This window comes from Triticum urartu, chromosome 2A, assembly GCF_056163025.1.
Source record: "Triticum urartu cultivar PI428250 chromosome 2A, HENAU_Tu73, whole genome shotgun sequence".
In the NCBI taxonomy this organism is placed as follows: Eukaryota; Viridiplantae; Streptophyta; class Magnoliopsida; order Poales; family Poaceae; genus Triticum; species Triticum urartu.
This window is the reverse complement of record NC_141874.1, coordinates 25,969,095-26,040,664: the sequence shown is the minus strand read 5'-3', so window position 1 is coordinate 26,040,664 and position 71,570 is coordinate 25,969,095. Positions and strand designations below refer to the sequence as shown.

The window sequence follows — 71,570 nt, the reverse complement described above, 5'->3', positions numbered from 1 at the left end:
AATTGTTGTAAGCTATCTGTATTTGTTTTTATGTAATAGTAATTACCTATATACCAAGGCACGATAACCTTTTGATGTAATATTACGATGGTACTTTATACTGCTCTCAATGTCATGGGTGAAAGGTAGGTCTTTTTCATGGCACCTCACCCATTCGCCCATGCTCCCCTAAGTTGTTGGCGCATAGTGATACAAAAGAAGAGTGTTAAACATCAGATGCCAATAGCAAGAGATAAATATCTTCTCGAGCAGAGATAGTAATCTAACCTCCTTGATTCCAAGGTTTTCCCGTGTGATGTTGTTGTTAGCCCAAACATATGCCAGGTAGGTAATATAGCCCTGTAGATGGGAGAAAAATAGGAAGTTGGTTGGGAAATAACTTTTGATGACTCACAACATCTTAGTAAGTGTTGGTTGCTTTGGAATACAAAGCGGGGGGAAACTCTTTTTCGGTAAGTGGAATAACTAATCTGCATAGCTGCGTTGTTTTTTGTCAGCACTGAAATGCCTGGTGTGTATATATATATATATATATATATATATATATATATATATATATATGTATGTATGTATGTATGTATGTATGTATGTATGAAATATTGTGTAGTGATGTTGTATATGCGTGTGAGATTCTGGTAGTGCAGCGGGCCTGCTTCTACTGCAATTTCGGGTGTATGGCTGGCTGAAATTAAGCAGTTTGCCCTTCCTGCTCAAACATCCGACACAGAAATTTATACCTTGTGGGATCTAGTATATAACAAACGGACTAATTTAGTTCTTGCTCATCAAGGATATGAACCTATGTTCTGAGATGTTTGGTGGTTAGGGTCATCGCAGTCAGACTTTTCTCCCATTGGGTACGGTGGTAAAAAGATTGTAAGGGATGAGATTTTCCATCCAATGATAGTTCTTCTTTTTTTCATCCAATGATAGTTCATTGTGTAGTTTAGAACCAACCAGCAGAGTAAGGCAAAGCTTTATTGCACTCATCCAATATCACGGCATAAAAACAAGTCAGCCGCATGCATAAACAATCTATCGAGTTGCCCGAGTATGAGTTCGATTGTGTGCACATATTAATATGATATCCGTACTAATAACGTGGTAATATATACTCTTGTGGGTTCAAAATGACAATCAATTCTTTTAAAAACCATGTACAGTAAATCATGGATATTTTCGTCATTTTACTAGACCTATATCTGCTCAGACTTTTTGCATTATTAGTAGTCATTTGCAATATATATTTTTCTCTTGTTCCCAACGTTTTAAAAAATGCACCTTCAAATTTATTTTAGCATACTAATTGTTATTCATCGTGATATCACTTATTCAGTAAAGGAGTTAATAAAGATGGATTTACATGGCAATCCACTTGAGGCCGAGGTGGTGGATGTTTCAGTGCTCCAGTTTCTTGTTGGAGGATCCTGCCATGTGTAGTCTTATCGTTTGGTGTGGGAGACAGATAATTGCACTTTTTATACAAAATTTGGGAGTTGTAAATTTCTTCAAGCAACTGCAGGGAAACATAAAAAAGAATCATGCATATATTCAGTCTATCATAATATTGTGATAGAAAAAGAATTGTAGAAACTCATCAATCTATGTTTATAATATATACATGAGTACGAATTTGGCAGCCAACAACGTGCACATGGAGAGCTTTGATAGATTAGGATGGAAGTCGTATGTAAGCAAAATAGTTATGATAGATTAGGACAGCGATAGATTAGGATGGAAGTCTTATGTAATCAAACATGCTAATGATAGATTAGAACGGTGACATATTAGGATGAAAGTCGTATGTAATCAGACATAGTTATGACATATTAGGATGGAAGTCGTATGTACGCATATAGTCTTTAAATGGAGTCTTTTTGACAGGCCAACGAACATACTAGATCAAGATATATTAGACGTAAAAATTCTTTGAAAATGAGGAATTGAGAAGGAGATACGATGGAGGGTTCATCTTCTTAGTATGTAGAACAATATATAAATAGTTGTATAAAAATCTGCAAATAAAATGTGTATTGCTGTTGGTTTCCAAATTGACTTGAGCAATCAAATTGATCAGCGCCGTTAATCGTAAGTTGAGTGAGTTGTATGCTTACCGCCTTGAGCCTGTCCATAGCTTGAGCGCAGATAACATTCTTGGGGTTGGGGTTGTCATAACGTTCCCCATGGCAGTGCTCCATTATTGTCTTATATCAGATCGATTGATCACATGCAAGCACATGGAAACTGAATTAACTAACTAATTAACCTCATACGGGGAATAATCTAAGCTTTATATTAGTAGTGAACTGCAGGTCAGCGCATAGGTGATTGAGCAAGAGTTGGGAGCTTGTGTAACTAATCACCTCATACAACTGATCGGAAATGACTCCTACTCCATGAAGATATGGCACTCTAGAATCGAGATCAATGGCCTCACCAGTAATCGGGTTGCCTACCAGATAGCCCTGAGAATATATGTTTTTGTCATAACAGAAGCTAGCTGTGGCCTGTGGCCAGACTAATTGTGATTTTGGCATTTAACATCAGTACAATAATTGTGATATATGTGTATACATAGTGTGTGAATGAATTTTAGAGTACTTACCTTGAGATTAATTGTCGGCTTCAGTCCTGCCTCAATATCTAAAAACAGACAAATATATTGCTTAGGTGTGATGGATAGACGTACTATATCCACCTTTCCAAAGTAAACACCTTGAACTTTCTTTCATGTGAATGTGAAAAAGAATTACGAGTTATATATGCTAGTAATAATGCAGCACCTTCTGAGATCTTCTGCGCGACGTTTGGTACGATCTTTCCGGCGTACGAGTCTCCCCCGACATAGAAATGATTTGAGAGGAAATCTGGATGCTCAGTGAACCACTTATCCAAAGATGAAGAAATGTTTTTATCAGAAAATTATGTTGACGATGAAGATATATACTCTACATTGCAAATCAATGTATAGCAAGCAGCTTCAGTTGAATTATTGCTACGTATTACCTTGGCGAGGAACGTTTTGAGCTGCAGCGAAGAGGAGACCTCTCCGACGTCGTACCCTCTGGGGTCCCGGGAGAAGGAGAAGCCGGCGCCGACGGGCGAGTCGACGAAGATGACGCTGGCGGCCTTGGTCCAGGAGTAGGGGTGGTAGTGCAGCCGCGGCACGGTCCCGGCCGCGCCGTCGTAGGGCTCGATCACGAACCTCAACGGGCCCATCTCGAAGAGCAGCGCGCTGAGCACGCTGCAGCGGTCGCCGCCGGTGAGCCAGAGGATGACCGGGTCGCGCCGCGGGTCGCCCTCCGACTCGATGAAGTAGTAGAAGAGCTCCGAGTCGTGCTCCTCGTCCACGGTCACGTACCTGCCAATATGATCGTTGATAGTAGTGTGTTAAAGAGCTCGAAGTTGAACTGGCCGCAGGTGAACAGACTGAATGCAATTTCGAGAAGGCACGGTTGGGTGGTGGTGGTACCCGGTCTCAAGGTGGAACGGGAGGGCGCCGTCGAAGCCCGGGAGGCTGGTGACCAGCGTCGTGGCCGCCTCGCCGGAGACGATGATCAAGCTGAGGAGGAGGAAGAGGAGCCGGGACAGCAGTTGCGCATCCATTGTTTGTCCGGTTAGCCGTTGAATTTCTGCCGGGCTGCCGTGCTCGACCGGACGTAACTGATAAAGAAGTGAGACGGCGTGCTGTCATGTCATGTGCCTATAGTTTACTGTCTCCTAGCTGCCGCAAGTGTATACAATGGGACTTGCTATTTGACTATATGTAGGTTGCCTGAAAATAAGGTTTGGACTCGGTCTTGCTTTTCGCCGTTGGATTGAAATCATAAACCCTGACCCTTTACTAGAGAACCTCTACCTCTCCTTCACCGATGACCAGTAGCGAATCTAGGATGAATTTGAAGGCCAGGCTCAACTTCAGTACACATGCTGAAACTGGGTTATGATGGGCTGAAACTGGGCTGAGATGGGCTGGGATAGGCTGGATTTTAATTTCGGAGGGCAGGTTTGAGCCCATCCAAGCCCGCCCCTTGGATTCGCCGCTGCCGATGACCCTGCGTCCGAAGAGATCTCGCCGAGTACTGGCCACGACACCCCGTCTCGAGCTCAAGCGATGTCAATAGGGATGTTGCGCTAGGCCACGTCGTGCCTCTTGTGTCGGGCTTGTTGCTCTGCATCTGCTCCCTTTCTTCTCCATTAAGATCTACTTGCATGAAATTTGAGTTCAAGCAACTTACAAATAAGCCATGTGGTATATATTCATCTCAAAGAAACAATAATACAACAATATCACTCATACAACGTATGTGTATCATTGTTTTTTCTGCTCGCGTGCGCCCAATTCACATTCTTTTTACCCATGAGTGACCATTTTGTTGGCTAGAACAGTAGGGTACCACCAGCAAGAAATTTTGCAGGGTACCCGGAGATTCATATAACCTAAATCCACATCGTTGGATGCATTGGCTCCAAACGGATGGCAAGCCGCTGATTTGATGAATTGCTAGGATCGGGCGTGTGATCGGACACAGATTTCCCTTTTGTTTCTGCAAAACTCCCCCTTTTTAACGTAATGCATGATAATAATAATGATACGATGATGAATGAATGAAAAGCTTTTTAAAATCATAAAGTACTACCTCTGTAACTTAATTGAGTATTAAGCAATACATGAACTTATACAAATAAAATGAGTGCATTATCCAGTGGGAGAAAAATGTTTGAAGCAACTGTCTAAATAGGTAACGAAGTTGTTGTTTCTTGGGGTTCATGGACAAATACCAAAAACAATGCAAAATATGCATCTCAATATTGTACCTACATGATTTTTCTCAAATCTCTCAATATAGGCGGACAAGGCATTAAGTACATGTGACTTTGTGATCCACCATAAGTGAAGTTCTTTATTTTACTTATTATTAGGATAGGATGACTAGGATGAAACTAAGCTTAGCAATCCCGCAATACCCATGACTAACATGCTATTAGGTGATTGATTTTTCGACACTTCTGCTGCAAATATTTAAGGTATGAACTCAAAAAATCTAAAAATAGTTTTCTAAATACTCACATATGCCATGAATCAAAGAGTTGGGAAATAATAGTGCGGGTTGGGAGTAATCTATTTCTTCGTAGAATTAGAAAATTTTATTTGTAAGTTGACAATGTTGAGCGTCCATTGTATATATGTATCTGACAAAATGAATGAAAGGAGTGGTTATAATTTTGGAAGTTGTATACTGATTGGTGGAATTGTATGTGTAGCTAAGCTACAAACATTTTTTGCAGTCGGAGCTGGAGACAAAGACGGGAGGAAAGAAATGAAACGAGAGGAAGAAAAGAAAAAAGGAGCAGTAGAAAGATAAGGCAAGGGAATACCAACGGACGATGGAGGTGCCGCCACCGCCACCGCCACCGCCCCCGCCCCCGCCCCGCACGACGGAGAAGGAGAGCAGAGCATGGCACTGGCGACGCAGCCGCTGCGGCTCCGCGTCGGCGTCGGAGCGGCCCCCGTGGCGTGCCGGCCTCCGAGCGCCAGCGTCCGGGCGCGCGGTGGCGGGAGGAGGAGGACGCGGTCTGTGGCGGCAGCGGCGGCCGAGGGGAGGGCGACAGTGAAGGGGGCGGCGGCGGCGGTGGTGCGGGAGTTCTACGAGGGCGTGAACCGGCGCGACCTGGCGGCGGTGGCGCCGCTGATCGCGGAGGGGTGCGTGTACGAGGACCTGGTGTTCCCGCGGCCCATGGTGGGGCGGGACCGGGTGGTGGGCTTCTTCGGCGAGTTCATGGGCTCCGTCAGCCCCGACCTCCGCTTCGTCATCGACGACATCTCCGGCGAGGATCCCTCCGCCGTCGGCGTCACCTGGCACCTCGGTACAGTACGCAGACCAAAAAAAAAATCCTTATTCTCTTCTTCCGGCTGTGCATCTCCGTCTGAGATGTCTGAATTTTGGTTTGGATTCAGAGTGGAAGGGGCGGCCGTTCCCGTTCAGCAGGGGCTGCAGCTTCTACCGCTGCGAGCCCCACCCGCAGCAGCCGGAGCAGATCCAGATCGTGTAAGCAAGCTCGTTCATTCATTCAGTGAATGACCAAATGTCCAAAGCGATTCCATTTCTGTATTCAGATTTGTGAGATTTGCGATCGCATCGCAGGTATGGCCGGGACTGCGTGGAGCCGGCGACCAAACCCGGTGAACTGGCGCTGGTACGTTGCATCATCAGCAAATGTTGCTTGCATCTGTAGCTGATGTATGATTATCCTGATGAATCCGGAACGGGTGCAGGTTGTCATCAGGGGAGTCACCTGGATTCTGGAGCGCTTCCCAAGCCTCGCCGACCGGCTCTGAATCGATCGATCCTCACGAAACGGATTGCAACTCTCTCATCTTGCCATGTCAGTCGTGCTCTTCGGTTCACAAACAAGAATTGCCTGTCTCCTTCAGTTCTCACTGTAAATAACGTGCAATGCACAGTTGGTGTTGTAAGTATAAAGCGTAGGCGGATCATCAAGCAAGTTTGTTTGGGTTTTCACTCCAAGCATGAATTTTTTATGATAATTAGAGAAAAGGATCTTTTGCCTAGATCAATGTGGTCATATCATATAGGACCATCTTCTAGTCCAAGAATGGTGCTCGGCTCAGATGAAGCTTACACATATGACTATAATAAGTATGAAGTCCTACTTTGTAAGCTGGAAGCACTATGGGAATTTGTGTAGATTATATGCATGAGTTTTTACCGAATCTTCAGTAGTCTGCGAATCAGACACAACTCTTTGCTTGGGGCTGCATGCGAGAGCTGGGCATTCGGTAAAATTCCTCCGCCACCAACTAAGGAACTGATCATTTTGAGGAAGCGAAGGTTTCGCTATATAAGTATCAAGCTCTAACAACACAAGATCTGAAGAGCCAGCAGCGCAGAGTATAAGATCCCAATGCTTCCTTGTGTGGATTCTAGGTTGTTAATTTGGGCGTATTCGATGAACAACTCCTGAAATACCTTCTTCACTTTACCAAGTTGAGATGTAGTATCGGTACCAAAGGTTGTTGGAGACGAAATTCTGGAAAGATATATTCCTTGAACTTTGGATCAGTAATGTTGGGAATTGACATTGACATCCACCTTAGTTCTATGTGCTTCTTGAATTTCTTTCTCGCGATTTGACCATGTTAAAACTATCATAATCGACTTTACATTCTTCTGTCTCTAAACTAAGTTTGACTTTTCAGACATTTGATGTGGATATTCTGGCCTAGAGATCACATTAATCGCTTCATGGAACACCTTTAGTTGTCTGCAAACCACTTCAACTCTTCCCCAATCCTAGAAGGGAATTGTCTTACTTCACACATCCTTGGTAGCAACCGTGATATCGTACAGCTCACATTCTTCTGTTGTAATAATCATATCCACATACAGAGCCACATGCCCATTTATTACATATCCATTTGTTATCCTTCTTTGCACTACAATCCATGCATATAGCCTTTACTCTATCGTACAGCTCACATTCTTCTTTTGTAACAATCATAATCATATCCACATAAAGAGTCACATGTCCATTTATTACATATCCATTTGTTATCCTTCTTTGCACTACAATCCATATAGCCTTTAACCTGCCGCACCTACTTGCATAACGAATTTTTTCAGAAACTTGTTGGGGCGGGTTCATCCTATGATTAAAGCAAACATTCATTTGGGAGGGTATGTCTTTCTATGGGCATTATGGAGGTGCCATAGGTTTCGATGGCGTTCCAATATTAGGTTACATGCATAGGCATGCATTCCTACTTTCACTGTTGTGGTATTCGATTCTATGATTATTATTATTTTTAGTAGGAGACATGACTAGTACTTTCAACAATTTAATACAAAATGGGTGTGTGTGTTGTAATGATGCAGAGGTCGGGGTGTTACCTCCTTTTTGAGAAAAATAAAAATAAAATAAAAGAGCAACATATTAAAAAGCAGAGGCCGGGGTGTTACCTCCGACATATTGAAGTTAAATGGAGACGAATCCCTCCTTTGATTGCATGTTGTTTAGGTAGAAGAAGAGATATCTATGCATTTCACATAGAACCGCAAACTCTATTCATTCACAGCTAAAGGATAAGGTTCATTCAATGTTGGTTCCATCATAATACCCACTTCATCTGTACGGCCTTTACATATAGTTTTAATCATAATATAACATACATAATTTTTGATTTCGTGTAGTATCACATAAAGACAATTATTGACCAGGTAGTTTAATCGACCAACCAAATAATTCAAATGTCGATCGTTAATGCTATGCACCGGTAGCTATCTTTAGACACACATGTAGACTCAAGTACTAAAATTTTAGCTTCACATACTGATGTAATGTCAAAGTGCAAACTTATTGTAAATTCGCAATAGAAATTTAGTTTTACGTATTAATCTAATATTGTATATAATTAATCAGTCAAATCATATTAGAATTACTAATTTCCAATTAAGTACAAATAAAAAATTATTTAACTTTGTATTAACTATTCGGCACATGATACATAACATATCACATTTTATGAAATTGGCCTCAAAGTCAGTCATGATAAACACCAATATTTACAATCTCTGATAATATATAATAATGTCATATGTGTTTATTTCCCCAGTATGAATAAACAAGAAAAATGATAATCACATTTTTGTTTGGATATAGAGTTTAGGCCCGTTGCATGGGATTTTTTTAAATACATTAAAAAATTACATTTTAGGAAAATCGTACCTTTTTAGGTTTATTAAGATAGTCTAGTATCACCTATTAACACAATTTGCCTCTAATCAAACATTATTTTGAATATCATTACAATAAATATTTTTACAAATACGATATAATAAAAATAATTAAATATTCTTTCTACGCAGTTGTGTGGGAGACTGACCTATTGAATACGAGTGAAATTTAATGTTGCTAATATACACCACGTGAGAATCTACACACACACGCGCTACACCAACTAATATTCATGTTTTTTGTGGGACACCATAGTACTGATTTGTTGACCTTTTTTACTTGAGAGTTAGTGTTTTTTTCTCACAATCAAGATACCTAGTCATTATTAAGATTTTGGGTGAATAAGTCATTAGACGGATCATAATTAACATAAACAATAAGGACTAGAAACACATTGCTTACAAACGAGACATGTACACAGAAGGGGGCACTCGGCTTTACAACTACGAACGTTATGCCTTGGTGTTACACTCTTGTTAGTGGTCACTACAACTCATGGCGACTTTCTACACATGGTAGCGTCCATGGTTCATGAGAAGCACATTTTTATTGAATAATGGAGAGATGTTGACACTACTGTCTATATTTGTATAATAATACCATTTGACAAGTGGTAGCGATCTAAAGCCTGCAACTAAGGATATCTTCTCTAGAATTATCTCCCAAAGCATCTATGTCTATTTCTACACATTCACCACAAAATTTCCCCAGCATCTTCCATGATAACTATCTAAATCTTGATTTTTTTAATTCTGAGTGGATATGTAGTGTCTTGACAATTTTTTAGTACATTGCTCGAGAGTGCTCACGTACTTTTCAACTCAAGAGCGCATGCATACCATACTATGTGAGAAACAAATCATATATAATTAAATTAGAGGACATCAACGGCATGCAAACTGTTTTGAACATTAAAAAATATATTACTTTCAAACCGAGCGTCCAATCAAATTCTGTTTTCCCCGCTGTGTTCCCATGAGGAGCTTATTCAAACTAGATTCCACATGGCATATATATCCAATAAATATTTTGAAAATCAACTTTGAGTCATGAAAACAAATTGATGGTACACATATGCTTTTCTAGCTCAGATCGATTTTCTAGCATAATGATAAGTCAATCATTGTTATTTATTATTCAACAGTGAGAATATGTATGTTTCTAAAAAAATATTGCTTGCATATCATTTATGATGCTTTTGTGTACTTTCTAGCACATGTGCTAGTTTCTTCAAAGAAACGTGATAACCCTTAAAGTTGTATAAATATTTTTGTTGTTTTGAAACTTGCTTTTGGCACATGCAATTCATAACAAATGATCAACCTACCGGTTTGTGAGAGAAAATCAGGTTTGTGTTGAACACATGGTTTTGACAGAGTAAGTTGCTTTTTAAATATATCCACCGAAATGTGTCCATGTGGGATCTAGTTTTGAAAGGTCTCATGATGACAAATGTTCAGAAATGCAAGGAAAGCATGTGGGAACTAGTTTTACTCCAAACAAATACTAAGTCATTGATACTCCCTTCGTCCAGGTTTATTAAGGCCCCTCACAATTTGAGGCAAAGTTTGATTTTAGCTTTGTGCAACATAGTATGAGTTTTTTTTGCGGGGGAATATACTATGAGTTATATGTACAAAATGATGTATTGTTGGAAATTTCTTTTGAATACAAATCCAATAATATTTTTTGACATATCATTTATATTTTATAAATCAAGTCTATGGTGAAAATTTAACCCAAAATGTAAGGAGGACTAATAAACCCGGACGGTGGGAGAATGTGCTAGAAAAGCAAGTTCATACAACAAACATGATTTTTGTGGCAAAAAGATGCTTTTCAGAAACATTTATCGAAACGTGGTCATGGGGATCTAGTTTCAAAGATCTCATCCCGATGAATACAATGATGAAAGCGGATTTTGATTTGAAATATAGTTGCATGGTGATGACCTCATTTTTTGTATTTACATTGTTTTTCCCTTTTTTTTCTAGTACACTGTTTGCTGAGAGGTGCACTTGTTGTTGGAAATATGCTCTATATGAAATAATAAATATGTTATTATTTGATTTTTTATGTTCATAATTAAGTTTATTTTTCTGTGCTAAAATTGCAATGGTTCATGAATATGAGATTCTAAGAAAACTTGTTTGCATGTGTGAAGATGTAAACACCGAACAAAACTATAGTCCGGCCTCTAAACTAGCTCATTTATTGTCGATGGTTCTGTTTTCCTAACCATGGGAATTGTTATTGTAACAAGGATGCTAGCAATAATAACAATACATTATAGAGTAACAATAGTATTGGATAGACCCAAACTTATGAAATACTGCGAGATCACGTCGTTAATATGTTGTTGGTGTTTTCATGATGTGCTAACACTTACTTAAGTCCTTAGACCATGAGAATCTCATTTAAATGGATATCAGATGGTTACTTTGGGGTTGTCAAAAGACACTCTATAACAAGGTGTTATAAAGTAGCTTTCGGGTATACCAAAAAGGATACCGTGGTGTTCGGTATGTCAAGATTGATATTTGCACCTTCGGCGATGGAGAGACACAGTCTGCGCCCACTCGATATTATGGTGTTCATCATCGTCTAGCCAGACATAGTGACTAAGGTGTTAGCCACGAGAATATCAGAATACGGGAATGTGTAAAGAGTACAATCCCGAAACGAGGATTACTAGGTATTATGATCAAAGTGTTGATCACAGAAATACCGAAAAGTCTTGTCAGTTTTTTAATGTATTGTAAAGTTAGGGAATGGTAATGATGATAGAAAGATTCGCTCAATAAAGATCTTGGTTGATGCGGGAATTATTATGGTGTCCAGATACCACTGGTAATTATTGTCCGGAAAGTGTTCCGAACATGTCCGCACATTGTCGGACCTGTAGGGTCAACACTTTTAGACTAGTGTTTTTCTAGAACAACTAGAAGATGAATGAGAAGGAAGAATTGGGCACCGGAAGTGTTCCGAGAGGTCCCAGTAATGTTCCGGTGATGCCGGAAATGTTCTAGATTTTATTTTTGCGGGATATGTTCTAGAAATGACTAGAAAGTTCTGAAACTTTTGGAAGGTCCTATTGGGTTGACCGAACGGGACAGGACGATTCTCTACACATTCAAACCGGATTCCCGTCCGTCCGCCTGCATCAACGCGAGCAGTCGGCACTCACTCGTCCATCAGCTTTCCTTTTTAGGCCCCTCCGCTTTCCCTTTTTTTAGGCCTCCTTTTTTTTGAGACAAACTAGGCCCCTCTGCTTGCTTTTTTTTAAGGGTAGGCCCCTCTGCTTGCTCTGCCAGCTCGCTCGTCTCCACCAGTCGTCCCTGGGCCGGGCCGGGCCGGGCCTGGACGACAAAGGAAAAAAAGAGAGGAGAGAGAAAGAGGGCTTGCTGCGCGCGTGCGGCCCATCGGGAGCTGATTAAGAAAGTAAACCCTCCTCGGTGGCTCGTCTCCCTCCTCTTATCCGCTGCGGCTGGCTGCGCCTGCGGCCCCGGGGCCTCCCTCCCCTGCGCTTTATATCTCCTCTCCTCCTCCGTCGGCCTCGCACCCCTCGCCGCCAATGCCACTGCCACTTGTTGACTGATTCACCCCCACGCCATTCCGCACACCAGAGACGAACCTTCTTGCTAGTAGAGGACCAGAGTTCCATGGAGGAGGAGATGCGGGTGGCGGTGGTGGGCGCCGGCGTGAGCGGCCTGGCGGCGGCGCACGAGCTGGCCCGGGCCGGCGGGGCTGCGCGCGTGACGGTGTACGAGGCCGAGGAGAGCCTCGGCGGCCACGCCAGGACCGCCGACGTCGACGGCGTCCACCTCGACCTCGGCTTCATGGTCTTCAACCGGGTACGTACGCATGTACATACGGCGCCAATACGTACACACGGCCGTGATGCGCGTACCAATACGAATTCTCGAGAACATGATTCCCATTTTTTTAGGATGAAGAAAAAATACATGAGTTTCGGAGAATAGGATTCCTATCGAGAAGAATAAATATTTTTTTTCATACCATTCGGAGGAAAGACATGACTATCCTACAATTATTTTTTGAAATATACCTTTGGAATGGAGTATTTCATAGAAATTTTAGAGGGCCTCGTGTTTTCACCTCTTTATATTTATCTACAGTCCTCGTGTTTCATCTCTTTATTGTGGGCTTCGGTTCCTGTACATGTAGGTGACAAAACCGCCTTAATAGCCGGCAAGGCATCTCATCTACTTACCAAATATTTAAATCACTTTTCTTCGGTAAGCCAATAAATGATCACCGAATAAAATCTTTCTTCTTTGGTAAGCCACTAAGTAATCACCGAACATAATTATTATTTTTGATACACAATCACATCAATAAAAATTGCAGGTAAAACACGTGCCAAAAACGTCTTACATTATGAAACGAAGTAGTAGGATTTCTATACTCTTATTGCAACGTACGGACAACCATCTAGTTAAGTTAACGTAGATGGATATGTATTGTTCACTATTTTGAATTAGCTCTTTTGAAATTGTTTGGATTGTTTACCACATGTATCAGGTGGTTATTTTGAATTAAGCGGCGTTCTTTATCCTGTCCAAGCAAGAACCATGGTGGCATTTCCCCTTTAACAATTAAAAAACCCGGCAAATCATGTCGGCACCAATTAATCACGTGAATTCTTACCCAAAGTGCTTAACCAATTGCATCGGCCTATCCATCGGGGGACTCGATATGAGAGGCAGTGGGTAGGTAAGCCATGGGAATGGCCGGTGTGTGGTGAGCGGGCGACGTGGACGCCCTGATCGCCTTACGATGGCACGGGCGAACGGCCAGACAAAACTAGACAAGTGACGAGGAGGACGACACGGACACATGTACCAACAGTTCCACGTTCACCTTTTCTCGGCCCAGCCTAGCTGGCCGGCTGGCTGCCTTGTGGGCGCAGAGCACAGAGCACAAGCTGACACGGCCGCCAATTTACTGCAGCCAGTCAAGGCAATCTATGCACATGGCATCTGTCTGCATCGTCTGCTGTTAATAACTGTACCACAATAGTGGGAACTAACGAGCAGTGTGTGGTACTACTAAACATCACCCCGGAAAAGGCGCATGTGTTGCTGTCTTTACTTGGAAAATTGCTTTTGGAGCTCGGTCTCCCATGAAGGCCGGTTTTTGAAAAATTCAAAATTCACATTTTTATATTTTAAAAAAAATCTGAAAAAAATACAGACATACATGGAGGCATAACACACATCTATGAAAATTTTTGGGATGTGACTTTTCTACACATGATACTATTCATCCTAAAGGTCCACGAGTTTGTTCTTTTTACACAGATCGCATCTCAAGGTATCTCATTCTGAAATTTTACACACATACACATCACATCCCTGTGTACTTGTGTAATTTTTTTCCAGATTTTTCTGAAACAAAAAAGCATGAATTTTGAAATTTTTAAAAAATTCGGCCTCCATGGAGGCCGAGCTCCAAAATGCCATTCTCCTTCTCTCTCTTTAATAAAGAAACACAAATCAAATAAACTTCTAGATAGAAACCCAGCACAATATATGTACGTACACACACATGCGCATGTCCAATTTTACCACACCTGGTTAGACTAATCGACAGTCAACTCTGTCTATCCCATCTTCTGCCCTTAATTCCCATGTTTTTGCTGTGATAGCCTATTTTTCCAGAGTTTTTTTATCTGTTGCGTATTTGGTCATATCTTTTTGTGCACTTTAGAGAGCATCATCTCTAGTTGGCATGAAGTTATTTTTTCTAAACTTTGTACCAAGTATTATTACTACTTATTTATTTCCTTATGAAGACCCTTGACTCATCTTAAATATTTATTACCTTACCTGGAGGGCAACGAGACTAGATCAAAGTTACACCAATTTTAGGCTCTAATCGACCGGCTTAAATTTGAATCTAGGCCTTGCAACAGTCAAATCTGGTCAATCTAGGCCCAGACTTCTGAAGTTGTAATCAAGTTTTTTAAGAATTAAAAATTGTATTGACCATAGGCCTGAAACCTTCTCAATCTCTAGCCACACCCGTTTGAGGCACGTAAACAGGCAAGTGTCGGCTATGGCCTTGTCGAATCTCGTCGGCAGAGACGGCATCTATGACTTCACCTTCGCTCGCTCTTTACCACCTCTCGGGACTTGATCAAGCACCTAACCCCAACCTATGAAACATCCGTCTCAAACTGAACAAACTTGTTAAAACCTAGAAGTTTGTTAGCAACAAGAAAGTTGTTGATCGATGTAGACTAGAATATGCTGACAAACACGATGTACATAGCAAAATCGTTGCCCCGAAGAAGAAAATGTTGAAGAAGGCCCGAGTCTCCTTGAATAATCCTGTAATATCGTATCTGCGTTAATCATTTACTCAACAGTGGTTCTTAATCAAAGCGCTTAACAATCAATCAATTGCAACGATGTATCTGCCATTCGTGGAAGAACTCCAAGGTAGGTAGGTAGACGATGGAGATGGTCAGTGGGTGGTAAGCGGGCGACGTGGACGCCGCGATGGCCTTACAATGGTATTCTCGTGCGGCCGATATACAACAGAAAGGGGTAGGGACGGCGGGGGCGGCGGCGACGACGACGATGACACAGGCACATGCGCCAATAGTTCCACTTTCATCCCCGGGCCAATAGTAGTAGCATACTTGTCTCTCGCCACATTTGCTTGGTGCCTCCACTTTTTCTGCAGCTAGTCAATCCAACTGGCATGAACATTTCAGTATGGGCATCTGTCTACACCATTCCTTAATAAACGTACCACATTGGTGGAAATTAATGAACAGTGGTACTAAATTTCACCCTAAAGAGACACCTGTCGCCCCGATGTGTCACTGTCCTTTCTTCTCCCTGTCTCTCTAACAAAAAATAAACAGATGTCCAGTTTTTCAGATCCGGAGAAGAACATCAATACCTTCAACTAATTTTTTTCGTGTAGTATTCACATAGGCTTGCTCGTAGTCCAAAACCTCCAACTAAGGCATACACATTTTTTGAAATGGATGGTATTATCTGAAAGAGCCGGTCAAACTTAAACTTATAATATTTAGTGGAAACATTATCATTAGATTTTTTATGTAAATATTTTCAAAATATAATAACCTTAAAATATTCCACTACTAATATATTGGCACAGAGAGTAAATTCGCAAAGTTTGACATAATCCAAAATAATTTTGTTTTGTCAAAGTGAAAAAATAGGAGATCATGTCGATATCCAGAATGTCTACAGACATAGGGGGTGAGCTTTTTTTTTTAGTGCGGATTGAGGAGCTCTTCGCCCTTAATTTTCATTGAAGAAAACCAATAACACAACGATATTACGCAGTGAGTATCTTTTGTTATGCTTAACCGAACTACAACTGCACGTACGCCTCCTCCTCCTCCTCCTCCTCCTCCTCGCCTTATCACTGTATTTCCTCCTCCCCCGCACGTGTGCACGACACCAATACATTACGTACCGCCATGATACGGCTACTAATATTATCACAAGCATATCCTTACTCGACTAATTAATTTATTTGGGATATTTCCTCTTCTGCACTTGTCCATCATTGTTAACTTGCTCCCAGGCCCATGTGCAATGGCTTTCATTATTCTGCCCAAGAAGAACCACTTGTTCATTGGGTTCCTTAGCCAAACCTTGAATCGGGATGAGCACGGCGGGGACGACACCAACACATGTACCAACAGTTCCACTTCCATCTTTTTTATGCTTGTCCCTGACAAGTGTTTTTTGGTCCAGGCTGGTTGGCTGGCTGGCACAAGCTGACAGTGCTCGTTTTCTGCGACTAGTCAATCTAATTTTGCACATGCCAAATGCAGACTTGCGGAGGCATCTCCACATGTTTGATTAGTCTACTGTCATGGTCTCCGTTTGGCACAGTTCTGCTTGGGCGTCTGTCCAGATCTCTCCTTGGCTAATTACTGTACCAGTCTGGTGGAAACTGATGCACAATTGTGGTACTAAATATCACCCGAAAGAGACACTTGTGTGGCTGTCATGCCACAGCAGGCTGTTCCCGTTGGTTGGTTAGCTTGAGGTTTTCTGCGCTGTCTTTCATTGTCCCTGTCTCCCTAGTGCAAGTCTGGTCCAACTTTACTGCGTCTGATTGGACGAGAATGGTCACCCTATCTGTTTGTGAGTTTATTTGTCTAGATGCATAGTCACACCCAGCCATTGAAATTCTGAGCTTTTTACTTATTTGGCATACTTTCCACTCGCTTAATTTATTTATTTGACCACTCGTCAACGGGAGTAAATTTCAGCTATATACCCAATTGCTATGTATAGTAATCTTAATGGGAACATCTTAAGCATATTTAGTACTCCCTCTGTTCACTTTTATAAACCGTTGAAGACAATTCAGACATCATCCAAAATAGTTCAATGTGAGCTGTCTGAAACGTCTTATAAAAGTGAACGGAGGGAGTAACTTTTTCCCAATCCATCAAGGATTTGCCTAATTACTCCCATACATATGGGAAAACGTCTTATTTGGCAATACCATATTCTATCTTGAAAGACAGAAAATCTTGCTGCATTCAAATGTAATTTCAATAATTGCAATTTGTACCTAAGCGAATACTAATACGGTAAGTGGCCAAACTTGACCAGTACTATCTCTAATCCAAGTAGTCAGAATAGATGACCTCTCAGAAAACATGTAGTCTCTGACATTGAATATTGATGTGTGGTTATTGACTTATTGTGGTTGGTCAAAGGGATAGTTATATGTGTATATAATTAGATTTGAGATGAAAAATATCTTATAAGTATATATTTCATATAAAAGACAACGATCAAAGTCGTGTTTCAAAGGCCATATTCATGTCTGATAGGTCGGTCATGTCTTCTGGAACAGAGGATGCAATATATGAAAACAGACATCTAGATTCGCAACCTAATTACTATGCAGAATGAACCTGTAACTGCCCCCATTGCTGCCGTGGTGTTGAAGCTGCTAAACCGAGTGAAATGTCTGCCAAATGAGGAAAAATACTCCTTAACATCCATTTCTGAAAACTAAGAAAAACTTAAATTCTGTTAGCTACTGAATTTAAACCTGACCATGCATACAACTGCACCAACATGGCAGGTGACATACCCAAACATGCTGGAATGGTTTGAAGAGCTCGGTGTGGAGATGGAGATATCAGACATGTCGCTGTCAGTGAGCACGCAGCTCTCCGGTGGCGGCAGGTGCGAGTGGGGCAGCCGGAACGGCCTCTCGGGCCTCCTGGCGCAGAAGAGCAATGCCCTCCGCCCTGCCTTCTGGCACATGATCCGCGAGATACTCAAGTTCAAGGAGGATGCCCTCAAGTACCTTGAGGACCATGAGAGCAACCCTGACCTGGACCGGCACGAGACTCTGGGGCAGTTCATCCAGACGCATGGATACTCCCAGCTCTTCCAGGAGGCTTACCTGATACCAATCTGTGCGAGCATATGGTCATGCCCATTGCAGGGGGTGCTTGGCTTCTCCGCTTTCTTTGTCCTCTCCTTCTGCCGCAACCATCACCTCCTTCAGATCTTCGGCCGCCCTCAGTGGCTCACCGTCAAAGGTCGCTCGCATACATATGTAAACAAGGTACTCTAATTCCTGCAAATGTATTGCACACTGTAGCTGTCACCTGCAAAAATACAGTGTCTGAACATGTGCATCTACAAAATAGGTAAGGGAAGAACTGGAAAGCATGGGTTGCCAGATTAAGACCAGCTGCCAAGTCAAATCTGTTTCAAACTTTGAAGGAGGTACTCGATCCATTCAAAAATAAAAATTAACCTGAATCCCTGTTCTTTTCCTGCAAATGATGTCATTGCTCATTGATTTCTGGTTGCAGGATACAAAGTCTTGGAGGTCAGTGGCTCGGAGGAGGTGTATGACAAGATCATTTTTGGTGCTCATGCACCGGATGTTCTGAGAATGCTAGGAGATGAAGCAACACACGAGGAGTTGAGAATTCTGGGTGCTTTCCAATATGTCCACAGGTATGTAATCGGTGTCTGCTATAAAATTTAATTTATTGTAACTGCCTGGCCTGCTGTTCTGCTCATCTCTGAACTATTAACATTGCAGTGACATATACCTCCACCGCGATGACACTTTGATGCCACAGAACCCGTCGGCGTGGAGCGCCTGGAACTTCTTGAGGACAACAAGCAGTGGCGTCTCTGTTACCTACTGGCTAAATCTCCTGCAGGTAAAGCTCACAGTGTCGGCGATGCATGGACTTACTTTGATTAACACTGTTATCCACACTGAACTCATTCTCATATTTATCACATCTTCGCTTGGAAAATTCAGAACATCGAATCTACCGGCAGGCCTTTCCTGGTGACACTTAACCCGCCTCATGTCCCAGATCATGTCCTGCTCAAATGGAACACCGGTCATCCTGTTCCATCCGTTGCTGCTGCAAAGGCTTCTCTGGAGCTTCAACAGATCCAAGGAAACAGGGGAATATGGTTCTGTGGGGCATATCAAGGTAACTCGATCTCTTCCTTTTAGCAAATGTTTTGTTTATTACTACGTGTATTTCGGTTAGGTAACTCCTTTGATTACACAGGTTATGGCTTTCATGAAGACGGTCTTAAGGTACTCACTCTGTGGCTGCACAATTACCATCTTCAGTGAAATATATGTTCTGTATGTGGTATTTATGTGTTTGATTTACTGCAGGCTGGGAAGTCTGCAGCTCAAGGTTTGCTTGGACAGAAGAGTAGTCTTCTTCTGAACCCAAAACAGATGGTTCCGTCGTGGACGGAATGCGGGGCTCGTCTTCTGGTAACAAGGTTTCTCAACCAATATGTCACCATCGGTAACATGACGTGAGTCCGTCCTTGAAACTCCAGATCTAATCCCAGGATTTATATGGTATAAATCATAACTTGGTTATTTTTGCCTGCCCCCAGCATTCTTGAAGAAGGTGGCACTATGTTCAGTTTCGGTGAAGTCGACAAAAAATGTCTTGTCAAAACTGTCTTGCGAGTTCATGACCCTCTGTTCTACTGGAAGGTTCGGCTACTGTCTCTTCTCATTTTCTCTTCAGTTTTTGGTGGCTGATTTCCTGAGATTGTCTCCTGTGTGAAAACAAAACACTGTTTCAGGTCGCAACCGAAGCGGATCTTGGTATGGCAGACGCATATATTAACGGTTATTTTTCGTTTGTTGATAAAAGAGAAGGGCTTCTGAATCTTTTCCTGGTAAACTAAATCATTATACTAGATTGATCTGGCATACTGTGTATATGCATCTTAATTATGCAATTTTTGCCTGCAGATTCTCATTGCAAACAGGGATGCTCAGAAGAGTAGTAACAGTGCTGCCAGTAAAAGGTACTAAATTTAGGAGCTTCAAACAAACTCTCCAAAACATCTCTAGTATGTACATCTAGTATGTTCTCACTGGCATCTTAACTAAGCCATTTCATATAGTATGTTATTTATCGTTAATTGACAGGGGTTGGTGGACACCAATGCTTTTAACAGCTGGGATCGCATCGGCAAAATATTTCCTCCGCCACATCTCAAGGAAGAATACTGTCACGCAAACTCGCCGAAACATCTCTCAGCATTATGATCTGGTCATTCCTAATGCACCTTCCTCCTGCTGCCCTCGTCTCTGTCTGAATGTTCTAACTGACAAATCACAAATTCTGAAATGTGCATGCAGAGTAATGATTTCTTCTCGATTTTCCTGGATCCATCGATGACTTACTCTTGTGCAGTATTCAAGGTTTGTCAATCATGTGATCAGTACTAGTGTTAACTGCCTAACTGTGCATCCAGAGTGCGAATTAACTGGTGTGAAATCATCATAGGTGGAAGATGAAAGCTTAGAAGTAGCACAGCAACGTAAAGTTAATCTACTAATCAAGAAGGTAATAGTACTGATATAATTATTAAAACTTGATAAATATATGCATACATGATCTGATGAATATGTAATAATGTAAGGCTAAAGTGGAACGGAATCACCATGTTCTTGAAATTGGTAGCGGTTGGGGCAGCTTGGCGATGGAAGTGGTGAAGCAAACGGGATGCAAATACACAGGGATTACACTGTCTGAGGAGCAACTTAAGTATGCTCAAAAGAAAGTAAAGGAAGCTGGTTTGGAGGTAAATTATGATTTTATACTACCTTCAGAGTTCAGACACAAGTCTCACTTTTTTTCGACACTGCCCGTACTTAAGATTAAGATGTCCTTGGAGAACTTATTCCAATTTAACAAGTGCTCCTCTCTATTGTCTATTTACAACAACATTGATATGCTTTGTTTTGTCAGGATCGCATAACTTTCCTGCTGTGTGACTACCGTCAAATACCAGGTCGGTGTAAGTACGACAGGATCATATCATGGTAAGTAGTAATGCTGCTGTTCCCAATATGAATATATTGAATCGATGAAGTATTTACCTCTTGTTGACACATGCAGCGAGATGATTGAAGGGGTTGGTCATGAATTCATGGACGATTTCTTTGGCTGTTGCGAGTCTCTATTGGCTCCAGATGGCCTATTTGTCCTCCAGGTTTCTACCAATCAACGCGAATACCACATTGATTCGCTTCATCCTTTGTGAGGAATCATTGATAGTGAACTAACTGAACTCAAATATCCGTTTTTCTATGTGTGCATGCAGTTCATATCGATTCCAGAAGAACGGTATGAGGAATACAGGCGAAGTTCAGACTTCATAAAAGAATACATCTTTCCAGGGGGTTGCCTTCCTTCCTTAGCCCGGATCACGTCTGCCATGTCCGCCGCGTCCAGGCTCTGGTACGGTGTTTGCATATATGCACCTTTCACTGCGATGAACTTATTGACAAACTGAATTTTCTGAACTAGCATGTTTGTTGTTACTGCACTTTGGAGACAATAGTGATGCGTGCTGTTGTCTGAATGCAGCATCGAGCAGGTTGAGAACATCGGGTACCATTACTACTCGACACTGATACGCTGGAGGGATAACTTCATGGCCAACAAAGAGTAAGCATCAATGCATCTCATCCATGTTGAATTGCGAACAAATCCATAAAGCTTATAACACTATGTATATTACGTTTCTTGATTGCAGTGCGATTTTGGCTCTTGGATTTGATGACAAGTTTATCCGTGTATGGGAGTACTATTTCATATACTGTGCTGCCGGTTTCAAGTCACGGACGCTTGGAACTTACCAGGTAACCGTGTTCTTAGCTATGGAGTAGAATGTGTCCGCATGAATTCGACAAAATTTGGTCAATCTTTTCACAAAATTCACCAAGTAACTTTTGAAACTAGTAAATACGCAGTTAATACTTGCTAATGCATGTGCTTATGACGGTTTAATACTTGCAGATTGTGTTTTCTCGACCTGGCAACGACAAGCTGGCCTGCGCCGACAACCCCTACGCAAGCCTTCCGGCAGCCTAGCAAGCTCACTGAACAAGTGCACAACCATTCAAACTCATACCTATACATAGTAGGTAGCATTTAATCATCCAGAAACTAAGGTCGAGAAATTGTAATTTCCATAGGAGTGTGTGAAGTGTCGATTATAGTGCTACCACAGGGTGATTCATTGATTGGTTCATGTAAGGCGTGGTTCACCATCAGACATTTGTCCGCCGGCTTGCTCAAGGTCGTGGTTTTCTTCCCCCTCTCAGCATTTTCATTCCAAGCCGTAGCCATCTCAATTATCAGCCGTCACTCGTCACCCGCTTCCTGCATGGCTTTTGTCTCCGAGGAAAATCTGATGTTCGCTTGATTTTCATACCTGGGAGAAAATTTGAGCCTTCAATATAACAAGAATGCCAAGCTACCTAGCCAAACTAGGGCCAGCAAGGTTAGGGTTTTCTCGGCGTACATGTGCTATGATGAGATTTGGTGCTAGGCATTTCAAATCGATTAAAGGGGGTTCAACAACAGCGATGGCGGTTCTAGGACATTGATTCTTAGGGGCACGTGCACGAAGATCAGGCCGGCTTCGGTATGGGAGCGGCAACAGTGGCATGTCGATGGCTCGTTCTGGTGGTGGTAGTGATCGTTCGGTGGTGCACGGACCTCAATATAATGTCTATTATTTTTAGGGTCCTTTGTACTTCCAGTGAACTTTTATAATAGATTTCTGTCTTTTCAAAAAAAAAAGTCCACACTCCAGACAACTTTTCAACCACGTTCAACGAGCACGGATATGCTTTTCAAGATCTTTCCTACATCGTATTCGGTTAGGGATTCCTACCTATATATGCCACAATATCGTCGCCGGGTGAGCTCCGATGACTTGTTTGTAAATATTCATCATCAATTAGGGTTATGACATAGGGGCATTTCTGGACTTTACACATAAGGAAAAGGTGATGTCTTAGCCTGCACACATCACACAAAAAAAACAAGTGGAGCGACAAAGAGTAAGAACATAGCCAAAAGGGGAAAAAAGAAAAAAACCACAAAGGTCGAGGCATGATGAACGACCCAGTGTGGCAAAATATCAACTACTACCACCACCATAGACAACACCTGAAGAAGGTGCCTCTGCAGAGACGCCTGAAGCAATGAAACAATGCATGAACGCTAGATGTCATCGCCGGACCCAACCATAAATGTGAGATCATGGTTTTCTCACCTATAAGAAGTCCAAGCAACCTCTAGACAAGAGCTTTCAGCAATGGAGCATAACACCACTCCAAGTACAATGAGTAAAAACTAGACCTAGGGTTTTCACTAGGAACTCGAGACCCGGTACTCAAAGAGCACCATCATAGATAAAGTCCCTAGTGTTGTCACCACCAACTTGCCAGAGAAAGTCTTGCTGCATTGCCTCGTTCAGTATCACAATAGTAGATCAAGATGAACTCCACAAATCGGGCAAATGCTAAGATGCCAAATTGGTCATTGCGGACATACGTCGAGCGTGCGGAAATCCATTGGAGACGATCCATTCTACGGGGTGGGAGGCATGGGGTTAGCATTCCACTATGAAGCTAGACAACCAAGTCTCGCGCACTACCAACATGCAACAACCAATTGTACCCATATTGATGGATGACCACATGGGACACTCACGCCGTCACGCGCAACGCTAATTTTTCTAAAATGTGCACCCCTCCATCGAGGTCACATCGACCAGAGACTGTAATGGGAACAAATGAAGGGAAGGCGGACATCACTATATCAAGTCAGCCTGGATCCACCTAAGCAGTGCCTGAACGAGATACGCTGCGAGTCACTGCCAAAATGTCCACCGCCTGCAGCGTGCCCCATGAAGGAACGAGGTACGATGCAAGTCACCGCCAAAATGTCCACCGCCTACAGCGTGCCCCATGAAGGCTGCTGCAGAGCAAGAATTTTTATTTCGGAAACATAATAATTTCGGACCTCACCGAAATTTGCGAAATTTCAGAAATTTCGCATATTTTGGAAATTATTTGGATTTTTATTTCAAATTTCACTTAAATTCAATGAATTCTAACATAAATTAAATTTATTTTGAAATTAGTTTGGATCTACCTCAAAAATTCAAGGATAAAAATACTTTGGACCCTACTGAAATATGCAAAATTTCGAAAATTTCACTGAAATTTCGTTGAAATTTTTAACCCTGCTGCAGAGCATAGTTGCATCAACCAACTACCACCACATTGAGCACCACCCGCCGGAGCAGGCATCTATGTCTCCCGAAAAATTCTAAATCAACGGACTATTACGGGCCTATTACGGGGTCTCTTCGTTAACTAATCTTTTCCCCCCCTTGATTTTTAGGGGGTGTGGGCCTCTCATCATTCTTTCTTCTAATCAAAAGGTCCCAGCTAAGCTTCCCCGTAAAAGTCCATTGTCATCTGTCCGTGCGTGTACCAATATGTCTCCTGAGCAAGAGGAGTAGGCAGATCCAACTTGCCAAGGGTAGACCTACGGTTGTCAGTACGACGTCGACGGTTATATCCCTGAGGAACGAAGCCACCAGACACCAGCGCATGTTGCCGCTTCCTTCATGCCTGGGTGCCGCCACCACCCACCATACCCTCACCGCCCGCGCGGCCGAGAGGAGCAGCGAGCATTCGCGCACACGCTCCATGTCGCCATCCTCCATGATGCTGGCTTGACAACCTCTACGGTGGGCGGCGTCCTGGCGTTCTCCCTGTCGTTGTCTTCCACGGCACCATCGTGATGAAGTGGACACGAGCTGTGTTGGCGACCTCGATGCCGTCGACCTCCATGGCACTGGTTCGACGACATCGGCGATGGGCGGCGTCGTGGCGTGCTCCATGTCGTCGTCTTCCGCGGCATCATTATGATGAAGTGGTCGCGGGTGACCTTAGTGCTGTCGGCCTCCATGATGCCGGCTCGACAACTTCGATGGTGGGCAGCATCATGGCGGGCTTCATGTTGTTGTGTTCTTCAGCGCCGCGGTCACAAAGTGGATGTGAGTGGTGACGGAGACCTTGGTGCCGTCGACCTCTATGTCATCGTCCTCCACGGTGCCTCGGTGGCTCCATCTCCGGCGGCAGCCCGATCATGCCAACGTCCTCTTCGAACGTTCAACATCGTCTGTGTGGTGCCTGTGTGTGTGTGTATGCATATGCTGTATATGAGGAAGCAAGAAAGGAAGATGTAAGCTAGATGAAAGTAGTACCTTACGGGAATGTGAGTTGTGCGTTCATGTTGCTGCCGCCGAGGTCCCCTGCGCGCAGACGGATGTACGGCGGCCTCCTCCTTTCCGTGTACGCCGGCGGGGATGCCCGCGTCCTACGTCCGGCCGGCGGTCCGGCGCGTGAGAGAGCTTCTTGCGTCTCGCCGGTCGTCGGGTGCTCCTCTCTCTTGCTGGCCTTCGGGTGTTTATCCGTAGGCCGCTCCCGATTTTACTGGAGGAAATATGGATGCATGACAGCGTTTTCATCTAGTTGCATGGCTCTTTATGCATATCTCTTCTTCTCCTTCTTGACGTGCACGCTTGGACGGGGACATAGCTTGTCGTACGTACCGGCCACCGAGTCAAACCGGGTTGTACATGGTATTGATGCACACCATCCTACAAAGCCTGCATGCAAAATAAAACGGAGAGAAAGAAATGGGAGGAGTTCGCACATCGCTTGCCGGTATTCGGGTACACGTACGATCCGGCTTAGACGTCTATACAGATCATGAACTGCATCAGTACGGCTGCATGCGTTAGTACGTGGGTAAGTTTCCCATGCGGACGTACAAGTTAGATACGTATATCTTTTTTTACGGCGGCTAGATACATATATCTACGTGAGTGCATGGATGGATACGAGCGAAACAAGTTCATACAAAAAGAAAACTAGTGTGTGCATGTATATGAAGAATCACTTAGCAAGGACTTATTTATCACGTCTGTGTAAACATGCATGGCTTTTCTTCCCTCCCTTTATTTGTTTATATACAATGCACAGATATTAACTTGTATTATTTCATACAAAATCCCATCGAACAGTTATTCATTACACCGGTGCTTAATAAGAAGTCCAAAGGCTACATTCACCATACTATTATGGTAGGTACTCATTGTGATGCGCACACACAATACAATGGACCGATGTATTAATCTTGTGGCACTTCGGGAACGAGGAGGAGCTTTTCCTTTCGGTGCACCGTCATCCCAAAAAATTCAGTCATACTGATGCCACCTTCGTTCATCAACTCTACTGGTAGCTTCCAGTTGAAGTGGTACATGAGATTCGCTAGCATGATTTCAATGCTCGCAGTCGCATAGTTCATGCCTGGGCAAATCCTTCGCCCAGCCCCAAAGGGCAAGTATTGGAAGTCATTTCCCTTATAGTCCATAGTTGCGGCGCTACCACATTCCATAAACCGCTCAGGCATGAACTCATCCGCATGCTCCCAACTATTAGGGTCCCTTGCAAGAGCCCAACTGTTGATGATGACACGTATTCCTGATGGTATTGTGTAGCCCATTATGTTGCAGTCGGCCATGGAGAGGTGGGGTATGAGGAGTGGCCCAGGCATATGGAGCCGGAGTGTCTCTTTAATGACTGCCTTTAGGTAGGCCAAACTATCCAGATCGTCTTCGGTAACTATTTCTTTCCCCTTGGTTATAGTGCTCCTCACCTCAGCCTGTAGCTTGTTCATGAGGTGGGGTTTTCGCATGAGCTGGACCATCGCATATTCCAACACTATGAATGATGTATCCGTGCCAGCTTCGAATATGATCTACATACATACGGATCCATATGTAAGAATCAAATCAACAACATATAAGCTATATGTGTGGATGTGTGATTGTTTTGTTTTTGTTTGTGAGGACGTACTTACTTCTAACTGAGCCTTAATATGGTCTCTCGTGAGTTTGTACTCTTCTTGGATAGAAAGCAACACATCGGTGAAGTCACTATCCTCGCTGTTGTGTTCTGGCACCGACTTGCTTGCATGCTCATCGATGATATTATTGAGCAGGTTGTCCCACATCTTCTTCACCTTCTGGGCCTTGGCGCAAACAATCCTCTTGATGATGTCCATCTTCACCAACACGGGGAAGTAGTCCTCTAGGTTGAATCCACCCAGGAGCAATGAGTTGGCCTCGACGAGCTCTCGGAAGAGTTTTTTATGGCCTTGTTCCCTGAAAAGCCTACCGGACACAGCTTCGCACACAATGTCGTTGGTGAAGGCATTGAGAAGGTCAGTCAGGTCGATGACGGTGCATTTGGAGGCCGCATCGCGGATCTTGGCCACAACCGATCTCACCTGTGAATTGAAAAGGATTAATTTTGGCACAATCCATGATGTGGACAACATGCATCTACCAATGCTGCAATATATCTATAAATCAAGTAAGTCGTCTATATTTAAGTTGCCTATTTTTTTTGGAGATTTCAATCACTTTTTTACTAGCCTTTGGATTAATTTGCTTTTTAAGCAGACTAAGGCATAGCCTTCCCACCCACCCAGGTTCAAGGCATCGTACTTGCAATTTGGTTTTGTTGCACCAATTATACTGTAGGGGGTTTCCTTACAGTCTGTCAAAAAAAGTTGCTTTTTAAGAACTATCAATTTTCTAAATATGGTGTCCCTTGGCCATAACAAGACTATGAATAATGATTTTCCCAATTGGCGAGCCTACTTCCACTCTTTTGGGCTCAAAAGGCTAGCATGCTCAATGAAAAATAATAGGCACTATAACTATGACATGAAAAATCAACACAATTACCTGAAAGGAAAAGCAACAAAAAAGCTTATTGTGGTAGATTTAGTACATCGAGTAGTATCACTTTGGTATAACGACACGAAACAACAATAATAAGACTGCAATACTTTGTATAAATGAGATGACTCATTTGTCACATCACTTAGACTGAGACTCTGGGTTCGTTTGGTTCTTTGCTCAGCTAGGCTATAGCTCAGCTAGCCCTTATAGCCTTGCCATGCTTGCCTTAGCTAGCTGTTTGGATGGGCATCAACCGAGCTAGCTAGCTTCTATGCATAATACATGTCGCACGCATCGGAGAAACGGCCGGAGAACGGCTGCCAGTAGGGACGGTAGTATAGTTGCAGAAATCTGAGATTTTTTTTTTGTGGTGTAGAAATCTGAGATTAACGTTGGGGAAAAGATCATATTAGGGAGAGAAATCTGTTTGTAGAAATAGTTGCAAATTCATTTATTGATTGGAGAAATCTGGTGCGACCATCCAGCTTTAGTATTAGTAGATGGGGAAAAGATTGGAGGAGTTCACTTCATTTTTTATCTTCGCGTGAGAGTTTGCCGTCGAAGGCGAGCCAATTCGGCTCTCCCTGGCGGGCTAGAATTTTCTGGCCCGGTGAGGCTAGTTGGCCCTCAAAACCAGCTCTACCAAACGCTTATCCTGGCTCGGCAAGGCTATAACCGTTTTTGCCCAGGAACCAAACGTTCCCTTACTCTCTCTCCTGTAAAAGATGCTCCAAAGCTCTCAAATACTTCATTAATCAGTGTCACAGATTGGAACCCATCATCAGAATATGCAAAAAAACTCAAAATATTCTAATTGGAGAAGAAACCAACTGAGATAGAGAACATGAGTTGCCTAAGACTTAGCAAACCATCATTTTGAAATGAATATGTAAAGTGGAGAAATATACTATATGCATAAAAGAATAATATCAACCTTGAAGGAAAAGATCAAAGATTCCATGTTTTATTACATCGCTTAGACACCGTTTTGATGTAGTTGATCATGTAAACCAATGGCCAATTAATAATTAGGAACATATTCCCATGAGTTCCCATTTTTTAAATAACTAGTAAAAACATAAATACATAAACAAAACCCTAGAAGGAAAGACTGAAAATAGATGGATTATTATTTTTTGGTAGGGGGCCATAATTCAGTTATGCAAGAAAAAGAATTAGGAGGTAGCTTTACTCCCAAAGTATACATTTTTGTTAAGAAACAAGATGACAAATGGATAGCGAACCTAATATACAAAAAATTGTAAAGATTAGCCAAAAAATGGTAAAATGGTTCTATATGAAAAAGTATAATATGAGTAGAGTTACAAAAGACAGGTGTTTGTGATGTGAAAAAGAACCATAAATTTTGTGTTATTAAATTGCACAGAAATTTCGAAATTACACTTGTCCATACTTTGCAGGAGTTATTACTATTAACATTAAGTTTGTAGCATCAATAAGAATTAAACGTAACAATAATGTTTGAGATGAACAATAAACAAAAATCCCCTCTCTTTCACACACACGAGTGATCATATCCATGTGCGCAAACCTCTTTCTAGCAGCGCCGGCACGTAGTGGTCAAAAATCCGTTGTTTGCAACTGTTTCAAAATTTGTGTATTTGCCAGCTATTATTCCTCGTTTTTAGCTAAACAAAACCAATACCATCCCTTCCCGAAAAAAAGAAAAACCAATACTTATCCTAAATACAGTACCCACTACCTCTCTCTACACAATATTCACTTGATCCACCAGCGCTTCACCTCTCGATCCAAAACCAGCGGTTGGCAGCGGCTTGCCGGCCGACGCTAAATCCGGCTCTACCGACGGCGGTAGCTATGACGCGAGCGCAAGGACCCATAATGACCAGAGACGAGCGGATGTGCGGTGAAACCTAGACACCTGTGGAGGCCAGCAGCGACCAGCGGCACAACACGAAGCTCAATATTCGGGGGTCCTGGTTCCAGATCTGTTGGATCCTCGCCTTGGCTAGCCGGATTTGGTCATTGTCCACCACATCTGCTCCAGTCTCCGTCGACCATCGCCATCCTTTTAGCTCTCCTCTCCCCACCAGCCACATCTGAAGCATGGGCACCGCCATGGATGCCGAAGGGCACCGGGGAACCCACCTTTTCCTGTGATTTGTCCTCCCGGGTAACAGTGTTTTGTGTTAATCTGGAGCTTAGTATATGATTTGGCACTTAGTGGATGATGAACCGAGGTAGTGATCTAACATGTTTTATATTAGTATACAGAGGTAGTATTTGTTATTTGATTTGTATGATTAGGATTTGTCGATTATTGTTTAATGGAAAATTAGTTCTGCAATGTAATTGAAATAGTTGAACAGTTCTGAAAATATGTGTGATATATGAACGTAACTGTTGGGAAATATATTAAATCAGTTTTCTACAAACTTGTGAAACTAATTTATGAAATAGGGTTACAGAGAGTGAAATAGTGTCACAGAAAGTAATATCATGGTGGATTTGTGTAACTAAAATGCCTATTTTGTGTTTATTCAGATTTCACTTGAGTAATAGTTGATGGAAAGATTTTTGTATTTCTGTCATTGAAATTGTAATGCAGCTTTGTGAAACTGATTATTTGAAAAATGTGGAATTGATTATTTTAAAAGAGTGAAACTGATGATTTAAAAAAATATGGAATTGAAATAGATGTATTTTTTATTAAACAAGCAAGTTGAAATAATCACTTTTCCTACTTTGTCAAATATGAAATTGAAATAATGGAAATATTTTTTTTTGGAATTAATATCAATTTCATCGAAATTGATCATTTAAAATAATTGAAACTGATCATTTGAAACAATTGACATGGGCATTTTGAAATCGTTGGTTTTTGGCAACTATTTAAGTAAGTATTTTGAAGAAATTGAAATCACTCTTTTGTAATATTGAAATGGAGTTCTGAAATAACTGAAACTGGCCATTTTGAATAATAAGTGAAATCAATCGTTTGGACTACTTCAAATAGATTTTATGAAATAACTAAGATCATTTTTTGAAATATTGAAATGGAGTTTCGAAATCACTGAAACATGCCTTCTGAAATAATAGTTGAAATCAATTGTTTGAAATAATTTATATATGTTTTATGAAATAACTAAAAAATTGAAAATTTTGAAGTCGGTCATTTGAAATAGTAATTGAAACCGTTTTTGAAAAATTGTAATCCATTCATGAACTGAGTGAAAATAGTTTTTTAAAGTGAGTGAAATTCAATTTTGAAATATATATTTTTAATGATTTTAAAAATGTATAGTGATTAAAATAATATTATCTTTGAATTAGACTAAGTTAACTGATGTAAATATATAAGATGTTTAAATATTTTAATATAGACTACATACAGACTGAAATTAGTGAACATACACAGTAAATCATGTCTATATGCACCCAATTCAGAAAAGGTTAGAACGTTTTATGATTGTGAACGGAGGAAGTAATTAACTAAATGATGAATAATGTTACATCTACTAAAGATAGCAAAGATGCAGAAGAAATTGATGCATGGTTACCCACCTCGTGCTCGCGGGCATAGCGGTAGGAGCGGACCTTCTTGTTGGTGAGAAGGTGCGTGGTGGCGATCTTCTTGACCTGCCGCCAGTGCTCGCCGTAGGGGGAGAAGGCGGCGTCCGTGGGGCCGTAGAAGAGGATTTCGGTGACGGCGGAGTAGGGCCGGGACGCGAAGACGTGGTCGTGCGTGCGCAGCACGGCCTCCGCGGCGCTCGGCGAAGAGACGACGAGCGTCGGGACGGCGCCCAGGCGGAGGAGCATGAGGCCGTCGCGGCCATGCTTGGCGGCGAGGTCGCGGAGGGAGATGTGCGGGAGGGAGCCGACGAGGTGCAGGTGGCCGATGACGGGGAGCCTACTGGGAGGAGAGGGAAGCCTGCCCAGTAGCTCTTCTCTGGCTCTCGCGGTCGCCGCGGCCGTCGACGGCGTCGCGAGGCGGCGCACGACCAGGAGTACGAGAAGAGGGCAGACAAGCAGGACAAAGACCAGTCCTAGAGCAGCATGTGGAGACCTCGCTTGCAGCAGGAGCAGCAGCTCATGGAGGCCATGCAACGGATGAAGCATCACAGCGGCTGATTGATTGTTTCACTGAATGTTTCTTCTACAGAGCAGCTCAGCAGACTTTATAGCTACAAGGCTGGAGATTGCAGCGAGAGCAAGACATCACTTCTAGTCCATATTTATGCAGAAAACTCCAAGTGGTGACACGCGCGTACGTACCTTTTGAAGGAAGAGACTGGATTTTTGGTAAACGTCCCCTGCCCGCCGACCGGCCGAGCCACGCGCCGGCCGCCTTCTGCATACGCGCGTCTCGCGTGGGACGACGCATCCACGTGCATCCTTATCTCCTCCGAGTCTTCCGAATGGCAATGACCCCGTTTCCCGTAAACCTGGAGGGATTCATCTATCAGGAGATAAGTACGGGAATATATGGAAAACACTCTGTTTCCACCGGCTGATATTAACAAACGTAAGCCTCCCGCGTTGCTTGCCACGTGTCCTCTGGGCCCATCTACCGCTGCAGCGCAAACTCCGGCGGCGTCCACGACCGCTGCATCACTGCTCCGGCGGTGTCGCGGCCGCTGCAGCGCAACTCCGGCGGCATTGACGACCGCTGCATCACAGGTACGGAGGCGTCAGCGGCCGCTGCATCGTAGCTCCGGCAACGTCGACGTCCGTTGCATCGTAGCGGGAGAGTGGGCGACTGGGCGTTGTGCTGTGGTGCGCGAGGCGAACATGTGCATCTGAGAGGAAGTGGGATCCGTGGGATTTTGAGTGAACGGCTATGATGTGCATGATCGGACGGTTATCAAGGCGGTTGATAACTGCGAGTTATCAACCGGCTTACGCTTAGCATTGAAATTTTTGTATCCCCGCAATCTAATATGAGAATTTTTGTTCCGATACTTATCCGAGGTGGTATAAAAAATTGATTCAAGATGCATCGCGCTAAAGAGTTGCATATGCTTCCTGCCTATGGCACGTCGTCTTATGGGACTGTCCACATGAGCCGCCTGACCTGGGTTTCACATAAGAGCATCTCCAGCTGCGTCCCCAACAAACCTTTCCAGATCACTTTTTCGACGCCGGCGTGAAAAAAACGCCCCAGTCGCGCCCCCAGGACGTTGAAAATCGCCGGTTCGGCCCTGTTTTCCGCCCGGCGGTCACAGGCCGAATCCGGCGCATTGGGGAGCAGTTGGGGGCTCCGACGCAAGGGAAAAGCGTGGCTGGCCCACACCGTCAGGGGAAAAGTCAAGGTTTTCTTCTCCGACTCGCCTCCCACCCCCCGCCCCCTCGGCCACCAGTAGCTATATCCCGGCGCCGCCCGCCGCCCTACACCGCTAGATAGCCATTTTCCACCGGAAAAATAGCAGCGCTTCGCCGCAGCAGCCCCTCAACAGCAGCTGGGCGTTTCCGGCCGCCGTTTCCGGCCGCGGAGGCGCGGTTTAGCGGCGGGTACACGCCCACCGAGCGCAAGGTGTTCGGCGATTTGCTTGCCTCGTCGATGGATTCGGATGACGAGGAAGCGCTCGCCGCGCTGCTGGAGGAGGAAGCCGAGGCCGACATCCAGGAAGAAGAGCATCTCATGGTGCTCGCCGCCATCGCCCAGCTGCTGGCGAGCAATGAAAAGCCGCGGTGAGGTGGCTCGGCGCCTGGGCGGGTGAAAGCAAAGAACCGGCATCGTCTCGAAGGCTACTGCATGCTCTACTCCGACTACTTCACCGATGCTCCACTTCACGGCGAGAAAACATTTCGACGCCGTTATCGGATGAGCGGAAAGCTCTTTCTCAGGATTGTGAATTCCATCCGGGAGTTCGACAACTACTTCAAATGCAAGATGGATTGCACCGGCGCTCTTGGATTCACCTCCATCCAGAAGTGCACGACAGCGATGAGGATGCTTGCATATGGAGCTCCCGGTGATTCACTCGACGACTATGGGAGCATGGCCGAGTCCACCAGCATAGAGTGTTTCTACAAGTTCTGTCGGCCAGTGGTGGCAGTGTTTGAACCACAATACTTGAGAACACCCAATGCGGAAGACACTGCTCGGATCCTAGCACAGAATGCAGCAAGAGGATTTCCTGGGATTCTTGGAAGCATCGACTGCATGCATTGGAAATGGAAGAATTGCCCATTTGCTTGGCAGGGGATGTACAAAGGCGTCAAAGGCGGTTGCAGTATGGTGCTTGAGGCGGTGGCCACACAGGACCTCTGGATTTGGCACTCCTTTTTTGGTATGCCAGGAACTCACAATGACATCAACATGCTGCAGTGCTCTCCTGTCTTTGCCAAGCTTGTTGAAGGTCTTTCTCCTCCGGTGAACTTCGAGATCAATGGGCGGCACCACAACAAGGGGTACTATCTAGCTGACGGCATCTATCCGAGATGGTCGACATTTGTGAAGACGATCTCAACCCCTGTGGCAGGAGGCAAGAACGCCTGGTTTGCGAAACTTCAGGAGGCTTGCAGGAAGGATGTCGAGCGGGCATTTGGTGTGCTCCAATCTCGATTTGCTGTTGTTCAGTACCCCGCTCAGACCTGGTCCAAAGATCAAATCTGAGAGATTATGACTTGCTGTGTCATCTTGCACAACATGATCATCAAGAGCGAGCAAGAAGACCCAGTGTTTGACACTGAACCATACTACAGGCAGGGTCCTCTAACCGAAGTTGATCACCAGCTACCGGCAATTTGGACTACCTATCTTAGTATGCGTTAGGAGATCCGAGACCCACAGGTGCATCATCAACTGCAGAAAAATCTGATTAAGCACCTATGAAGGCTCAAGGGGGACGCCGTGTGATAAAATACGAGTTTTTATTTGTTGAACTATATAATTTGTATTGAACTATTTGTTGTTGTACTATTTTGTTGAAGTATTTGATTTTTCTATGATGAAATATGTGATAAGAAATAATTGTGTTGATAATTGAACGCCGAGTCGCCATGCCGAATATGGGCCTATTCTCGCCCATATGGACCCTTTATTCGCCGAACTGGGGCTTCAAAGTGGGCCAATTTCGGCGCCTGGGGGCGAGCTGGGGGCGACGACTGGGCGCAAACCCGCCCCCAGCGCCGATTATATCGCCGGCTCGCCCCCAGGGAGCGATTTTTACGCGTCCTGTGGGGGCCAACGGCTGAAGATGCTCTAAGTATTAACAATAATATAGTACCACCTCAATTGTTTACATGGAATTGTGACAATTTATATACCTAGGCAAAATGCGAAGGACAGGAAGACACAGTGACTTCAACCCGACCTGAGAAAGAATCGAATCAAGAAGAAAACAAGATGAATCATCTTAAGGCTTAGGAATTGTACAAAGAAGAAAAGGAGGACGGAAAGATGAATCATCCAAGGCTTAGGAATTGTACAAAGAAAAGAGGACAGAAAAATAACCACGGTGGAGCCATCCGACTTGCCAGGATGTGATGAGTCCGGGCGGCACCACCGGCCAGACCACGGCGGAGCCATCCGACTTCCCAGCCGCAACGCATGCGGAGCAGAGCAAGGTCGCTACTTCCGAGGAGCCCATGAGATCCCGTGACAGGGCTTGTAAAACGTAGGTTTTGGAGGAAGGTAGAGGCTTGGTGAAGATGTTTATAAATTGATTTTTTAAAAAGATAAACCTGACTTGTAGTAGCATCTGTGTGACACGTCCCCTCACAAAATGATAGTCAATCAATATGTTTGGTCCATGCATGGAACACCGGGTTTGATGACAGAAACGTAGCACCGATATTGTCACACTAAAAGACCGAAGGATGTGGCTGAGCAACTCCTAGCTCTCGAAGTAGAGACTCAATCCATATAAGTTCGGCAGTCGCATTGGCAACCGACTTGTACTCAGCTTCTGTGCTGCTGTGGGAAACAGGGACTTGCTTGCGTGCACTCCAGGCGATCAGATTAGGCCTCAAGAACATAGCATGTCCCCCCGTAGATCGACTGTTATTTGCACACCCAGCCCAATCATCATCTGAGAATGCAGAAAGAACTCTGGAGGAACTGGGACGCAAGTGAAGATCAAAAGAGACAGTGAGACGCACATAGCACAGTATGCACTTCAGAATAAACCAATACACATCAGTAGATGCATGAAGATACTGACACACTCCGTTAAACGCAAAGAAAATATCAGGACGTGTAATCGTCATATACTACAGACCACCAACAATACTCCTGCTCGTGGCCCTCTCCTGCAAGGGAACATGCCGGGGTGTGATTTAAAGGGAGACGGGAGAGAGAAGGGAAAGGGAGAGGCGGCGGAGACTCTGCTGTTCACATGCGTGGCTGCCTACTACAGCGACCATTGCAAAGCTATACAGTGGTGCTCTGGCAACAGAATGCCTCAACGCCATGAGGGGGCATCCAGGAGATCGACCTCACCCAGATGCAAGAGATGGAAAGAGAACCATCTGGGAGAGAGGCCTGATGCCAAGAGGTGGAGCCTTCAAACATGCATCAGATCAAAATTTGCCATGCACCCAAATGAACTGAGCTGGAGAAACCAGATCTAATGCATAGCAGAACCACCACTGGAGATAATAAGAAAAGATGAAGACCAGACCGGTTTGAGTAGATCAAGCAAAGAAAACATGGGGATTTATATTAGGCAAAAATAAGAGAAACAAATCCATTGGCAAACCATGGAGCAGCTCCAAAGAGGACACCAAGAACAAAGACACCGGAGGGGCAGGGGAGGGGCCAACGAATGAAGAAAGAGGGGAAGCTTGGAGAGAGACAGGCGGAGAGCACGAGGAACGGAGGAAGGGGGGCTGGGGGTAATCACGCTGGCTCCCACAATATTTTCGTTTTTTAGGCAAAATAAATATACACCCTGGCGTCCCTGTACAGTTTATGCTGGCTAAATTAGAGGAAAGTCTTTTTTTATTGTAATGGGATCGGAAGAGAGGTGTGCGTGCGTGTGCATCTCTCCAAAGTGTGCATGTTTTATTCTAAACTAAGTGTGCGTGTTTTTTTTAGAGAAATAGCCTACCGTCTACGTGAAATGCTTCTGTTTAGGCCAAGTGCAAAAAGAAAGGAAGGAAATATAATTTTGCAAGCCAAACAACCAACATTTTCTAAAGAAGAACCAACATAGGAAAACTTATTTTGTTTCGAATATTAATAGAAAGTTGTATATGCTTGATGTCCTAAAAATGAAAGGTTCCCTGAACGTTTTGTCCAGTGGACAAAAGATGTCGTTAGTAATGGAAAGGTTGCCATCACTATTAATGATGTTATTGGCCCGTATTTTGTTACCAGGAAGGGTTTGAGGCAAGGGGATCCGTTTTCCCCCTTGCTTTTTCAATTTGGCGGCTGATGTTCTTGCTACCCTGGTGCAAAGGGCGCAAGAACAAGGATTTATCAAGGGAGTGTTGCCTAGGTTGTATTCAGGAGGTCTAAATATTTTGCAATATGCGGACGATACTATTTTCTGTTTTGAAGATGACCTTGAGGGGGCTAGGAACCTCAAAATAATTCTATGTGTTTTTGAACATTTGACCGGTCTGAAGATTAATTTTTTAAAAAGTGAAATTTTCTATTTTGGTAAAGCTTTGGAGAAACAAGCTGATTACGCCGGCATTTTTACTTGTGCTATTGGGGGCTTCCCTTTTAAGTATTTAGGTCTTCCCCTGCATTATAAAAAGCTATGTAATGCTGACTGGAAGCCAGCGGAAGAAAAAGTAGAGAAAGGAGCTGCAGCGTGGCAGGGGGGGTCTTTTATCTATGGGTGGTAGGCTTATCCATACTAAAACTTGCTTGAGTAACGTCATTAGTCATTTACTTAACTTTTTCCGTCTACTAAAGGGAGTAGGCAAAAGAATCGATTTCTTTCGAGCTCGGGTGCTTTGGCAAGAGAAAGAGGGGGTTAGGAAGTTTCATTTAGTTAACTGGCTTGATGTTTGTCAACCTAGAGACCAAGGGGGGTTGGGTGTTACCAATCTGGATATCAAGAATATTAGTCTTTTGTGTAAATGGCTCTGGAGACTTGAGAATGAAGATGGGGATTGGTAGGAGATGATTAGAGCAAAGTATTTGAAGAGGAAAACTTTGTCTCAATGTGAGTCATCTCCTGCCAACTCTCATTTCTGGAATGGTATCATGAGTGTTAAAGATATCTTTTACAACTATTGTCAGAGAATTGTTGGAGATGGGTGTAAAACTAGATTTTGGGAAGATGCTTGGATCCACAACAATCATCTCTGTCAACTTTTTCCTCGCTTGTACAAACTTACTTTCCATCAAAACATTACGGTTGCTAAAGCATTTGAACAAGATTTTAACTGCATTAGATTTAGGAGATGTTTATATTGGGAGACATTGGATATGTGGAATAAACTTCTAGATATGTGCAGTCAGGTTGTTCTGAGTGAGGAACCTGACAAAGTCAAATGGCTTTTGACCAGCTCTGGCAAGTTCTCTGTTAAATCTCTTTATCAATATATTATTGCGAGGAGAGTAGTGTTCCCTTTTAAGTTTCTGTGGAAACTGAAGGTACCTTTGAAAATTAAGGCTTTTATTTGGTTAGTTATCAAAGGGAGGATCCTGACCAAGGACAACTTGTGTAAAAAAGGCTGGAAAGGCACCAACAAATGTGAATTTTGTGATGGCAATGAATGTATTGACCATCTGTTTTCACTTGCTCTTTTGCTCGGTTTCTTTGGAATGTAGTTGGGAGTGCTTTGGGAAATCCCCAAACACCCCTGTCATTCTTTGACTTTTGCCAGAATTGGCTTCCTAAGTATACCGGGAAAGATAGAGTGGTTATAGCTATTGGTACGGCTGATTTATTATGGTCGATCTGGAAAACAAGAAATAAATCTTGCTTTCAAAGTTCTTTACCTAAAGATTCTACTGATATTATCTTCTCCTTATGTTCTGTGTTGGATTCGTGGGGTGTGCTACAGAAAAGAGGAGTGCAAAAAACTCTTAAGGAAATGACCAAGAGGTTGGCCCAGATAGCGAGGGACGTCTTCAAGCGCGCTTACGGCTGGGGGCTGCTGTACGGAGGCTCTGTTGATCAAGTGGTGATAGATGTAGCATTTGTGATGATCTCTCTTGTTCTTTTGCTATATCACCCTGTAGGTGCAGAGTTTGGTATCTCAGGTTGTAGTGAGTTTTTTCACCTGATGCAAAAATGTTAGACAAAAAAATGTAGCGACGGTGCTTTGGAGCGGTCTTTTGTTGTAGCATCCTATAGGTGCAGTCGAAGTGCCTCAAGATGTAGGAGTAGTTTTTTTTCATGATGCATATGTTAGGCATCGAAAAAAGTTAAGTCTGTATGAAACTTGATTCGTATGTTGTGACTCCATTTTCGTAATGAAAATGGGGGCCGTGTGGCCCCTCTGATAAAAAAAAGAAAGTTGTATATGAAAAATCACACTTCAATACACCACTACTCTTCCATCCGGTGATAATGCGATGCTAAAGAATATGCTGCCAAAAGACATGAATGTGGCTTCATAAAAAGAATTGTGGGCATAAAAAATCCTACCACCATAGACATGAAAGAGTCACTAAACACTTGTGGTGATTTTTTTTCTGTGCAATGCACGACACATTTAATTGCTACGTACAAAGGTTAAAGGAAACTTCCTCTTGAGAAACACAACACAAATGCAAGTGCTCATAAACACGTACATACACTCAACCTATAGGGATTGAGCAGACTGGTAATGAGATTGATGAAATCACCACGAACATCTCACTATTGACACGAATGTCGCCTCTCGCAGAAAGAAGGTTACGTCTTTATGAGATATCAAAGCGTCAAACATTGATTTTAATTCTTACTGGTATTGGGGTACCATTATCCTGCTAACCATTCATCCTAAACTTGGTTCATAGGGTTAAAACCAAAACTACCAATTCATGTATGGACATGCATTTATGCATGCATTGCAATAATGGACAGTAAAACAGGATATACATTTCTTCTATACTTCGGCATCGACTCCATGCCCCCCGCCATTCTGCGCTGATGTTTATTGGGGGGGGGCACATAAATTTTCTCTTCATTGCAACACACATGCATATTTGCTATGAAAATAAAATAAAATCTTCAAACCAAACATTGAACCATCTCTAAAAATACATTGTAAAAATCCGTTTTCATTCATATGTTTTCAAAATTAAAGAAAACTTTTGGATTAGTTATTGAACTCTCAAATAATATACAACAATTCCATCATATGTATATCCCACAAAAAACACATACACCACTCCTCTTCCACCCGATGTTAGTGCTAAGCGGAAGGAGGTGCCGTCGAAGCACATCACTATGAATTTCTCAGCTCAATACTCCATGGTCCGGATACCATTAATCCTATTTTTTAACTGCGAACATAGAGCATTTGAGTTTTTTGAGATAAATAGTTTTTCAAATTGTTCTTGATTTCAAAAATATTCACATTTTTTAATATGTTCACGCTTTTAGAAAATTCTCAAAATTTCCAAAAAAAGAGTTAATTTTTCTTTAAAAAATACATTCAAATTGTTCATGAAATTAGAAAAATCATAAATTTAAAAAAATCTTGTGTTCAAAAAATGTTCGGCTTCAAAACATGCTCTGATTCTAATAGAAGAATTCAAAAAAAATCAACAAATATTCAATGTTATAATAAAAGAATAAATAAATATTCAAGTTTTTTCCGAAAAGCAAAAACCAATTGAAACTCTATTTCATGTCCATCAAGCACTACTCTTCCACCAGATGAAGGATGTTCGAGTAGCTTCTCTACGTCTACTTTCATGCTTCGAAAAGCAATAATAGTGTACCCTTATCACCGATGTTTATCAGAAGATATAAGAAATGACGTGTGATGCACACGGAGTAAGTTCCGCGATTTTCTTGCTCGTTGCAACGCACGAGCATTTATACTAGTATGATCATATGCATATAAATTGGTACACTTTTATATGAAAATATTGTAATATTATATCAAGCATTGCAATTTTAAGTATAATTTAATCTAGAAAAGTTATTTAATATCATTATGTTTTTGCATGTCTTATAAATATGTCCGAATGATAATATAATTAACATATCATGGAAATATCATAATATATTTTTTGAATTTGGCTGCTTAATTAATGGGTAACCTAATCCCCGCCCTGAACTTGATGGGGATGAGGACGAGAAGAAAAGTTTCCTCATTTGCTAAGAGTGTGTTTGGTTGCTGTCCTGGTACAAAGGTGTGGCCTGGAGGGTGTCTGAAGGCTGCCTGTACCTTGTTTGGTTGCTTCCCTCACGATTTCTCAGTTAGCCTGGCCTGGACGGATGACATAGGTGATTAGCCTGGCCAACATACATGCACACAATTAGCCTGATCCAGGCGACCTCAAACGAATGCCTGGACACAAAAGTCGAGGAGCCTAGCGAGTAAAAACAAGGGGCCAGGTGATAGTTAAAGAACTGAGGACCTGACACATAGTAGTTTAATAATTGTTCAGGCCCAGGAACTAACCAAACGTCTTTTGGCTCAGGCAGCCAGGCCAGGCAAAACTCGATCGCTTTATAGGCGCAGGTCAGGCACCTACTTTCCCAGGCAGAGAGCCCTGGTCGTGAACCAAACAGGTTCTAAATGAGGATGGGCTTGACAAGTCACTCCCTAGTGGGGAGCAGCCCCGTTGCCATCCTTTGATTCTCCTTCTCTTCCTCGCATCTTCTCCCACTTCTAGCACCAGCGCAAACTTCTCTCTCTCCCCACAACCCACCATGCTCGCTCAGACTGCTCTCCCTTCCCATCATCACGTAGGTTTCTCTCCCTGACCCCCACATCTTGTAGGCTAGTCTCTAACCCCATCTCGCGCAGGTTGCCAACGAGCTGGTGGCGGCCGCTTGTATTTTGCCACAACAATGGCCTCGTTGCGCGGCTAGGATTGCCGCGCGTTACAACCATGGCAAGGTAGTGTTGTGGCCGCCGTCGTGCACCGCTATGGCCACGGCGTCGCAGTGCTACAACCAGCGACTGGCCGTGCTGTAAAAGGCTATGAGATGTGCTAGAACCGTGGGGCGAACATGCTACATCGTAGACACCATGTGTTGGGAGCCTGGGAGTTGGCTAGCGGAGCTGCATCTAGCAACATAATTTGTTACATCCGGCATCGATTTTTGTTGGAACCAGTCGAGTGTCGGCTACGACTGTCGGCGCAGTGGAGCCAAGGTTTAAAATTTCGTCGTAATTTCCTGAAACTTCCAAAATTTCGAGGGTGTGCAATTTTTTTGCCTTTCGCTGAGAAAAATCCGGTTGGTTTGAAATTCTATGTAAAAATGAACATCGCTCAGCTAGAATTAGCAATAGTTTCAGTAGCATAGTGGTAGGGAAGTTTTCTTTCGACGATCATTAGCTCTTTAGTTCGAGTCATGTAGTACAATTTTTTTAATTATTTTGGCACTAAATATATAATTTTTGGCAAAAATATGTCCTAGCGGAGATTCAAACCACGGCCAGCTGCATGCTAAGCAATGTACTACCTATCAGGTTAGATATTACTGCTCAGATACGGTGGATATGGGTTTGCTCAGCCTCAGGCCAAGGAGAAATTCTTGCTCGGTTTGCCGATGCTGGCAGCGGCGGCGTCCGTGGATGTCGTTTCCTTCTTGTAGACACTGCCAAGGCCCTCGGTTGCGTCCCTCTTCAAACTCAGGGGAAACCCTAGGTCTAACTCCTACAGACCGGTTGGAGGTGGCGTCTCGGCGTCGTCCTCCTTCTTGAAGGTGCTATCTTGCTCGATCATGGTGTCCCCTATTTTGGTTTTGGAGGCATTGGTGCTCATGTTGGTTCGGCATTGCCACTCTTGGTTCGGGCATGGTAGGTTTAGCTGTGATGTATCCTCTATTAGGGTCGATCATCCCTTGCCTCTCTGCTCTGGGCACCATGTCCACGTCTGATTGCATTTGTGTCATGTGATGTACCTTTATCTGCACGCGTTCTATTCCTTATATCAATGCAATGATACCCAAGCTTTGCATATTCGCTAAAAATAAAGTGGGAACCTCAAGATTATCAGGCCAGCTAAATTATTGTCTTGATAAAGCTATTGGAGCTTCCCTCTGGCGACACACGCTGAAACAGCCCTCCGACGACGAACGTCTGACTAAAGAGACGAAGATGAACAGTAGACAAAAGAGATTTACCAGCGACGAACGCCACGTCAAGATTAGTGCATGCATATAATCTTAACATGCAAGTTTGTTAGCGCATGCATTAGTTGTTAGCTGATTAGTCGGCCGTGAGTTAGTGGCTGGCTGTAGTGGCCGGGCCATACGGCATGTAGTTAGTTAGTAGTGCATGCGTGGGTTAGTTAGTACGTGCTGGTAGTGGTTTATTTGCCTGCCTATGTGCGTGCGTGGTCTGAGTGTGGCGGCCGGCCCTGTGTGTGTGGGTGCTATATTTAAGAGTTGCACTCGTGCTCGCTGTGTGTGAGAAGCTGAGTCCAGTAAGCCATGGAGAGAGACCGAGAGAGACGTCTCTAGGTGCGTATGTGCGCTTACCGTGAAGGAGTGAGTCTCCATGTATTCTGTGTTTGTGGGTCGAATGCAGAGAAGAAAAAACGACGTTCGCCACTGAGGTGTATGTCGCCGCAAATACTCGTGTACTCAATTTTGTGTCGAGTTTGTCTTCTTTCGTCCAGCGTTCGTGTCGCCGGAGGCCAGCCCCAACAAAAGCAATCTCTTAGGTTTAAAGTTTTCAATAATTGCACTAAACACAAGCGGCCATTTTATACGTGCTCAGCAGCTCTTCTCTGGCCCTCGCGGTGGCCGCGGCCGTCGACGGCGTCACGAGGCGGCGCACGACCAGGAGGACAAGCAGAGGGCCGACGAGCAGGACAAAGACCAGTCTTAGGGCTGCATGTGGAGACCTCGCTTGCAGCAGCAGCTCATGAATGTCATTCAACGGATGAACCATCACGACCGCGCAGCGCTTCCTACACGAGAGGATGCTTCACTGACTGTTTCCTTTACACAGCAGCTCAGCTGACTTTATAGCTACAAGGCTGGAGATTGCAGCAAGAGCAAGACATCCCTCTTAGTCCATACTTATTCAGAAAACTCCAAGTGCTGACACGAACGTACGTCCTACTCTTCGAAGGAACAGATTAGATTCTTTTGTAAACGTTCCCTGCCCGCCGACCGGCTGAGCCACGCGCAGGCCGCCTTCAACATACACGCGTCTCGAGTGGGATGACGCATACACGTACTTCCTCCGTTTCTTTTTAGTCCGCATATAAAGTTTGGTCAAAATCAAGCTTTATAAAATTTGACTAACTTTATATTGAAAAATTTAAACATTCACAATATGAAATTAATATTATTAGATGCACCATGAAACGTATGTTCATACTATATAGTTTTAGTATTGTAGATGTTTATATATTTTTATATAAATTTGGTTAAACTTTGTGTAGTTTAACTTTGACTAAATCTTATATGCGGAGTAAAAAGAAACGGAGGGTGTATATCCTTATCTCATCCGGGTCCACTCGTTCAGGATGGCATGTCCCGGTTTCCGTAAACCCGTAGGCATTCATCTATCTGGGGATAGCCATATCCCCAATTCCCTAAAAATGCTAGACATACGCCCTCCTGCAGGCTCTTATGGGCACCTTCCAATAATCTAAACATGCCTCCTCATGATTTTCAGGAAGGTGGAGTGATTCCCTCAACTGATGCCCAATTATAAAGTGCCACGTTTGATCAACCCCGTAAGAGCCTGTAAAATGCCCGTACGTGTAGCTTTACAATTCCCTCTTCTTTGAGACCAGGATTCTAGGTATGGGAATATTTTATCCCCGCAATCTAATATGGGGATCGGGATGAAAAATGTTTGCTCATCCCTCTTCCCGTTATATGGTCATATGCATGTAAGTTGGTAGACTTTTATACCAAAATATTATAATATTATATCAAGCATTGTAATATGTTGAACATATGGTTTGTGCATGTATATTGTATACTCGGCCCACTTCCTAGTCATTGTATAGTTGAGGTTGTGATCTACTTTATACTCCATATATACGTGCAGTATGCACCGATCAATACATTGTGTAGCATTGCCAAAACTCTCGTTTCCAACATGGTATCATACCTCCGATCCTAAACCCTAACCCTCTGCCGCCGCCGCCGCGGTCCCATCGCCGCCGCCGCCGCCGCACCACGCCGCCGCTGCCGCCGCGTCTCTACGCCACCGCGCCGCCACCCGTGTGTCCAGCCGCCGCCTCCTCCCTACGCTTTCGCCCTCCCTACCCTAACCCTAACCGCGCCGCCGCCCCAAGCCGCGCCGCCTCTCACTCGCCGCGCCGCCCTCTTCGTGTGCCGCCGCACCACCTCCCCTCCCGAACTCATGGCCTCGCCCGGTTCCTCCGGCACCACCCGCAGCCACCGCTCCAACCCGTTCGACGGTCCCGACCCCGTCGTCATCCGTGATCTCAACATTCTCGGTCGGGTTCCCGCCGTCCTCGATCATCTCACCTCCACCTACTATGCCTGGAAGACATACTTCTCCCTTGTGTTCCGTGAGTACAACCTTTGGCGTCACATTGATGGCTCCGTGGATTCCCGATTCATGGAGGACGATGAGGAGTGGATGTCCATCAACGCTACCTTCATCCGTTGGTTCTACACCACCATCTTGAAGGACCTCTTCCACGCGGTGGTCTCCACCGACGATGATGCTAACGTCGTTTGGACCAAGCTCAACGGCCTCTTCACAGACAACGCGCTCCAGCGCAAGGTTTTCTTGCACGGCGAGTTCTTTAGATTCCAGCAGCTCGACTCGTCCGTTGACGACTATTGCATGCGCCTCAAGAAGCTCGTTGACGAGCTCCGTGACCTCGGCGAGAAGGTCTCCGACGAGCTTCTTCTCAGCACACTAATCACCAGCCTGAACGACGACTTCGGGAACGCCACCTCCAACATCCCCTCATCACCAATCCGACTTTCCTCAAGTTCGTCGCGTACCTGAAGCTGGAGGAGAGGAGGATGCAGATGTCGCATACACGGGCTACTCACACGGCCCTCACCGCCGGTACCCGCGTTGGCGCGCCATCCAATGCCCCAGCCCCTCCGCCGCGGCCTGCACCGGGCCCCTTCCAGGAGCCGCCGCCGCCCGGGTTCCCCTACCCGCAGCAGCAGCAGAAGGTGGCGTATCGCGGCATTATCATGGGCGACAGTTCCTCCATGCCCATTACTCATGTTGGTCATGCTAATTTTCCATATAACTCCATGCCATTATATCTTTCTAACGTACTTGTCTCTCCTGACATCATTAGAAACCTTGTTTCCGTTCGTTCTCTTACACGTGAAAATCATGTAACCGTTGAATTTGACATGTTTGGCTTTTCTGTTAAGGATGCATCACTAGTAGAAAACAGGGCTTTGGTTCGGTTAGGGCAAGCCCATTAGTCCCGGTTCAGTCACAATCCGGGACCCATGGGGGCATTCGTCCCGGTTCGTGAGCCCAAGGGGCCGGCCGGGGCCTCATGGGCATTGGTCCCGGTTCGTGTGGACCCATTTGTCCCGGTTCTAGGCACGAACCGGGACCAATGAGCCTCGCTCCTGGCCCACAACCATTGGTCCCGGTTCCAGCCACGAACCGGGACAAATGAGTTGCCTATATACACCCATCGCCTCCGCAGAGCACTCCACAGTGCTCTGTTTTTTCTGGCCGGCGAGGGGAGGGCATTTGGGTGCTCTAGCTCACCTCCTATGCACATGAGGTGTTCCTCACGTCCCGTCCCCGTCTTCACCGTCGTCGATCGCCCGCGCGGATCTCGTCGCCGGCACCATCGTGGTGAGCCTCCTTTTCTTCTTTCTGAAAGAAAAAAGTTCTTACTTCAGATAGATACTTGTCTAATTTTCTTAATTTTATTATTCCTTGTTGTTATATAGTGCGATGGTTTTGGTATCCTCCCCGTCGGCCCTCGTTCTGTCTATGATTCGGATGTGGTATATATTATCTTTTTATAACTATTTGGTTCATTTATTGTTTATGAAAATTATGCCGACCAACGTGACATAGATTTTATTTATCTAGGAGGTGGTTGAACCGGAAATTCCAACCAACCCTATTGTCGAGAGGTTAAATTTAGTTGAAGAAGAAAACAATTACTTGAAGGAAAAAATAAAAAAATGAGGAGGAGAAGATGATATTGGAGTTGCACGTTGCGGATGTCGTCGATGATCACAAGACCAAGATGGATGCAATGCGGTTGAAGATTAGAAAGATTAGAAAATATGCCATTCATACCGAGGCTTGGTATCATTATGCAGTTGGATCAATTGTTACCTTGGTTGCGATTATGATCGCATTTGTTGTTGCATTGAAATGTTTTACATAATTTCAATTTATGGTATAATTAGATGCTCTGGAGAGCTATATGTTGTTCAGTGAGAACTATGTATGTACTTTGGTTTGAATGTGATGATGAACTTCTATTAATTTGGTCACTTATCTACTTCGAAAGAGATTGTCCGTTTTGTACACAAAGTGCATCCAGTTTTTGTCGTAACCCTCTCTACTTTCTTGCACATGCTATGTGAGTGAAATGATGTTACCATGCCAACTTTCAACCTTTTCAGAGTTCATTTGAAATGCTTTTCAATTTCAGGGTCTTATAGCTCAAAATAATCAGTAAATGCATGACAAATAACAAATGAAGTCAGAAAGGGTTGAAAATTGATGATGTGGCTTTGAATGGGGCATTTTGAACACAAAAAAAGTCTGGAGTTCAAATAAGTTCAAAAAATGAAATCCCTTTGTAACAGAGGAGTTTCCGTATGAAACCCTGATACTTCGAAAGAGATTGTCCGTTTTGTACACGAAGTGCATCCAGTTTTTGCCGTAACCCTCTCTACTTTCTTGCACAAGCTATGTGGGTGAAATGATGATACCATGCCAACTTTCAACCTTTTCAGAGTTCATTTGAAATGCCTTTCAATTTCAGGGTCTTATAGCTCAAAATAATCAGTAAATGCATGAAAAATAACAAATGAAGTCAGAAAACGGTTGAAAATTGATGATGTGGCTTTGAATGGTGCATTTTGAACACATAAAAACTATGGACTTCAAATAAGTTCAAAAAAATGAAATCCCTTTGTAACAGACGAGTTTCCGTATGAAACCCTGATACTTCGAAAGAGATTGTCCGTTTTGTACACAAAGTGCATCCAGTTTTTGCCGTAACCCTCTCTACTTTCTTGCACATGCTATGTTTATGAAATGATGATACCATGCCAACTTTCAACCTTTCTAGAGTTCATTTGAAATGCTTTTCAATTTCAGGGTCTTATAGCTCAAAATAATCAGTAAATGCATGAAAAATAACAAATGAAGTCAGAAAGGGTTGAAAATTGATGATGTTGCTTTGAATGGTGCATTTTGAACATAGAAAAACTATGGACTTCAAATAAGTTCAAAAAAATGAAATCCCTTTGTAACAGACGAGTTTCCATATGAAACCCTGGTACTTTGAAAGGGATTGTCCATTTTGTACATGAAGTGCATCCAGTTTTTTCCTTAACCCTCTATACTTTCTTGCACATGCTATGTGGGTGAAATGATGATATCATGCCAACTTTCAACCTTTTTAGAGTTCATTTGAAATGCTTTTCAATTTCAGGGTCTTATAGCTCAAAATAATCAGTAAATGCATGAAAAATAACAAATGAAGTCAGAAAGGGTTGAAAATTGATGATGTGGCTTTGAATGGTACATTTTGAACACAGAAAACTATGGACTTCAAATAAGTTCAAAAAAATGAAATCCCTTTGTAACAGACGAGTTTCCGTATGAAACCCTAATAATTCAAAAGAGATTGTTCGTTTTGTACACGAAGTGCATCCAGTTTTTGTTGTAACTCTCTCTACTTTCTTGCACATGCTATGTGGGTCAAATGATGATACCATGCCAACTTTCAACCTTTTCAGAGTTCATTTGAAATGATTTTCAATTTCAGGGTCTTATAGCTCAAATTAATCAGTAAATGCATGAAAAATAACAAACGAAGTCAGAAAGGGTTGAAAATTGATGATGTGGCTTTGAATGGTGCATTTTGAACACAGAAAATCTATGGACTTCAAATAAGTTCAAAAAAATGAAATCCCTTTGTAACTAAAATCCCTTTATAAAACTCTAATAGCAAAAGGAATGAACTAAAAAGCTTTTATAAACCTCTAGTATTTTTTAAACTAAAATTATATAAAATTCATGCCACTGAAATTATCAAAGTATTTTCTGTTCAAAACATGAAAAGCAGAAAGAAACAAAATAAACTTTAATAAATAAGTAGAAACAAAATAAAATAAAATAAATAAGTAGAAACAAAATAAACTTTAATAAATAAATTAAATAAACTTTAATAAATAAGTAGAAACAAAAATAAATAAATTAAAATTTAATACAATAAATAAGTAGAAACAAAATAAAATAAACTTTAATAAAATAAAGAAGTAGAAACAAAATAAACTTTATCAAAGTAAAATAAATAAACTTTAATACAATAAATAAAAATAGCAACATTAAGTTTTTTGTTGTAAGTAGAAACAAAATAAAATAAATAAAGCCACAAAAAAGGTAAAAAGTGCCACCTAGTGGGCCACCACGGCCTGAATACGACTAGAAATCCAACCATGGGCCAGGATTCAGGCCCGCAGGAGGGCCAGTAGGCCCGCAAGCACATCGTGACAAATTAGGCCCGCAAGCCTGCAGTTGAGAGGAGCTCGAGGGGGTTGGCGCAGCAGTGCTTATAAACCACTCTCGAGCTCTCTCAGCTAGCGAGGTGGGACTAAAGTTTTGGCCGCGACGCGGGCAGCACAGGGCCTTTGGTCCCGGTTGGTGGCACCAACCGGGACTAAAGGGGGGCATTGGTACCGTTTGGTGTCACGAACCGGTACCAATGCACCCCTTTAGTTTCGGTTGGTGGCACCAACCGGGACCAAAGGCCGCCGCTTCCCGCCCTTTGGGCTGCCGAAAACTGACCTTTGGTCATGGTTGGTGGCTCCAACCGGGACTAAAGGTGGCATTGGTATCGGTTGGTGCCACGAACCGGTACCAATGCTCTGGGTATATAAGCTGGACTTGTGAAAGTTTCACAATTTCACTGTCAGTTCGTGCCCGACGCCCCAGCGCTGCTCTTCGTGACCGTCGCCGTCATCGCCCCTGCCTCCGACGCCGTCGCAGCGCCGCCCTGCCTCTGACGCCGTCGCCGCGCCGCCCTTGCCCCCGACCACGCCGTTGCCGCGCCGGCCCCTGCCCCGCGCCCGAGCCGCTTCCCGCAGCCCGCCCCCGTGCGCCGGCGCCCTCGCCTCCCCCGCCGTTGCCATCGCCAGACGCCCCCGCTGTGAGCCACCACGCCGGTCCAGCTCTGTTTTTATTTTCTATTAGATTAATTTTTTGTTCATATATATAAAATGTATATTTGTATGTATGTGGCTATATGTAAGTTCAGAGCATGTTTTTTATTAGATTAATTTCTTAATAGATTTATTACGTTAATTTTTTTGTTCACAGCATGTTTTTGTTCATATATGTATTTTTTTATTCATATGTGTATTAATGTTTTTGTTGCAAATGTGTAATTTTTTAATGTATATATGTATGTGGTAGCTATATATGCATGATGAGGGGGGTGGGGGTCGATATACCCCCTCCCCGATAATTTCAACATGAGGGGAGGTCGATATACCCCCTCCCCGATAATTTTTTTTAGAAAAAGTTATGTATATCTAGCAAGGAATAAAGGACGAAGGAATGGACTAAGAAGAGGAAGAAGAAGAAGAATAAAGAGGAGAAGAAGAAGGAATAGAGGAGAAGAAGAAAAAATAGAGTCTATTTTTTCTTCTTTTCCTCTATTCCTTCTTCTTCTCCTTTTTTTCTTCTCCTCTTTTTTATCTTCTGCTTCCTCTTCTTAATTTTTATCGGGAACTCCGTTCCAAAATAACTTCGACATGATGGGCGGTCGATATATATACCCCCTCTAGACCGTGATAACTTATACCACGGGAGCACCCCCCGGCCCTCTCGCTCGACCAAAACTCTCGAGGACACCCAAATTGTAGAAAAAAACGATGTCGGTCTCCTACCCCCTCCCGCTGCGCCCCTACCCGACAAACTCTCTCGAGGCCACCCAAATTTACCAAGTTAAAAGAGTGTTGTCGTCGAGGCCACCCCATACCCTTGAAGCGTTGTCGAGGCCACCCCAAACCCTTGAAGCGTTGCCGATCGAGGCCACCCCAAACCCTAGAGAAGCAGCGTCGAGGCCACTAATTAATAAGATTCCTTATTGTGATTAGCTAGCTAGTTCTACGTTTGCATGTTGGGGAACGTAGCAGAAATTCAAAATTTTCCTACGTGTCACCAAGATCTATCTATGGAGAGACTAGCAACGAGGGGAAGGAGAGTGCATCTACATACCCTTGTAGATCGCTAAGCGGAAGCGTTCAAGTGAACGGGGTTGATGGAGTCGTACTCGTCGTGATTCAAATCACCGATGACCAAGTGCCAAACGGACGGCACCTCCGCGTTCAACACACGTACAGCCCGGTGACGTCTCCCAAGCCTTGATCCAGCAAGGAGAGAGGGAGAGGTTGAGGAAGACTCCATCCAGCAGCAGCACAACGGCGTGGTGGTGATGGAGGAGCGTGGCAATCCTGCAGGGCTTCGCCAAGCACCACAGGAGAGGAGGGAGAGAGAGATGCAGGGCTGCACCAACGAGAGATCGAATCGCGTGTGTTATGGGCAGCCCTAGGCCTCATATATATAGGGAAGGGGAGGGGCTGCGCCCCCTCTAGGGTTCCCACCCCTAGGGGGGGCGGCAGCCCTAGATGGGGATCAAGGGTGGCGGCCAAGAGGGGGAGAGGAGAGGGAGGCGCACCAATATGGGCCCTAAGGCCCATATCCCCTAGGGTTTGCCCCCTTTCCACCTCTTAGGCGCATGGGCCTTAGTGGGGCTGGTGCCCTTGGCCCATGCAGGCCAAGGAACACTCCCTACAGCCCATGTGGCCCCCCGGGGCAGGTGGCCCCACTTGGTGGACCCCCGGGACCCTCCCGGTGGTCCCGGTACACTACCGATAAACCCCGAAACTCTTCCGGTGACCAAAACAGGACTTCCCATATATAAATCTTTACCTCCGGACCATTCCGGAACTCCTCGTGACGTCCGGGATCTCATCCGGGACTCCGAACAACATTCGGTAACCACATACAAACAACCCTAGCGTCATCGAACCTTAAGTGTGTAGACCCTACGGGTTCGGGAGACATGCAGACATGACCGAGACGTTCTCCGGTCAATAACCAACAGCGGGATCTGGATACCCATGTTGGCTCCCACATGTTCCACGATGATCTCATCGGATGAACCACGATGTCAAGGACTTAATCAATCCCGTATACAATTCCCTTTGTCTATCGGTACGATACTTGCCCGAGATTCGATCGTCGGTATCCCGATACCTTGTTCAATCTCGTTACCGGCAAGTCTCTTTACTCGTTCCGTAACACATCATCCCGTGATCAACTCCTTGATCACATTGTGCACATTATGATGATGTCCTACCGAGTGGGCCCAGAGATACCTCTCCGTTTACACGGAGTGACAAATCCCAGTCTCGATTCGTGCCAACCCAACAGACACTTTCGGAGATACCCGTAGTGTACCTTTATAGCCACCCAGTTACGTTGTGACGTTTGGCACACCCAAAGCACTCCTACGGTATCCGGGAGTTGCACAATCTCATGGTCTAAGGAAATGATACTTGACATTAGAAAAGTTTTAGCATACGAACTACATGATCTTGTGCTAGGCTTAGGATTGGGTCTTGTCCATCACATCATTCTCCTAATGATGTGATCCCGTTATCAACGACATCCGATGTCCATGGTTAGGAAACCGTAACCATCTATTGATCAACGAGCTAGTCAACTAGAGGCTTACTAGGGACATGGTGTTGTCTATGTATCCACACATGTATCTGAGTTTCCTATCAATACAATTCTAGCATGGATAATAAACGATTATCATGAACAAGGAAATATAATAATAACCAATTTATTATTGCCTCTAGGGCATATTTCCAACAGTCTCCCACTTGCACTAGAGTCAATAATCTAGTTCACATCGATATGTTATTAACACTCAAGGTCACATCCCTATGTGACTAACACCCAAGAGTTTACTAGAGTCAGTAGTCTAGTTCACATCACTATGTGATTAACACTCAATGAGTTCTAGGTTTGATCATGTTGCTTGTGAGAGAGGTTATAGTCAACGGGTCTGAACCTTTCAGATCCGTGTGTGCTTTACAAATCTCTATGTCCTCTCCTAGATGTAGCTACCACGTTCTATTTGGAGCTATTCCAAATAACTGTTCTACTTGGAGCTATTCTAAATTGTTGCTCCATTATACGTATCCGGTGTCTCCACTCAGAGTTATCCGGATAGGTGTTAAGCTTGCATCGACGTAACCCTTTACGACGAACTCTTTTACCACCTCCATAATTGAGAAAATTCCTTAGTCCACTAGTTACTAAGGATAACTTTGACCACTATCCTGTGATTCGTTCTTGGATCACTCTTGTACCCCTTGACTGACTCATGGCAAGGCACACTTCAGGTGCGGCACACAGCATAGCATACTGTAGAGCCTATGTCTTAAGCATAGGGGACGACCTTCGTCCTTTCTCTCTATTCTGCCGTGGTCGAGCTTTAAGTCTTGACTTCATACCTTACAACTCAGGCAAGAACTCCTTCTTTGACTGATCCATCTTGAACAACTTCAAGATCATGTCAAGGTATGTGCTCATTTGAAAGTACCATTAAGCGTTTTGATCTATCCTTATAGATCTTGATGCTCAATGCTCAAGTAGCTTAATCCAGGTTTTCCATTGAAAACACTTTCCAAATAACCCTATATGCTTTCCAGAAATTCTACGTCATTTCTAATCAACAATATGTCAACAACATATATTTATCAGAAATTCTATAGTGCTCCCACTCACTTCTTTGGAAATACAAGTTTCTCATAAACTTTGTATAAACCCAAAATCTTTGATCATCTCATCAAAGTGTACATTCCAACTCCGAGATGCTTAATCCAGTCCTTAGAAGGATTGCTGGAGCTTTGCATACTTATTAGCATCTTTCAGGATTGACAAAACCTTCCGGTTGTATCACATACAACCTTTCCTCAAGAAAATCGTCGAGGAAACAATGTTTTGACATCCTATCTGCAAGATTTCATAAACAATGCAGTAATCGCTAATATAATTCCAACAGACTCTTAGCATCGCTACGAGTGAGAAAGTCTCATCATAGTCAACTCCTTGAACTTGTCAGGAAACATCTTAACGACAAGTCGAGCTTTCTTAATGGTGATACTTACCATCATTGTCCGTCTTCCTTTTAAAATCCATCTGTACTCAACAGCCTTACGACCATCGAGCTGTTCCGCCAAAGTCTGCACTTTGTTTTCATACATGGATCCTCTCTCGGATTTTATGCCCTCAAGCCATTTATCGGAATCTAGGCCCACCATCGCTTCTCCATAGCTCGTAGTTTCATTGTTGTCTAGCAACATGACTTCCAAGACAGGATTACGTACCACTCTGAAGTAGTACGCATCCTTGTCATCCCACGAGGTTTGGGAGTGACTTGATCTGAAGTCTCATGATCAATATCAAAAGCTTCCACTTCAATTGGTGTAGGTGCCACAGGAACAACTCTTTGTGCCCTGCTATACACTAGTTGAAGTGACGGTTCAATAACCTCATCAAGTCTCCACCATCCTCCCACTCAATTCTTTCGAGACAAACTTTTCCTCGAGAAAGGACCCGATTCTAGAAACAATCCTTTATTGCTTTCGGATCTGAGACAGGAGGTATACCCAACTGTTTTTGGGTTGTCCTATGAAGATGCATTTATCCGCTTTGGGTTCGAGCTTATCGGCCTGAAACTGTTCCACATAAGCGTCGCAGCCCCAAACTTTTAAGAAATGACAGCTTAGGTTTCTCTAAACCATAGTTCATACGGTGTCATCTCATCGGAATTACGTGGTGCCCTATTTAAAGTGAATGTGGTTGTCTCTAATGCTTAACCCATAAACTATTGTGGTAATTCGATAAGAGACATCATGGTATGCATCATATCCAATAGGGTGCAGTTATGATGTTCGGACACACCATCACACTATGGTGTTCCAGGCTGTATTAGTTGTGAAACGATTTCCACAACGTCTTAATTTTGTGCCAAACTCGTAATTCAGATATTCATCTCTATGATCATATCATAGATCTTTTATCCTCTTGTCATGACGATCTTTCAACTTCACACTGAAATTACTTGAACCTTTCAATAATTCAGACTCGTGATTCATCAAATAAATGTACTCAACATCTACTCAAATCATCTGTGAAGAAAGAACATAACGATATCCACTACATGCCTCAGCACTCATTGGACTGCACACATCAAAATGTATTACTTCCAACAATTTGCTTTCTAGTTCCATTTTACTGAAACCGAGGCTTTCAGTCATCTTGCCCATGTGGTATGATTTGCATGCCTCAAGTGATTCAAAATCAAGTGAGTCCAAACGGTCCATTTGCATGGAGTTTCTTCATGCATACACACCAATAGACATGGTTCGCATGTCTCAAACTTTTGAAAAATGAGTGAGTCCAAAGATCCATCAACATGGAGCTTCTTCATGCGTTTTATACCGATATGACTTACGTGGCTGTGCCACAAGTAGGTGGTACTATTATTACTATCTTTTGGCATGAACATGTGTATCACTACGATCGAGATTCAATAAACCATTCATTTTAGGTGTAAGACCATTGAAGGTATTATTCAAATAAACAGAGTAACCATTATTCTCCTTAAATGAATAACCGTATTGCGATAGACATAATCCAATCATGTCTATGCTCAACACAAACACCAATCTCGATGGTAGAAGGAGCGTACGATATTTGATTATATCAACATTGGAAACACTTCCAACACATATCGTCAGCTCACCTTTAGCTAGTTTCCGTTTATTCCGTAGCTTTTATTTCGAGTTACTAACACTTAGCAACCGAACCGGTATCTAATACCCTGGTGCTACTAGGAGTACTAGTAAAGTACACATTAACATAATGTATATCCAATATACTTCTATCGACCTTGCCAGCCTTCTCATCTACCAAGTATCTAGGGTAATTCTGCTCCAGTGGTTGTTCCCCTTATTACAGAAGCACTTAGTCTCGGGTTTGGGTTCAACCTTGGGTTTCTTCACTAGAGCAGTCCTGAAGTATCCCTCCTTGCCCTTGCCCTTCTTGAAACTAGTGGTTTCACTGACCATCAACAATTGATGCTCCTTCTTGATTTCTACTTTCGTGGTGTCAAACATCGCGAACATCTCAAGGATCATCATATATGTCCCTGATATATTATAGTTCATCACGAAGCTCTAGCAGCTTGGTGGTAATGACTTCGGAGAAACATCACTATCTCATCTGGAAGATTAACTCCCACTTGATTCAAGCGATTGTTGTACTCAGACAATCTGAGCACAAGCTCAACAATTGAGATTTTCTCCTTAATTTGCAGGTTAAGAAAATCGTCGGAGGTCTTATACCTCTTGACGTGGGCACGAGCCTGAAATTCCAATTTCAGCCCTCAAAACATCTCATATGTTTCACGACGTTTTCAAAACGTCTTTGGTGCCTCAACTCTAAACCGTTTAACTGAACTATCACGTAGTTATCAAAATGTGTATGTCAGATGTTCGCAACATCCATAGACGACGTTCGAGGTTCAGCACACTAAGCGGTGCATTAAGGACATAAGCCTTCTATGAAGCAATGAGGACAATCCTCAGTTTACGGACCTAGTCCGCATAATTGCTACTATCAACTTTCAACTAATTTTTCTCTAGGAACATAACTAAACAGTAGAACTGAAGTGCGAGCTACGACATAATTTGCGAAGACCTTTTGACTATGTTCAGGATAAACAAGTTCATCTTATGAACTCCCACTCAGATAGACATCCCTCTAGTCATCTAAGTGATTACATGATCCGAGTCAACTAGGCCGTGTCCGATCATCACGTGAGACGGACTAGTCAACATCGGTGAACATCTTCATGTTGATCGTATCTTCTATACGAGTCATGCTCGACCTTTCGGTCTTCTGTGTTCCGAGGCCATGTCTGTACATGCTAGGCTCGTCAAGTTAACCCTAAGTGTTTCGCGTGTGTAAATCTGTCTTACACCCGTTGTATGTGAACGTTAGAATCTAACACCCGATCATCACGTGGTGCTTCGAAACACGAACTGTCGCAACGGTGCACAGTTAGGGGAGAACACTTCTTGAAATTGTTGTAAGGGATCATCTTATTTACTACCGTCGTTCTAAGCAAATAAGATGTATAAACATGATAAACATCACATGCAATCAAATAATAGTGACATGATATGGCCAATATCATATAGCTCCTTTGATCTCCATCTTGGGGCTCCATGATCATCTCGTCACCGGCATGACACCATGATCTCCATCATCATGTTGACACGCAGGTCATAAATAAATTAAGACAACTCCTATGGCTCCTGCCGGTTGTCATACTCATCGACATGCAAGTCGTGATTCCTATTACAAGAACATGATCAATCTCATACATCACATATATCATTCATCACATCCTTTTGGCCATATCACATCACATAGCATACCCTGCAAAAACAAGTTAGACGTCCTCTAATTGTTGTTTGCATGTTTTACGTGGCTGCTATGGGTTTCTAGCAAGAACGTTTCTTACCTACGCAAAACCACAACGTGATATGCCAATTGCTATTTACCCTTCATAAGGACCCTTTTCATCGAATCCGATCCGACTAAAGTAGGAGAGACAGACACCAGCCAGCCACCTTATGCAACTAGTGCATGTTTGTCGGTGGAACCGGTCTCACGTAAGAGTACGTGTAAGGTTGGTCCGGGCCGCTTCATCCCACAATACCGTCGAATCAAAATAAGACTAGTAACGGCAAGCATATTGAACAAAATCAACGCCCACAACTTCTTTGTGTTCTACTCGTGCATAGAATCTACGCAATAGACCTAGCTCATGATGCCACTGTTGGGGAACGTAGCAGAAATTCAAAATTTTCCTACGTGTCACCAAGATCTATCTATGGAGAGACTAGCAACGAGGGGAAGGAGAGTGCATCTACATACCCTTGTAGATCGCTAAGCGGAAGCGTTCAAGTGAACGGGGTTGATGGAGTCGTACTCGTCGTGATTCAAATCACCGATGACCAAGTGCCAAACGGACGGCACCTCCGCGTTCAACACACGTACAGCCCGGTGACGTCTCCCAAGCCTTGATCCAGCAAGGAGAGAGGGAGAGGTTGAGGAAGACTCCATCCAGCAGCAGCACAACGGCGTGGTGGTGATGGAGGAGCGTGGCAATCCTGCAGGGCTTCGCCAAGCACCACAGGAGAGGAGGGAGAGAGAGATGCAGGGCTGCACCAACGAGAGATCGAATCGCGTGTGTTATGGGCAGCCCTAGGCCTCATATATATAGGGAAGGGGAGGGGCTGCGCCCCCTCTAGGGTTCCCACCCCTAGGGGGGGGCGGCAGCCCTAGATGGGGATCAAGGGTGGCGGCCAAGAGGGGGAGAGGAGAGGGAGGCGCACCAATATGGGCCCTAAGGCCCATATCCCCTAGGGTTTGCCCCCTTTCCACCTCTTAGGCGCATGGGCCTTAGTGGGGCTGGTGCCCTTGGCCCATGCAGGCCAAGGAACACTCCCTACAGCCCATGTGGCCCCCCGGGGCAGGTGGCCCCACTTGGTGGACCCCCGGGACCCTCCCGGTGGTCCCGGTACACTACCGATAAACCCCGAAACTCTTCCGGTGACCAAAACAGGACTTCCCATATATAAATCTTTACCTCCGGACCATTCCGGAACTCCTCGTGACGTCCGGGATCTCATCCGGGACTCCGAACAACATTCGGTAACCACATACAAACAACCCTAGCGTCATCGAACCTTAAGTGTGTAGACCCTACGGGTTCGGGAGACATGCAGACATGACCGAGACGTTCTCTGGTCAATAACCAACAGCGGGATCTGGATACCCATGTTGGCTCCCACATGTTCCACGATGATCTCATCGGATGAACCACGATGTCAAGGACTTAATCAATCCCGTATACAATTCCCTTTGTCTATCGGTACGATACTTGCCCGAGATTCGATCGTCGGTATCCCGATACCTTGTTCAATCTCGTTACCGGCAAGTCTCTTTACTCGTTCCGTAACACATCATCCTGTGATCAACTCCTTGATCACATTGTGCACATTATGATGATGTCCTACCGAGTGGGCCCAGAGATACCTCTCCGTTTACACGGAGTGACAAATCCCAGTCTCGATTCGTGCCAACCCAACAGACACTTTCGGAGATACCCGTAGTGTACCTTTATAGCCACCCAGTTACGTTGTGACGTTTGGCACACCCAAAGCACTCCTACGGTATCCGGGAGTTGCACAATCTCATGGTCTAAGGAAATGATACTTGACATTAGAAAAGCTTTAGCATACGAACTACATGATCTTGTGCTAGGCTTAGGATTGGGTCTTGTCCATCACATCATTCTCCTAATGATGTGATCCCGTTATCAACGACATCCGATGTCCATGGTCAGGAAACCGTAACCATCTATTGATCAACGAGCTAGTCAACTAGAGGCTTACTAGGGACATGGTGTTGTCTATGTATCCACACATGTATCTGAGTTTCCTATCAATACAATTCTAGCATGGATAATAAACGATTATCATGAACAAGGAAATATAATAATAACCAATTTATTATTGCCTCTAGGGCATATTTCCAACATGCCACTAATATATCCATCTGTCATGTTTGAATAATAATTGCCATGTTGTAAAAATTTCCAGAAACTATCGACCCTCGAGACGAAGCAACAGAAGCGATGTTGGGGGACATAATCGCACACGGAAGTGAGGCCGTCTTGTCGTTTCTCAACGACACCGATGGTCTGGAAGGAGAGGGTGAAGAAGCAGACTACGGTGATTGAACAATGGAGGAGGAAGGACATGATCATGATGGCTCCGATGACCCAATGCCGGTGCAAGAAGGACACCTTGATGACAGCTCCGGTGACCGAACGGAGTCCGGCCAGGTATATATAATAATTAAGCATGTGCTGACTATAGCTAGCTAATTGATGCATTAATTGTTTTTGGTAAAGAGACGAGGCCCGAAGAAAAAGTTGCGCTCGGATGAAAGGTTTGAGATCATAGAAATTGCGCGTGATGGCATGCTGATTGAGCCCATCCATTCAAAGGAAGCATTTGCTGCTCAGTGTGGGGTTCTTGTTAGGGACAAGATCCCAATCAGCATCCACCAATGGTTAAAGCCGGCTAAAGAAGACCCTGAGGTGTCTTATGTCTCCGATATGCAGAAAGATGATCTTTGGACCGTGCTGAAGGCAAATTTCACCCTACCGCCAGAGGAGGATCCGGAGAAGCCAGTTAAAGAGCAATTGATCAAGTCTCATGCTCTTAAGAAGATGGCAGAACTATTCAGGAGGTGGAAGAATGAGCTGAAAAAATTTGTCGACAAAGAAGAGACACCAGAATTCACCGGCCGGTATGAGAAGATCAGAGATCACTGGCCCGCATTTGTGGCCCACAATACATTGAACAAGAGTAAGAAGATGTCAGCGACAAAGAAGAAGAATGCTGCGAAGAAGAAGCTTCACCATCGCATGGGGTCAGGTGGCTACCTCAAAGCCCGGCCGTTGTGGGCCAAGGCTGAGAATGACCTGCTTGATAAAGGGGTCGAACCAGAGACATTGAGGTGGCCAGACCGTTGCCGGACTTGGTTGGAACCTTGGACCCTGTAACAGGGAAGTGCGTTTGGACGGACGAGCAAATGAGAATACCAGTCACGAGGGTTCAGGAGTATATCGATGCAACCTAGCAAGGGACGTTTGTTCCAGACAGAGAGAACGACGAGCTCACAATGGCCCTCTGGAATCCTGAGCAACCTGGACGGACACGAGGCTCGCCAGGCTCCGTTCCATGGAAGGCTGGGTTTCCGGACACATGCGGTTACAAATGCCAGGACAGGAGGAAGAAAGTGGAGCATACCCAAGTGCAGGCGCTGCACGCAAGGGTACAAGCGATAGAGGGACGAGAAGCAAACCGCAGCAAACGACCTGCCGAAGCTTCCCCTGAAGCTACCCCGCCATCTCAGCGAAGAAGCAGCGTGGCTTCCACCGAGCAGCTTCAGCCGGAGCCTATCTTCACGGCTCCTGCTAGCTACCCGGCACGTGGATGCTATCATGGAGTCTCAACATTGCCACCTTATGATGCAATGGATGAAATTCAAAGTCAAGGCGGCTGTTGGCTCTGTTTTACCTACTAAACCTGGCGCAACCTACCACTGCCGGCCGAATCCAGATGGATATGCTAGGGTGATGGTGGATGAAATAACGGACGGATTTGAGGACCTCGAGCTTGACCACCCTACTGGTGAAGGGGATACTCGGCTGGGTTCTTCTCTGAAGACTCCATGCCTATGGCGGAAGGAGCTCATCAACCTGCCGCACTGTACGCCTCCGCCTCCTCCTCCTCCGGCGAGCCAGGGCACTCCGCCTCCTCCTCCGGCGAGTGATCAGGGCACTCAGCCTCCTTCTCCGGCGCGTGGCGGCACTCCGCCTCCTTCTCCGCTTGCGCCAGCGCGCCTGAGCAGCCAGCCTCCTCCTTCTCCGCCTCGCCAGCAAGGGCGGAAGAGACATGCCGCTGCTCCGGCTGCTCCGGAGCGTCGTAGTCCTTCTCCTCCGTCTTGTAAGCAAGCACGAAAGAAGACAGCCGCAGCCGCTCCGTCTGCTCCGGCGTCTAGCAGTACATCCAGAGGCTGGAGGCAATACATATTCGGTCCTTCTCTGAAGACTCCGCCGAAGTTACCATACGAGAGGACCATCGAGGAGAACACGAATATCATGCGAGCTGAAGTGACGAAATTCTTTGAAGGGGTGAAAGCAAAGAAACATCCACCTTCGGAGGAGAAGATAGATCCGGTGAAAGCGAAGCGTGCTCTGGATGCCCTGAAGAAATCACCAAAGTCTCCGTCGAAAGCCAACTATGACCGCATTATTGAAAAGTCATTTCTCGAAGCAAAGCGGTCAGGAAGTACTATCAGTGATCAAAGGTTAGCAGAAGGACGAGCTGGGAAAAAAATTGCCCAGCTCGACGAACAAGCGGACCAATCGTGCCCCCCGCTCAAGGTGTCTAGCGAATCGTCGCTAATGATCCGAGGATGGTGCCCTGTTATAGAAATCTTGGAGATTACCTGCCCGATGATGTACATTATGATTTCTTGGAGGTGGAGGAACACAGATACGAGTACGGGAAGCATCTCGTCAAAGACGAAAAATCTCTAACAATGATGATGCGAAGATTCCATGATTGGTACATGAAAACATGCAGAGAGTGTGAGGGGACGAATAGTTTAACGCTGAGAGTTAAAGAGGAGCATGACCTCGTTGGAATTGAACTGTTGAATGTTCCATTTTAGGAGTTCTTCCAGTTTTTCAATCAACAGGCCCTCGATAAATTAACGATCACTTGCTACTGTCTATAAGTACTACTTCTGTCATTAAGTCTATATATAGGTCAGCTCTTTCATTGCATGTATTTATAATTATCCTCACTATATTATGCAGATTGAAGATCGCCGAATTGAAGAAAAGACAAATCGGTGATATTGGGTTCATTAACACAAATCTCATAGATGCAAATGAGGTTAAATTTCATGCCAAAAATACCAAGGCCAACTTGCTACGATCGTTGGTAATAAATGAGAACAAAGATATAATACTCTTTCCTTACGACTTCAAGTGAGTGTTACTGTCTTGTGCATATTCGGTTTCCCTTATTAGTCCAGGTTATAGTAATGTAATTGATGAGTTATGCATGCGTGCGCAGCTTCCACTATATTCTCCTAGAGATTAAGCTTGAGCAGGGACTAGTAACCGTCTTAGACTCGAGACGAAAAGATCCTAAGGAGTATGCGGACATGACTGAAATGCTCGAGAAGTAAGTTAAATCGATCATTATCGCACCATATCAGCAACTTTGTTCATTTCCTGATATCAAGTAATTTTTTTCTTTATCTGGCGGGGTTTGGACAAAATTCACCAAAAAAGCTCCGGGACTGCCGAAGAAGCTGCAATTTAGACACCCGAAAGTAAGTACTACTAGCATGTTCCGCGCATCTCCTAGAGATTCAAGCGCTAGTTTCATCAATACCATTTATAGCATGCTTGCTTATCAATTTGATTGACCTTTATTTCTTGTAAAGTGGTTGTGGCAGGAAGCCGGGAATAATTACTGTGGATACTACGTTTGCGAGTCCATCCGCCACACGACCTGTGAGCGGGGCTACTCTGACGAACAATATGAAGTGCGTAAGCAATAATATTCACAATTTTATTTTATTACCATCATTTTTGTTGAGTTTCATTGATTCATATATATATGTATTGACCCCCTTCTTCAAATTAGATCTTTCGGATGCGGGATGAACTCCTACCACCAGATCGTATGCGAGCAATTCAAGAGGAATTGGCGGCATTCTTCCTTGACCACGTGATCACTGAAGACGGGGAATACCATGTGGACCTTGACTTCATATATAATTAGGAGATTATATTGTAAGAGATAATTATATTGTATATATGTAGCCAGTATTGTCGGATAGATATACGAGAACTTGTTGTTCGACCAATCTCTCGGAGAAGGAGAGGTGGTCGATATCACTTCTCTCTGTATGCATATGTTCATGACGATCTTCTGTTTCCTTCATTTGCTTACTAGCTAGCACGTCGAGTCCTCTCTATACGTATAATACGTAGCGTACGTCGACCAAGCATGGAGATAAGAGAGGACACTTCTCTTTATTAATTAGCTAGATAACACAATATATGAAACACCTAAATTAACCCCCAAAACCCCTAAACCACCCCCTTTAAAAAAAACAAAAACCTCAGCTCCTGCCAGCTACTGACGCGTGGATGCCTATTGGTCCCGGTTTGTGCCACCAACCGGGACCAAAGGGCCTCCTGCCTGGGCTCGCCGCACGGGCCACGTGGAGGCCCATCTGTACCGGTTCATGTAAGAACCGGGAGTAAAGGCCCAGGGCATTAGTGACGACACTTTAGTCCCGGTTCAACAACCGGGACAAAAGGCCCTTACGAACCAGGACAAATGGCCCTTTTTCTACTAGTGCATGTACCCGGAAGGTGCTCCACCGATGTGACAGCCCCGACGAGCTCTACCCGGTCCACTCATCCACCTCCTCCATCGCCGCACCCATGGTGCTTTCCACCGGAGTGGACCTTTGGCATGCTCGTCTCGGTCATCCCAACACCGCCACCCTTCGTCATATTCTTCGGAGTTTTTCATTCACATGTAATAAGATCGACGATCACACTTGTCACGCTTGTCGTCTCGGCATACATGTTCGTCTTCCTTTTAGCACTTCCTCGCATGTTGCATCATACCCGTTTGAGTTAATTCATAGTGATGTTAGGACCTCTCCTGTTGCAAGTAACACGGGCTATCTTTATTATCTTGTCATACTTGACGATTTTTCGCACTATGTGTGGACCTTCTTGTTGCGGCGAAAGTCAGATGCTGTTGCCACTCTCACCGCTTTCTACTCCTATGTCTCCACGTAGTTTGGGCGTCCCATCCGTGCGTTGCAAAAAGACAACGGGAAGGAGTTTGATAATCTTGCGATCCACGACCTTCTCGCCACACACGGCACGATTTTTCGTCTCACTTGCCCATACACATCGCAACAAAATGGCCACGCTGAGCGCGTGCTTCACACTCTTAATGACTACGTCTGCACCCTCCTTTTTCACGCCAACATGCCACCATGCTTTTGGCCCGACGCGCTCGCCGCCGCTTCACTACTCATCAATATTCGCCGCTGTCGCACTCGCGGGAATTTTGCACCTCATCACCTTTTGTTTGGCAGGCCACCCTCCTATGCTGAGCTCCGCTTCTTCGGTTGCCTGTGATACCCTAGCATTACTTCCACTACTCCGCATAATCTCGCACCTAGTGTTGGGGAACATAGTAATTTCAAAAATTTCCTACGCACACGCAAGATCATGGTGATGCATAGCAACGAGAGGGGAGAGTGTCGTCTACGTACCCTTGTAGACCGAAAGCGGAAGCGTTATATCAACGCGATTGATGTAGTCGTACGTCTTCACGATCCGACCGATCCAAGCACCGAAACTACGGCACCTCCGAGTTCTAGCACACGTTCAGCTCGATGACGATCCCCGGGCTCCGATCGAGCAAAGCGTCGGGGAAGAGTTCCGTCAGCACGACGGCGTGGTGACGATCTTGATGTTGTACCGTCGCAGGGCTTCGCCTAAGCACCGCTACAATATTATCGAGGAGTATGGTGGAGGGGGGCACCGCACACGGCTAAGAGAACGATCACGAAGATCAACTTGTGTGTCTAGAGGTGCCCCCTGCCCCCGTATATAAAGGAGCAAGGGGGGAGGAGGCCGGCCCTAGGAGGGGCGCGCCAGGGGAGTAGGATTCCTACTCCTAGTTGGAGTAGGTTTCCTCCTTTCCTAGTCCAACTAGGAGAAGGGGGGAAAGGGGGGAAGAGGGGAAGGAAGGGAGAGAGGGGCCGCGCCCCAAAACCCTTGCCCAATTCGGACCGGGCTTGGGAGTGGCGCGCGCCACCTCCTGGTCCTTCCCACTAAGGCCCATTAAGGCCCATTGCTTCTTCCTCGTATTCCCGTAACTCCCCGGTACCTCCGAAAATACCCGAATCACTCGGAACCTTTCCGATGTCCGAATATAGTCATCCAATATATTGATTTTTACGTCTCGACCATTTCGAGACTCCTCGTCATGTCCCTGATCTCATCCGGGACTCCAAACTCCTTCGGTACATCAAAACTCATAAACTAATAATATAACTGTCATCGAAACCTTAAGCGTGCGGACCCTACGGGTTTGAGAACAATGTAGACATGACCGAGACACGTCTCCGGTCAATAACCAATAGCGGAACCTGGATGCTCATATTGGCTCCCACATATTCTACAAAGATCTTTATCGGTCAGACCGCATAACAACATACGTTGTTCCCTTTGTCATCGGTATGTTACTTGCCCGAGATTCGATCGTCGGTATCTCAATACCTAGTTCAATCTCGTTACCGGCAAATCTCTTTACTCGTTCCGTAATACATCATCTCGCAACTAACTCATTAGTTGCAATGCTTGCAAGGCTTATGTGATGTGCATTACCGAGAGGGCCCAGAGATACCTCTCCGACAATCGGAGTGACAAATACTAATCTTGAAATACGCCAACCCAACATGTACCTTTGGAGACACCTATAGAGCTCCTTTATAATCACCCAGTTATGTTGTGACATTTGGTAGCACACAAAGTGTTCCTCCGGCAAACGGGAGTTGCATAATCTCATAGTTATAGGAACATGTATAAGTCATGAAGAAAGCAATAGCAACATACTAAATGATCGGGTGCTAAGCTAATGGAATGGGTCATGTCAATCACATCATTCTCCTAATGATGTGATCCCGTTAATCAAATGACAACACATGTCTATGGTTAGGAAACATAACCATCTTCGATTAACGAGCTAGTCAAGGAGAGGCATACTAGTGACGTTTAGTTTGTCTATGTATTCACACAAGTATTATGTTTCCGGTTAATACAATTCTAGCATGAATAATAAACATTTATCATGATATAAGGAAATAAATAATAACTTTATTATTGCCTCTAGGGCATATTTCCTTCAGTCTCCCACTTGCACTAGAGTCAATAATCTAGTTCACATTGCCATGTGATTTAACACCAATAGTTCACATCATTATGTGTCCAACACTCAAAGGGTTTACTAGAGTCAATAATCTAGTTCACATCGCTATGTAATTAACACCCAAAGAGTACTAAGGTGTGATCATGTTTTGCCTATGAGAGAAGTTTAGTCAACGGGTCTGCCATATTTTGAGATTATGTATTTTGCAAATTTCTATGTCTACAACGCTCTGCACGGAGCTACTTTAGCTAATTGCTCCCACTTTCAATATGTATCCAGATGAAGACTTAGAGTTATCTGGATCAGTGCCAAAACTTGTATCGACGTAACCCTTTTTACGACGAACCTTTTGTCACCTCCATAATCGAGAAACATATCCTTATTCCACTAAGGATAATTTTGACCGCTGTCCAGTGATCTACTCATAGATCACTATTGTACTCCCTTGCCAAAATCAGTGTAGGGTATACAATAGATCTGGTACACAGCATGGCGTACTTTATAGAACCTATGGCCAAGGCATAGGGAATGACTTTCATTCTCTTTCTATCTTCTGCCGTGGTCGGGTTTTGAGTCTTACTCAATTTCACACCTTGTAACACAGGCAAGAACTCTTTCTTTGACTGTTCCATTTTGAACTACTTCAAAATCTTGTCAAGGTATGTACTCATTGAAAAAAATTTATCAAGTGTCTTGATCTATCTCTATAGATCTTGATGCTCAATATGTAAGCAGCTTCACCGAGGTCCTTCTTCGAAAAACTCCTTTCAAATACTCCTTTATGCTTTGCAGAATAATTCTACATTATTTCCGATCAACAATATGTCATTTACATATACTTATCAGAATTGCTGTAGTGCTCCCACTCACTTTCTTGTAAATACAGGCTTCACCGCAAGTCTGTATAAAACTATATGCTTTGATCAACTTATCAAAGCGTATATTCCAACTCCAAGATGCTTGCACCAGTCCATAGATGGATCGCTGGAGCTTGCATATTTTGTTAACACCTTTAGGATCGACAAAACCTTCTAGTTGCATCATATACAACTCTTCTTTAATAAATCCATTAAGGAATGCAGTTTTGTTTATCCATTTGCCGGATTTCATAAAATGCGGCAATTGCTAACATGATTCGGATAGACTTAAGCATAGATATGAGTGAGAAACTCTCATCATAGTCAACACCTTGAACTTGTCGAAAACCTTTTGCGACAATTGTAGCTTTGTAGATAGTAACATTACTATCAGCGTCTGTCTTCCTCTTGAAGATCCATTTATTTTCTATGGCTTGCCGATCATCGGGCAAGTCAACCAAAGTCCATACTTTGTTCTCATACATGGATCCCATCTCAGATTTCATGGCCTCAAGCCATTTTGCGGAATCTGGGCTCATCATCGCTTCCTCATAGTTCATAGGTTCGTCATGGTCTAGTAACATAACTACCAGAATAGGATTACCGTACCACTCTGGTGCGGATCTCACTCTGGTTTATCTACGAGATTTGGTAGTAACTTGATTTGAAGTTACATGATCATCATCATTAGCTTCCTCACTAATTGGTGTAGTAGTCACAGGAACAGATTTCTGTGATGAACTACTTTCCAATAAGGGAGAAGGTACAATTACCTTATCAAGTTCTCTACTTTCCTCCCACTCACTTCTTTCGAGAGAAACTCCTTCTCTGGAAAGGATCCATTCTCAGCAACGAATATCTTTCCTTCGGATCTGTGATAGAAGGTGTACCCAACATTTTCTTTTGGGTATCCTATGAAGACGCACTTCTCGATTTGGGTTTGAGCTTATCATGATGAAACTTTTTCTTATAAGCATCGCAACCCCAAATTTTAAGAAATGACAACTTTGGTTTCTTGCCAAACCATAGTTCATATTGTGTCATCTCAACGGACTTAGATGGTGCCCCTTTTTAACGTGAATGCAGTTGTCTCTAATGCACAATCCCAAAACGATATTGGTAAATCGGTAAGAAACATCATAGATTGTACTATATCCAATAAAGTATGGTTATGACGTTCGGACACACCATTATGCTGTGGTGTTCCAGGTGGCATGAGTTTGTGAAACTATTCCACATTGTTTTAATTGAAGACCAAACTCGTAACTCAAATATTCTCCTCCACGATCATATCGTAGAAACTTTTATTTTCTTGTTACGATGATTCTCCACTTCACTCTGAAACTCTTTGAACATTTTCAAATGTTTCAGACTTGTGTTTCATCAAGTAGATATACCCATATCTGCTCAAATCATCTGTGAAGGTCAGAAAATAATGATACTTGCTGCGAGCCTCAACACTCATCGGATCACATACATCAGTATGTATTATTTCCAATAAGTCAGTTGCTCGCTCCACTGTTCCGGAGAACGGAGTTTTTAGTTATCTTGCCCATAAGACATGGTTCGCAAGCACCAAGTGATTCATAATCAAGTGATTCCAAAATCCCATCAGCATGGAGTTTCTTCATGCGCTTTACACCAATATGACCTAAACGGCAGTGCCACAAATAAGTTGCACTATCATTATTAACTTTGCATTTTTGGTTTCAATATTATGAATATGTGTATCACTATGATCGAGATCCAATGAACCATTTTCATTGGGCGTGTAACCATATAAGGTTTTATTCATGTAAACAGAACAACAATTTATTCTCTTACTTAAACGAATAACCGTATTACAATAAACATGATCAAATCATATTCATTCTCAATGCAAACACCAAATAACACTTATTTAGGTTCAACACTAATCCCGAAAGTATAGGGAGTGTGCGATGATGATCATATCAATCTTGGAACTACTTCCAACACACATCGTCACTTCACCCTTAACTAGTCTCTGTTTATTCTGCAACTCCCGTTTTGAGTTACTAATCTTAGCAACTGAACTAGTATCAAATACTGAGGGGTTGCTATAAACACTAGTAAAGTACACATCAATAACATGTATATCAAATATACTTATGTTCACTTTGCCATCCTTCTTATCCGCCAATCACTTGGGGTAGTTCCGCTTCCAGTGACCAGTCCCTTTGCAGTAGAAGCACTTAGTCTCAGGCTTAGGACCAGACTTGGGCTTCTTCACTTGAGCAGCAACTTGCTTGTTGTTCTACTTGAAGTTTCCCTTTTTCCCTTTGCCCTTTTCTTGAAACTAGCGATCTTGTTAACCATCAACACTTGATGCTCTTTCTTGATTTCTACCTTCATCGATTTCATCATCATGAAAAGCTCGGGAGTCGTTTTCGTCATCCCTTGCATACTATAGTTCATCACAAAGTTCTACTAACTTGGTGATGGTGACTAGAGAATTCTGTCAATCACTATCTTATCTGGAAGATTAACTCCCACTTGATTCAAGCGATTGTAGTAACCAGACAATCTGAGCACATGCTCACTAGTTGAGCGATTCTCCTCCATCTTTTAGCTATAGAACTTGTTGGAGACTTCATATCTCTCAACTCGGGTATTTGCTTGAAATATTAACTTCAACTCCTGGAACATCTCATATGGTCCATGACGTTCAAAACATCTTTGAAGTCCCGATTCTAAGCCGTTAAGCATGGTGCACTAAACTATCAAGTAGTCATCATATTGAGCTAGCCAAACATTCATAACGTTTGCATCTGCTCCTGCAATAGGTCTGTCACCTAGCGGTGCATCAAGGACATAATTCTTCTCTGCAGCAATGAGGATAAACCTCAGATCACGGATCCAACCCGCATCATTGCTACTAACATCTTTCAACACAATTTTCTCTAGGAACATATCAAAATAAACATATGAAAGCAACAACGCGAGCTATTGATCTACAACATAGATATGCTAATACTACTAGGACTAAGTTCATGATAAATTAAAGTTCAATTAATCATATTACTTAAGAACTCCCACTTAGATAGACATCCCTCTAATCCTCTAAGTGATCACGTGATCCAAATCAACTAAACCATGTCCGATCATCACGTGAGATGGAGTAGTTTCAATGGTGAACATCACTATGTTGATCATATCTACTATATGATTCACGCTCGACCTTTCGGTCTCCATGTTCCGAGGCCATATCTGTATATGCTTGGCTCGTCAAGTATAACCTGAGTATTCCGTGTGTGCAACTGTTTTGCACCCGTTGTATTTGAACGTAGAGCCTATCACACCCGATCATCATGTGGTGTCTCAGCACGAAGAACTTTCGCAATGGTGCATACTCAGGGAGAACACTTCTTGATAATTTGTGAGAGATCATCTTAAAATGCTACCGTCAATCAAAGCAAGATAAGATGCATAAAAGATAAACATCACATGCAATCAATATAAGTGATATGATATGGCCATCATCATCTTGTGCTTGTGATCTCCATCTTCGAAGCACCGTCATGATCACCATCGTCACCGGCGCGACACCTTGATCTCCATCGTAGCATCGTTGTAGTATCGCCAATCTTATGCTTCTACGACTATCGCTACCGCTTAGTGATAAAGTAAAGCATTACAGGGCGATTGCACTGCATACAATAAAGCGACAACCATATGGCTCCTGCCAGTTGCCGATAACTCGGTTACAAAACATGATCATCTCATACAATAAAATTAAGCATCATGTCCTGACCATATCACATCACAACATGCCCTGCAAAAATAATTTAGAC

The 71,570-nt window shown here is 43.9% G+C and overlaps 5 protein-coding genes across 6 annotated transcripts in view; 3 read left to right on the top strand and 2 right to left on the bottom strand.

The window, feature by feature from the left end:
- The window catches only part of LOC125535228 (serine carboxypeptidase-like 7), a 4,784-nt gene extending 1,052 nt beyond the window's left edge, over positions 1–3,732 (bottom strand). Inside the window, exons 1-9 of one of the 2 annotated variants that reach the window (XM_048698282.2) lie at positions 3,473–3,722; positions 3,007–3,361; positions 2,784–2,886; positions 2,606–2,643; positions 2,364–2,465; positions 2,115–2,204; positions 1,364–1,516; positions 268–339; positions 47–168 (exon numbers count right to left, since the gene is read on the bottom strand). In XM_048698282.2, coding sequence (XP_048554239.2) covers positions 47–168; positions 268–339; positions 1,364–1,516; positions 2,115–2,204; positions 2,364–2,465; positions 2,606–2,643; positions 2,784–2,886; positions 3,007–3,361; positions 3,473–3,606 — 1,169 coding nt within the window. In that variant the 5' untranslated portion in view covers positions 3,607–3,722. Of the gene's footprint in view, positions 1–46; positions 169–267; positions 340–1,363; positions 1,517–2,114; positions 2,205–2,363; positions 2,466–2,605; positions 2,644–2,783; positions 2,887–3,006; positions 3,362–3,472 lie in introns of both variants that reach the window. The other variant, XM_048698283.2, reaches the window with a different exon arrangement.
- A 1,638-nt stretch (positions 3,733–5,370) lies between these two features.
- On the top strand, positions 5,371–6,721 carry LOC125535232 (uncharacterized). Its single transcript, XM_048698286.2, has 4 exons — positions 5,371–5,868; positions 5,960–6,050; positions 6,147–6,198; positions 6,278–6,721. Exons 1-4 carry the CDS (start codon positions 5,460–5,462, stop codon positions 6,338–6,340), a joined length of 615 nt encoding a protein of 204 aa, XP_048554243.2. The 5' UTR covers positions 5,371–5,459; the 3' UTR covers positions 6,341–6,721.
- Positions 6,722–12,241: 5,520 nt separating this feature from the next.
- Positions 12,242–22,420, top strand: LOC125535230 (uncharacterized). Its single transcript, XM_048698284.2, has 21 exons — positions 12,242–12,611; positions 17,878–18,369; positions 18,455–18,533; positions 18,623–18,770; positions 18,859–18,982; positions 19,087–19,267; positions 19,349–19,377; positions 19,462–19,610; positions 19,695–19,797; positions 19,890–19,985; positions 20,062–20,117; positions 20,242–20,365; positions 20,455–20,517; positions 20,603–20,662; positions 20,739–20,900; positions 21,068–21,141; positions 21,218–21,311; positions 21,423–21,559; positions 21,689–21,769; positions 21,858–21,963; positions 22,121–22,420. The coding sequence occupies exons 1-21, from the start codon at positions 12,420–12,422 to the stop codon at positions 22,193–22,195; spliced, it is 2,625 nt and encodes an 874-aa protein (XP_048554241.1). The 5' UTR covers positions 12,242–12,419; the 3' UTR covers positions 22,196–22,420.
- Positions 22,421–26,174: 3,754 nt separating this feature from the next.
- On the bottom strand, positions 26,175–32,129 carry LOC125535231 (indole-2-monooxygenase-like). The gene is made up of 3 exons (XM_048698285.2): positions 31,491–32,129; positions 27,056–27,484; positions 26,175–26,953 (listed from the first exon to the last, which is right to left on the bottom strand). Exons 1-3 carry the CDS (start codon positions 32,043–32,045, stop codon positions 26,324–26,326), a joined length of 1,614 nt encoding a protein of 537 aa, XP_048554242.1. The 5' UTR covers positions 32,046–32,129; the 3' UTR covers positions 26,175–26,323.
- Positions 32,130–45,335: 13,206 nt separating this feature from the next.
- Positions 45,336–45,956, top strand: LOC147983120 (uncharacterized). Its single transcript, XM_087540650.1, has one exon. It carries the CDS (start codon positions 45,336–45,338, stop codon positions 45,954–45,956), a length of 621 nt encoding a protein of 206 aa, XP_087396776.1.
- The last annotated feature ends 25,614 nt before the right edge of the window (positions 45,957–71,570 follow it).

What these genes read in the sequence shown, in the direction of transcription:
- LOC125535232 (XM_048698286.2), top strand. Translation starts at nt 5,460, where the DNA reads ATGGCACTGGCGACGCAGCCGCTGCGGCTCCGCGTCGGCGTCGGAGCG. An exon ending in CCGGAGCAGATCCAGATCGT is followed by an intron (nt 6,051 to 6,146) that starts GTAAGCAAGCTC and finishes ATCGCATCGCAG; the next exon opens with GTATGGCCGGGACTGCGTGG. An exon ending in AACCCGGTGAACTGGCGCTG is followed by an intron (nt 6,199 to 6,277) that starts GTACGTTGCATC and finishes GAACGGGTGCAG; the next exon opens with GTTGTCATCAGGGGAGTCAC.
- LOC125535230 (XM_048698284.2), top strand. Translation starts at nt 12,420, where the DNA reads ATGGAGGAGGAGATGCGGGTGGCGGTGGTGGGCGCCGGCGTGAGCGGC. An exon ending in GCTTTCCAATATGTCCACAG is followed by an intron (nt 18,771 to 18,858) that starts GTATGTAATCGG and finishes TTAACATTGCAG; the next exon opens with TGACATATACCTCCACCGCG. An exon ending in ACCCTCTGTTCTACTGGAAG is followed by an intron (nt 19,798 to 19,889) that starts GTTCGGCTACTG and finishes ACACTGTTTCAG; the next exon opens with GTCGCAACCGAAGCGGATCT.
- LOC125535231 (XM_048698285.2), bottom strand. Translation starts at nt 32,045, where the DNA reads ATGCTTCATCCGTTGCATGGCCTCCATGAGCTGCTGCTCCTGCTGCAA. An exon ending in GCTATGCCCGCGAGCACGAG is followed by an intron (nt 27,485 to 31,490) that starts GTGGGTAACCAT and finishes TTCAATTCACAG; the next exon opens with GTGAGATCGGTTGTGGCCAA. An exon ending in ATATTAAGGCTCAGTTAGAA is followed by an intron (nt 26,954 to 27,055) that starts GTAAGTACGTCC and finishes GTATGTATGTAG; the next exon opens with ATCATATTCGAAGCTGGCAC.
- LOC147983120 (XM_087540650.1), top strand. Translation starts at nt 45,336, where the DNA reads ATGGCCTCGCCCGGTTCCTCCGGCACCACCCGCAGCCACCGCTCCAAC.